The 69978-nt window shown below is 43.1% G+C and overlaps 8 protein-coding genes across 10 annotated transcripts; 5 read left to right on the top strand and 3 right to left on the bottom strand.

The window, feature by feature from the left end:
• On the bottom strand, positions 7717-9377 carry LOC8083249 (GLABRA2 expression modulator). Its single transcript, XM_021454442.1, has 4 exons — positions 8941-9377; positions 8730-8831; positions 8344-8621; positions 7717-8232 (listed from the first exon to the last, which is right to left on the bottom strand). Exons 1-4 carry the CDS (start codon positions 9221-9223, stop codon positions 8044-8046), a joined length of 852 nt encoding a protein of 283 aa, XP_021310117.1. The 5' UTR covers positions 9224-9377; the 3' UTR covers positions 7717-8043.
• LOC8063725 (cyclin-D4-1) lies at positions 13779-16473 on the bottom strand. Of its 2 annotated transcripts, none has more exons than XM_021452738.1 (6): positions 15998-16473; positions 15822-15908; positions 15561-15659; positions 15252-15462; positions 15043-15161; positions 13779-14758 (listed from the first exon to the last, which is right to left on the bottom strand). In XM_021452738.1, the coding sequence occupies exons 1-6, from the start codon at positions 16295-16297 to the stop codon at positions 14435-14437; spliced, it is 1140 nt and encodes a 379-aa protein (XP_021308413.1). In that variant the 5' UTR covers positions 16298-16473; the 3' UTR covers positions 13779-14434. The 2 variants fall into 2 exon arrangements, with proteins under 2 accessions (XP_021308413.1, XP_002460365.1); XM_002460320.2 differs by having other exon boundaries at positions 15252-15459.
• Positions 28227-33120, top strand: LOC8063724 (protein CURVATURE THYLAKOID 1D, chloroplastic). Its single transcript, XM_002462465.2, has 5 exons — positions 28227-28513; positions 28617-28855; positions 32201-32305; positions 32504-32575; positions 32663-33120. Exons 1-5 carry the CDS (start codon positions 28423-28425, stop codon positions 32729-32731), a joined length of 576 nt encoding a protein of 191 aa, XP_002462510.1. The 5' UTR covers positions 28227-28422; the 3' UTR covers positions 32732-33120.
• LOC8083248 (glucose-6-phosphate isomerase 1, chloroplastic) lies at positions 34285-39065 on the top strand. The gene is made up of 14 exons (XM_002462464.2): positions 34285-34975; positions 35581-35694; positions 35816-35914; positions 35995-36078; positions 36208-36351; positions 36430-36495; positions 36589-36657; positions 36745-36852; positions 36967-37019; positions 37092-37230; positions 37312-37468; positions 37554-37632; positions 38501-38567; positions 38699-39065. Exons 1-14 carry the CDS (start codon positions 34448-34450, stop codon positions 38837-38839), a joined length of 1848 nt encoding a protein of 615 aa, XP_002462509.1. The 5' UTR covers positions 34285-34447; the 3' UTR covers positions 38840-39065.
• On the bottom strand, positions 39612-42159 carry LOC8063723. Its single transcript, XM_002460319.2, has 6 exons — positions 41725-42159; positions 40896-40986; positions 40565-40719; positions 40417-40444; positions 40223-40331; positions 39612-40063 (listed from the first exon to the last, which is right to left on the bottom strand). Exons 1-6 carry the CDS (start codon positions 42013-42015, stop codon positions 39982-39984), a joined length of 756 nt encoding a protein of 251 aa, XP_002460364.1. The 5' UTR covers positions 42016-42159; the 3' UTR covers positions 39612-39981.
• On the top strand, positions 48212-49266 carry LOC110432751 (the record flags this gene model as incomplete). The annotated part of the gene is made up of 2 exons (XM_021453554.1): positions 48212-48270; positions 48360-49266. Coding segments are annotated over exons 1-2 (966 nt in total), but the record flags the coding sequence as incomplete, so codon positions are not given.
• On the top strand, positions 49258-62423 carry LOC8063721 (ubiquitin carboxyl-terminal hydrolase 16). 2 transcript variants are annotated; one of them, XM_021452480.1, is made up of 12 exons: positions 49258-49328; positions 51775-52342; positions 52426-52514; positions 54480-54565; positions 54644-54806; positions 56233-56353; positions 56473-56630; positions 56909-56993; positions 57158-57370; positions 57665-57726; positions 57829-57974; positions 61851-62423. In XM_021452480.1, exons 1-12 carry the CDS (start codon positions 49273-49275, stop codon positions 61877-61879), a joined length of 1776 nt encoding a protein of 591 aa, XP_021308155.1. In that variant the 5' UTR covers positions 49258-49272; the 3' UTR covers positions 61880-62423. The 2 variants fall into 2 exon arrangements, with proteins under 2 accessions (XP_021308155.1, XP_021308154.1); XM_021452479.1 differs by lacking the exon at positions 61851-62423 and having other exon boundaries at positions 57829-59106.
• Positions 67118-69029, top strand: LOC8083247 (AT-hook motif nuclear-localized protein 17). The gene has a single exon (XM_002462461.2). It carries the CDS (start codon positions 67614-67616, stop codon positions 68676-68678), a length of 1065 nt encoding a protein of 354 aa, XP_002462506.1. The 5' UTR covers positions 67118-67613; the 3' UTR covers positions 68679-69029.

Genomic DNA, 69978 nt, shown 5'->3' with positions numbered 1-69978 from the left:
GTTTCCGTCCCAATCTTTGACTCTAGAGGTTGTTTCCTACCCTCTCTGGTGTTGGCGCCTTGCCCTCCCGGCCGCGGGTGGCTCGAGCTCGAAGCCTCAAACCTCAAAGACGGTTGGCAAAAAAAAGGGAGGTAGTATACCACAAGTGTACCGGCTGACCGGCAAAACACAAAAGCAGTAGTACACAAAACATGTCGAATGCGATGGATCAAAGGGAGCCAGCGAGGCAACCTCGTCGGTCCAGCGGGCAATTAAGCCAGAACAGCCGGCGAATCGCAACGCTGTCAGTCTGGGTTCATCTTTGGAGCCCCAGTCAGTTGGCTCCTTCTGCCATGGCACGCACGATCGCTGGCTGGAAACGTAGGCACGGGAGGGAGCACGACGACAGACAGGGGCGCATGCTCTGCGCCCTGCGCGCCCCGTCGCCGTCCGCCAAAGGGTTGGTGTTGGTGACAACTGAGGAGCTGAGCTGACAAGCGCGACGGATGTGATGAGTCCTAAACATGCATGCAATTGACTAATCATGAGTCACCAAAGGATGCGGCCAAACAAACATAGAGCGTGGAATCGAGGGGCATGTCACTCGCATCCACATCCACTGGTAGCTCCCATGGCCTTGTTTAATTGACCCCGAAATCTAAAAAGTTTTCAAGATTTCCCGTCATATTGAATTTTGCGGCACATGCATGAAGTATTAAATATAGATAAAAAAACTAATTACACAGTTTGTCTGTAAATCACGAGACGAATCTTTTCATCCTAGTTAGTTCATGATTGGACAATATTTGTCAAATAAAAACAAAAATGCTACGGTAGCGAAATCCGGAATTTTTTCGAAACCACCTGCTTGCTGCTACCAGTTTGACAATAGTTCATTCGAGCAGGTTGATTATTTTTCCTTTTGAAACGAAGAACCGAGTAAGGAGATTCCAGCAGAGGTTAAGATATAAGCAGCCAGTACACGTTAAATATTTCATAGCAATGCAGGTGCTCAACTGCTCAAACGGATTGCAAATGCATGCCTATAATGCATGACCTTGTTTAGTTCACCCTGAAAACCAAAAAGTTTTTAAGATTCTCCGTAACATCGAATCTTGTGACACATGCATAAAACATTAAATATAGACGAAAACAAAAACTAATTACACAGTTTAGCCATAAATCGAGAGACAAATCTTTTGATCCTAATTAGTCCATAATTAAATAATATTTGTCACCAACAAACGAAAATGCTACAGTACTGAAATTTTTTTATTTTTCGGAACTAAACAAGGCCGCAGTTTGTGCGTCAACGGCGAGACCGGACCTGAGAACCATGGATAGCTAGGCGAACACAGGCAGGGAGAAATTATGGCAATGATGAGGATGAGCGAATGGAGACAAGGCAGGAGATGTCTTTATGCCATGCATCGAGAATAGAGCGAAGTGGGGGCACTGAAATGCTTCTGTTTGTGCACGACCGGTCGACGTAACACTGTAGTACTTCTGCTCCACTTTCGTACAATGACAAAAGAGACATTGACATGTTTGTTTAGTGGTTACTCCCTCATTAAAAAAATACAAGTCTAAAGTATAAGTGAAATGATTTAAAATGTACATGCAATTTTGGTTAACATTGTCACGTTTTAGTATATCACAAATTTGACCAATTATACAGAAAAATATAAATATTTATAATTTAAAAAGTACCATTAGATTGGTAACAAAATGTATTTTTATAATAAATTAATTAAAATAAAAAATAAATACTATTTACTTCAAACTTGGTCAAATATGAAGCACTTAAACTGACACATATATTATAGTTGTATTCTTTTGGGAACAAAGATAGTAACTAAATTTATATAGAAGGATCAAATATTTATCATACTAAATAGGTATCATAATAATTTTTACATCATACTTAGAGTTATGTATCGATAATTTTTTTATAAATTTAGTTAAAGTTAAGATAGTTTGACTTTGATCAGACCTGTTTAGATTGGAGATGAAAATTTTTTGGGTGTCACATCGGATATGTCGGAAGGATGTCGGGAGGGGTTTTTAGAAACTAACAAAAAAAAACAAATTACATAGCTCATTAGGAAACTGCAAGACAAATCTATTAAGCATAATTAATCTATCATTAGCACATATGGGTTACTGTAGCATTTAAGGCTAATCATGGAGTAACTAGGTTTAAAAGATTCGTCTCGTGATTTTCAACCAAATTGTGTAATTAGTTTATTTTTTATGTACATTTAATGTTTCATGCATGTGTCCAAAGATTCGATTGGATGGATGAAAAATTTTTGGTGGGGAACTAAACAGGGCCTAACACTGAAGAAATTTCATGGACAACGCACCCCCTCCCCCCCCCAACCCAAAAATGTAATTTTTTTTTCTACTCCTAGCTAAAACTACTTAAAGTTTAACTAAATTTATAAAGTATTACTCACTCCATTCAAAATTATAAGTCATTTTGCCTTTTTAAGATAAATAACTTTTACTATGCACTTAAATATAAACTATGTCTATATACATAGTAAAAGGAAATATCTAGAAAAAAAATCAAAATATTTATAATTTAGAATAGAGGAGTAGTATTATTATTTTGTTATTGTACAAAATATGTATACTGTGATAATACATTCCATGATGAAACCAATGACACTTTTTTGTATAAGCTTAGCTAAATTCTAGATGGTTCGGCTAAGTACTACCAGAATTGCAATCTTTTCACAATAGGGGAAATTTGCAACAAGGTTGAATAAAATAGAACCATTGGGATTAAGTTCCAGCCGCAACTAATGATGATGCTTTGATTAACAGAGGCCGAGGGGCTAAAAACAAGGGAAAGGCGCAATCTGACATGTTACTGTTGATGACACTCGATATGTTGTTCTTGTAGGTGGCAACAATAATTTGATTTGTGACCGGTCATTCAGGACTTGTTTGTTTACAATGGGAGCAACCTGCCGGTCGCATAATGATGCTTGAGGCTGCTACAGTGGCGCCACTTTGTTATAGACAAAACATACGGCCCTGCTTTTTTATCTTCCTCTGCGATCTTGAGGCACGCACGGAGACATTTGGTCAGCGCAACTATTCTGTATTTGTGAAGAAACGAGTCAGACTCAGACCACATGTGTCTCTTGTAGTTGTAGTTGTGGGAAGAAAATTTAAAAACTGGTGCTAGTCTCCTTCCTTTTATTGCTAGAGAAGATGAATGAAACCAGCAATGCTCTAACCTCGAAGTTTTATAAGACAAGAAAATAAAGTAATTTATATAAAAAATAATGTCTGTAGTAAGTTTGGCAAGCTCTGCAAGGCATGGCAAGTCTAATGTTGGACAACCTAAAGAGCATCTCCAACGGCTTCAGCAAATTGACTTGACATTTATTGTTGTTTATAAATTCTTATAACAAAATGCAAAGGATAAAATTAGGTCATCTCCAAGGGAATTGACATTTGGACTTGGCAAAGGATAAAAATAGGAGGCCTTCAGACGCGCACGCTTTCCTTGCGCGTGACTTTGCTTGCGCGATCGGGTTTGCAAAGCCGTCCACAACTTCGCATTTTTGCCAAGTTTGCTCCCTCATTTGCCAAGTTGCCCAAATTACAAACTCCAAATACAAAACCGTTGGATACCTCTTTTGAAGCTTTTTGGTAAATTACTCAAATGCAAATCTCAAATGCAAAACCCTTGGAGATGCTCTTAGTTTGTAGCGGACTGCAGCAGCCAGCCTTGCTTGGCAGCGGTTGGATCGAAGATGTGGGACGATGTCGGTGACGATAATGCAATGCAAACAAGGGTGATGGTATGTTGGTTTGATGGTTTCGTCTGCCTAGGTGATGTTGCAGTATGATAATCGGTGGGCGATGGTATGATGCTTGTGGAGGGGTTGTGGATGTATAATAATTTAGATCTCAATTGTAGAGTAGTGTTGAGGTTTAGAATTGCAATGAGACAGTACAAGTAGTGGTCCCGATCTAACCTATCGCTTATAGTTATTTGAGTTGCAAGTAGCCGTGTCATTAGATTTTGTCTCTTATTATCTAGACATAAGTATATCATAACTTAATTTCTATACTTGTCGCTATCGATAGTTATTAGAGTTCTAAGCTATCGTTGTCTATAGTTATTTGAATTGCAACTAAAACAGACATTGATAGCGACATGCTGATTTGAGTTGAAGAATATCACCAAATGTATCCTAATTAAAGATACGAAAGAGCTAATTTCATCCTAGTTTTTTTGATCCACCACCCCCTAGGTATCAGACACTAGAGGTGGATTGTTTCTTTGGTCTGAACTTATAAGATCTGTGCTGATATGAGTTAGAACAACTCGCGTCTAGCGATGATCGGTATGAAATCTGATTCAAGACATATTGGTCAATACCCTCCATATCTCGTACGTGACATGGACTCATGTGTGTGCTCATGCGAGTTAGAACAACTCACGTCTAGGGATGATAGAGAGTCTGATTATACGTAGTTGTTGGTGGTCGCTATAGTGAAAGTAAGGCCACAGATTTCAGTAGCAAGACCTCGTCTAAACTTGTCTGGTTGGACTAACCATTTGACATCATATAATGTGGCTCCCTAAAGATTCTAGGTGCTATTTGACTCTTCCAATTTGTTTCGTATTTTGATTACATTGCAATTTGATTGTGCCTTTTGTGTCTGGTTCTAGCGTAATGTAAAGCAATATCGTTGCTTATGATGATCTTCGCTAGTGATTTGCCTAGACACCTTAACAAACCCAGGATTATGAGCACGAGTGATGTAGTCCTCCCAGGCCTCACTTAGTGGAAGGTCAAACCTAGCAATAAACCAACACAACTCAGATCGAGCCACAATAGGTTTATAGTCCCAATTGTGAACAGAACCATTGGGATACAAAGAAAGCCTAAATTAGAGTGAGAGAGACAAATCTAGGGTTGGGGTTAGGTTTTAGGGAAATAGACATACGTACGCAACTAGAGCCTGATGTTTGAGATGACATGGGGCGCCCCGAGGAACCAGAACGATGCATGGTTCAAAAATGACAACGAGTGATAGAGGAATGAATGGGGACATGAACTAACATAGTTCAGTGAGAGGAGAAAAAAAAGAGATTGTGAGATAGGAGACCGTAACAGATGGGGGAACAGGGTTAGCAAGACCAAACATGTTGAGGTCACTAGAGTCAGGGATGATGAGAGAGGAGAGCTGAGCTTCTCCATTGAGCGATTGAGCGAGACGAGCGTGAGAGTTGGTGAGGAGAGACGCGAGAGCTACGATCGAGGGTGGTTGAAATGGATTAGGCTTTGAGTGGGGCTAGGGGAAGGGTTTATATGTGGTGGGGTTGTGGGGGCCAAGGCTGGTAGACTGGGCGTCCACCGAGCTAGCCATCATGGAGCGGACTTGGCTAGGCCGAGCCAACCCTACATGGCCTGATCCACCTGGCCAGGCTAGCCCTCAAACGTTAGCCTCTAGACCAGGCTTGGCTCGGGCCGAACAAAAAACTGGGCTTCGGATCTGGCTGCTGTGCCCCAAGCTAGATGTACATACCCCCTCGGCCTTTGTGTCATCTTCCCGTGCCTAGCTCGCACTCGCTTTACTGCGAGCTCTTGTGATGACATCGACTTGAGCTTGCGGCTTGCCTTGGCTCCATCAATGGCGACGTGTGGCCAGCCAGAATATTGCACTTATTAGCCTATGTCCATAACCTCAGCACTTCTTCTACATAAGCTTCCACCTCCCATCAAATTCAAAAGCAGATCACAGCTGTTCATGACACGTTGGGATTAAATTCTGCATGCCGACATGGATTTGACGCCGTATTTTTTTTTCTTATAGAAAGCGGAAGCCTAGACACATCAAGAGGTGTGAAATACAATTCTTCTCACAGAGTAAACATCTTATTGTACTACTTTGGGCAAGTTGGCAATATGATTTTTCCTCCTTGCGTTCAATGTAATGCACGGACATACTCACTCCATATCAAATTATAAGATATTTGACTTTTTTGACCTCAAATTTGATCACTCGTCTTATTAAAAAAATTTATACAAAATATAGTCATTTATATTATTCTTGAAGAATTTTTATTAATAAACTAAGCCACATCAAAAAAGAAGTGACATTTTAAGTAAATTTTTAAACAAGACAAATAGTTAAATTTGATATAAAAAAATTAAATGTCTTATAATTTAGGATAGATTGAGTAGCTACTTTCATATGACAGGTTCCAGGTTTACCCGCCATAGTCAACGCGAACAAACGAGCGCCAAACTTTTGGCGAATTTTGTTGTCACGCTATGTATAGCCTTAACCTTAACTTGCACCAATTACTAGCAAAACGGTATGGTCGACTAGTCTTGGGCCTAATCCTTTTCCTTGGACTCAAGCATTGCAGCCTAAGGTGCTCTTCAGCCCATCTTTTGTGTTGGGACTCATCATTTCCTCGGACTCAAGCGTTGCAGCCAGGTGCTCTTTGGCCCACTTTTGTTCATTCGGCTTGTAAGTCTATTTCACTCCATAATGATTTGTTTTTTCTTCTCAAAATCAAGAACCGATCATCTTTATTCCTCAACTCTAATGAGTAGAAACGATTTATAAGATGGTTTCATATTTCTAAATTTTAAAATATAGTAAATGCCTGATAACGATTTAAAACCATAAAAATGTCTTTGAGCTTCTATAATTTTTGAAAATTAAGACAAAAACAAAAGTAAAATATTTAGAGCCCATTTTCAAAAACTAGATTTAGCTCTATAAAAATAATTAAAATACGAAAAACCTATAAAATTCTAGAAATATTACAATCAATGTCTAATATAGAACTTTCTAAAACAAAATACGAGATCCAACCAGCATGAATGCATTCAACATTAAATGTATGTTGTGTTATTGCTGGTTGAAATCTCATACTCTTTTGTTGTGTAAAGTTCTAAAAATGGATTTAGACATCAACTATAGAATGTTTTGAAAAATTTTCAAGATATTCTTCCCATTTTCATAGAGCCAAATTTAACTTTTGGAAACATTTAGAGATACTTTCACAAGCTCTAAATATTTTATTAGGTTTGTCGAATCCCAATCTATCTCTAAGACTTTTCTTAGAATTTTGAGAACCACAACTCAAAAACATACACTCACATACATGCGCGCGCGCACACACACTCACCCTTATAAATGCATGCATACAAATTTGTGTGCATCTCTCAAAAACTCTAATGCAATCTAATCAGGAGGGATAATTTAGACGATTTTAACAATTGAGTGGGTACAAATTTTTGTAAATTTTGTTTTTCAAGTTCAAGGAGGAAATTAGACACAATACTATAAGGAATTAAAACCCAGTAAGCATTAGCTGAATTGTACGTTTTATTGCACGTTTTCTAGCTATACATTTTTTTTGTTCCTTTGTATAAAAGTTTGTTCCATTGGATTGCATGATTTATTCTGGTCGTATACGTCTTTTCCCCCACATCATAAACATTATTCACGTTTGTTTAAGTTGATCAAATTAAGGTGGAAGTGCGTTTAGGAATTGAAGCATGATTTGTTTTTTGTACAGGAGTAATTTGAAGAGCCAGTGACAAGAATATGCCGGGCATATATTAATAGAGAAGAAGTGTGTAGGAATAATGAAAACAGACTAGTATGTTCGTTGGACGAGTGAAGGAAACCAAACATGCGCTTCTCAGCAAACGAGCAATTCGCGCAGCAGCATGAATCCTCTTGTTGCAAGACATGATCACTTAATCACTTTAAAAAACAATCGTGACATCCACAGGTTAATCTGGCCCATGATCATTACAGCCAACGCCATGGATAATCATGGTCTTCTCTGAAATCTGAATGAAACGATTCGACTGTTCTCTCGCTGACAATGGCAACCACACCAGGATAATCATGGTCTTCTCTGAAATCTGAATGAAACGATTCGACTGTTCTCTCGCAGACAATGGCAACCACACCAGGATAATCATGGTCTCTTCTCTGAAATCTGAATGAAACGATTCGACAAGGGGAACAGAAGAAACGCTCTGTTGAATCAATTCACGTACGTCACGCCTGCAGGTTGCGGAAGCCGCTCAGCGCTTCCTGCAGGTGCGCTACCGCGCTGTCGTAGTTGACGAAGCCCAAGAACCAGAACTCGTGGCTGTCCACCGACACCAGCTGGATGAACTTCTCCGCGGGCTTCAGCTTGTTGGCTGACGGGCTCGCCGCCCTCAGCCGGTGAAGAGGAATCGCCACCTGCGCGCATTCGTCGTCCATCATCCATCTCGAGTTGCAGAACATGCATGGCAGCGTGCGGAGCCTGCGACTGCGAGAGCCGATTCTCCTACCTACGTACTGTATACGTACCTTGTAGTGGCTCCACTCCGTCCTGTCGCCGCCGGAGGCCTCGTAGGACAGGGGGCTGTCGCTGCAGAAGGCGACCCTGGCCGTGGACAGGTACATGACGCCCATCACCGGGCCGGCGGCCGTGGAGAGGTAGCACGCGTAGGACTTGCGCAGCTGCTCGTCCGGCGGGGCGCTGAAGGCCTGCCGGAATATCCTGTCGTGGCCGCCTTCCGCCAGCACCTTGGTCCCCTGCGCGATCCTCCCCACCGCGGCCTCCGCGATGCTAGGCGCCGTCCTCACTGGCCGTCCGGCCAAGAAACCAAAAAATCAGTTAGAAAGAATCAGTTCCATAGATGGATGATACTCCTAGATCACAAGCTGCCATCATGAACAGAACGATCACCCACAGTGCTGCCATGTGTTGCGCGACAGATCCTCGGCCTTCCTCGTCGCCTCGCCGACCTTCCGCCCCCACCGCGACAGTGCATTCTTCACCGTCTCCTTGGTGCCTGCATGCGCGCGGCGGAACACACAACCGATCGACCGAGCAAAACCGTCAGAAACAAGCAGCACCGGACAGCAGGAGATATGACATGTGGCACCGCGCGGGGCACGGACTCGTGGACGACGGCTGCACGGGCGAAGGCATCGCGTAAGGGCGGCCGCCGGCCTCCGTGGCCGCCGCCGGCGACCAGCTTCTCGCGTCCCGCTGCATCGGCAGTTGATTGGAATGTTCCCCGGTTCCCCCTCCCTCCCTGTGTGTCTCTTGTGTGCCCGCCCACACTTCTCTTCCGATCCCGATCCCGATCCCGATCCGGCTCCCTCGCGCGTATCGAAATGGGGCTGCTGGTTGCTTCGGCTCGACGGATATGGCAAGAGCACAGCTAGAGCTAGGTAGCATTGGCCATTGGTCAAGGTAGTAGGATACTCCACTCCACTGTTTGCTGAGCGCGACGGCGACGAGGCACCAAACCTACCAGTCTCTGCACCGTTTCGGTTGCACCGACTCCTCTGTATCGGTGGTGGGGGCGCGGCGGTGTCAGCAAAGAGGCTGCCTGCCTGCGGAAGGGAGCCAGCGGTATATGTTCGTTTCTTGTCGGAGTCGGCAATGCCAATGCGTAGCGTAGCGCGCGGCCGGATGAGCAGGGCGCGGGGGAGACGGGACGACGGAGCCGTTCCGACCGAAGCGGACGACGCCACGTGACGGGCGTGCAGCTGCAGCGGCCCCGGCCGGAACGGCACGGCTCCTTTGTATAAAAAAGGGATCGGCGCCGGTCGAGATGAATGCAACGTTGCGGAGAGCGGACAGCGCCACGGATCCCTTGTCCGCGTCACGCTACGCGACTTGGGCTTCGCGAAAAATTTGGGTTTTGATTACTATAATATTTTTATTTGTATGTGACAACTATTATTTAATTATAGAGTAACAAGATTTAAAAGATTTGTCTCGCTAATTATAGATAAACTATGCAATTAGTTTTTTTCGTCTATATTTAATGCTCCATGCATGTGTACAAAGATTTGATGTGACGAGGAATTTTGAAATTTTTTTGAACTAAAGAAGGCCTTGGCCAAGCCACGATTTTGTTCCCATGCGCGCTGGTGTTGTTTGCTAACTCTTGTATACAGAGTTACAAACACGCAAAATTATAGGATTTAGTAGAATTAGGGGACGGCTAAGAAATAACCAAAGCCTCAGAGTTTAGGGTGTTCAGGTAGTGGGCCACAATAACAATCTGATGAGTTTTTTTTTTTTTTTGAACATCTGATGAGTTAAGTTACAGCACCGTTCCACTGGGCCACCCAAGTACACAACACACCCACTCACGGCCCAACATGTATCTTCCGGCCCAAACTATATTATTCTCAACACCAAAAGTTGCATTTATTTTAGTTACAGCATGAGCACCATCATCACATTGAAGTATTGATTTGTTGAACCCTGCTGACAGTCGTAGTGGCACCTTGAGACCAGTTTAGATTCTGGAATCTGAACTGGTAGCACCACAGTAATTACAGAAGACAGATCAGTGCTCACCTGGACCAGGGGAGGGAATATTTCTTCAGTTGAGACACATGCACCACAAGGTGAGCTTGGTAACTCCAATTTGTAAGCAGGATGAAGGCCAAGGGGGGCTAAACAGTAAACTTATAGGGTTAAAGCTAGAAATTAATAAAAATTTAAGACTAACTAATCCTAATCTAATAGACAAATCATACTTATAGGGGGGGCTGGAGCCCACCCAGCCCCCCTTTTGGATCCACCACTGTTTGTAAGCGACGACTCCTACCTGTTGCAACGTTTGCCATCATATTTGAAAGATAGTTTTTATACTTATCAATTAATATAAAAATTATATTACTACATAATAGACAATCGCTGCCCAACTATCACCGCTAGTTACTTTTTCATATGAGATCATATCAAGATATACCAAGTAAACTAGATCTAAAATCTTTAGTTGACAACTTTTTAATTGAAATAGTTCACATGTCCAATATTCAATATAAGTTCTTAAATTGGATTTGAGATGGTTAACAATGTTGAATGAAGACAAAAGTCCACATCAAAATTGTAATACTTGACAAAATCTACAACTATGCAGTTAACAATATTTTATTTAAAATCATTTAAAGTGTGAAATATACAATATAAGATTTGTAAATTTCTCGTTAAAAGTAGCATCGCCTATGTAATCTTGCGTAGCTCAGCTGACATCGATGTTTGAGAGAACGTTGGGGTCTTGAATTTAAATCCTACAAACATTATTACAGCTCTTCATATCTTGGTTCCGAGGTAAACATGATTTCTTGTATAAAAAAGTATTTCCTTGTCTCTCCTTGCAATTCCACATTAGCATTTTACCTACTTAGCCCTATCTTGGTTCCTATATAAACATAGTTTCTTGTATAAGGTACCCTTAATGATATAAGCTAGTTACTAGCTCTAAGACAACTTCTCTAACACTCCTTCTGTTCCTGAAATACTAATAGCACCCTCAATACCTAAGAAATCAATTCCTTATATGTCCTCTTGATTATAATAACACACCAGCGTTTTATCTACCTAGGCTCAAAAAATTCGATCTCGCGATTTATAGGCAAACTGTGTAATTAGTTTTTGTTTTTGATTATTTTTAATGCTTCATGCATGTGCCACAAAATTCGATGTGACGAAGAATTTTGAAAAGTTTTTGGTTTTTGGGTGAACTAAACATGGCCTAAGAAAGATTCAACTAAAAGCAAACCTTAACTGTTACTGCGTCATCATGCATATAGGAAAATACTCCTACAGCCAGTCGACCATTGTCACGAAATCGCGCAAGCTTTCCCTTTTAAAAGGAAAAGATCTAGCAGACGTAGACACGGTCGTCGATGGATCCAAAAACAGGTCCCCGGCGTCCCAACGTCCCATGAATTATGATGGTGATGAAACAATTGTTTGTTTCCTCGCTCGGTACGTACTCTGTGCAGCGGGCGCCATCATCCATGATCTGTGTATTGTCAATTTCATTCTTGCTAATTGCTAGCCTGCTAGGGCTAAACGATGGACCTACCACACTATACTCTGCCGATCTGGTCTATCAACCTCACACAATACTGCTGGCCCCCCGGCACTTGACCACGCTGACAATTGCACAGCAGTCTGCATGCACACCGCAGCCTGCAGCTCGCCGCCAGCTCCGAAGACCCACCACCAGTTGTGCTCTTGTGCCGTCAGCCCCTGAGCCCCGGCGGGGACGACGCGTACGTCCGTCCAAAGCGACGGTATGGGGGCGCGTCGCCGTCTCGACGACGACGACGACGACGACGACCGGTCTCGGCGCGCGATCCCATCTGGCCAGAAACTGCACGCGGCCACTACGGTGCCGGCCGGCCGACCCGATTATTGTACTGCCGCTGTCCCGCTGCTCTGCAGGAGATGAAACATTTTAGTTACTGTTGGGGGGCGAGGTTGGCGCGGCGTGGGTTTATTCCTTCCCTGGCCGCTAAAGGTAAAACCCTACTCGGCCGGCCCATCGATCGGCACTCGGCAGCAGTCTGGAGGTGCAGCACCCAGCTCTGTGGATGTGCAATGCATATTGTCTTGTTCGCTTGTTGATTTGCCGCTGAATTTTACCCCGCCCAAGCCCAAAGTGGACGACCTGTCGCGGTTGGCGCGCATCTCGGGACAGGACACAGGCGCGTCATGCATGCCTGATGGAGAATAATACTCCTTGCTTTGAGGTCCATCCGTCCATGCGACCACGCCATGCGTCCGTCCGTCTCGTGGGGGCCGACGTGCCGCTTCTTCCGTCGTTTTCTACTACCACTACCAAGCAAAGGATCGAAACGAGCAGCAAAAGGAAGCTGGCGATGGCGACGCAGCCGCTGGCGCTGGGTATAAGAAAAACGTAGCGTCTCGTATCTCTATACGCTGTGGAGCTGTAGAAAAATGCGTGTGCACTTGTCCTGTGCGACTGTCTCCGGATACGGTGGATGTATCCTACGAACAGTGGATACGATTTTAGTGAACCTTTGCAGCTTTGGTGGGAAGCCGAAGATAGGAAAACTTATCGGCCTGATGACGGACCATTTGTGTATTCATCCAAGGTTTGACAGTCAGGGGTTAGGTGACGTGCAACCGCAGATATTGCAGGCTTATACAATACTGTACAATGCCCGCCAGCCATAAATACGTGCATGTGATGTGATGGCCTAATTGGAGAATACCGAAAGCACTTGCCTAGAAACATCTTTTGTGCGAGATCAAATTTCGTACACTTTTCAAATACAGCTCTGTTCGAAGGATATATATATATAGTATGCACAAACGGTTAGTACGCTCTGAATTCCGGATAACAATAAGAAATGCGAAAAGCAATTAACTTTGCCGCCTCAAGTCAAGTGGGAACTGAACAGTAACTTAGTGTGGTTATACAGTGATGCTTGTCTGCAAGTACTTAACTGCATGTCCTTTCATATGCATGCTTGCAAGTTGCAAATTGCAACACATGACAAGCAGGACAGGGTTTAACTTAAACATGGCAGCGCGCGCGTCACCTGAAAAGAAATCCAGTGCATCAACGCATAATTATAACGCAAATTAATTAAGAAAGGACCATAATTTTATAGACAGATTCTCAAGCGCTCATGCATGGCACTAGCACTACTTTTTGTGAGCTATGCTTGTGTTCCCGAGGTTTCCCCAGACGATGTCGCCTCTATTCTATATTTTTGTTTCACTCTTCTTCTTTTTTTCTAAAAAAGGAGCCGATCTCCATGGTCTTTGCAGACAAGCAGTCAAACAAATGTTTGGTGGCAGCGAGGTAGTGTCCTAGTGGTTGGTTCATAGCAAGAGAAACCGATGATTGCTGATGTTGATAGTTCGTAACCCCCTGAAAGAAACCCATTTCCACTTCTTCTGGGTCCTGTCTTTATGTTCTTGTTTAAATTTCCTGCTTCTTGGATCGCAGTTGCTTAATAATAAGCATTATTTTCAAATTTTAACGCAAGAATTGTTCTTTTCTCTTTTGCATTTTTTTCCTTTTTTTACATACAAATGGAAATTGGTCGGAAATTACAGAACAAAGCAAACTAGTACGCAGCTATCTATAGCTAGCTAGTTCACGCCTTGCATTGTGTCATCAACGCCTCATCATCCCCATCATCACTGCCTTTATTCTGGTCGTCTCGTCCCGTCTCAGCTTTGTCAACCCTGCAAAACCTTTGCTCTTCTCTTTTTCGCAACACCATTCCACTGTGAGCTTGTGGGTAGCTCTCAGTGGCTGCGTGCCTACTGTTTGCAAAAGCGCACGAAATTCAGTACATTTCTACGATGCATTTCAGACCGTCTTTATTCCCGGGCGTCGTCGTCTTTGCTGGATCGTCGATCATGTCCGAAAGCATAGCAGATGTCCTGCTTTTGGCAGCGCTTCCTTTGCCTTTCAGGGCACTTTGAACATTGAAAACCGGCGGCGTCAAAAGCTCCCCCCAACAAACCAGCCAAACTCTTCAGTCAGTGCAATCAATCAAAACCACTTGACTTTTTATCATCATCAAGGGGATCATGATCATTGATCAGCAGGGCGCGTCATGGGCTTTTCATCCGATCCGTCCATCATTGGTGTAATCATCTGCTAATCTTCCTCCTCTTGCTGCAAACAACAACCGGGGAGGAGCTGTCGTCGTCCTCGTCGCGCCAGGAGCTGGTCGCATGCGAGGAGGCGGCGGCAGCAGCAGCAGCTGCTGCCGTGTCATCGCTCCTGTAGCTGAGGCAGCCTGCAGCGTCCAGCACCCCGGTGGGGCTCCGCGGCACGGTGGTGGCGGTGCCAGAGGAGGCGGCTCTGCGGCCGCTGCTCGTGCCTTCCGTCTTCATCAGCGGCTGCGGCACGGTGGTGCCCGGCAGGGCCACGGTGGCGGCCTGGATGGCTTCAAGGCATCGCGACACCCTCTCCTGCAACCGCAGCAGCACAAAGCAACAAAGCATTAATCGCTCATGGCTGTACGGAGTAAATGCGGTTCACGCAACTTTGGCAGGCGTGCCTGCCTAGCTGCATTGCACGGAGCGTAGTACGGCTGCAAACCTACGACTTCGAACGCACGCATACATGCGGTAAACGCTAGCGTATTGCACTGCATTGATGGAAGACGCTAGCTAGCTGCCTGATTGAATCTGACGACAAAGCTCGCGAGAACGTATAACGACGTCGCTTGGGGGGCACTGACACGCGTATGTACCTTATGTACACGGTGGGTGCAAGCCTTGTCGACGATATCCACGGCGTGCTCTTCGCCGGCCACGGCGGCGGCGACGGCCGCGGCGATCTCCGAGGGCCTGAAATCCAAGCAGTGCGTCCCTGCGATGCGTTCGTGACAGTAACGTCAGCCGTCAGATCGATCGAAATGGACGCGCCGGATGCGTGGGAATTTCCTGCTTGCGTGCTCACCTCTTGCGATGCACAGGATGAGCTCCGCGGAGCGAAGGACGGCGCGTCTGCTCGGCGCGTCGCCGCCGCCGCCGTTGAGCCGGTGGAGGAAGTAGTCGATGTAGGAGAAGGGAGTGACCGCTTGCATCCTCCATTTGAGCGTGCTGAGCACCAGGAGCTCCATCCTCTGGATCGTCTTCGCCTCGAACACGTACCGCGCGTCGCCGACCTGCTGGCCGACAGGATCCAATGCAACAACAGTGATCAGGAACAAGGTTTCAGGCCTGGTAAATGGGCGTCTGCATGCATCTGCATTGCTCTCCATCTCACCTGCAGGTCCAGAGACGGAGGAACGTAGGTCTCCTCCATCTTGGCAGCCAGGGACAAGCACGCCACGGACAGCAGCTGCGTCGTCCAAGCCTTGCCTTCCTGAAATGGCGAGACAAACATGATTACCAACCGGCACTGAAACACTGTAACACATGGTGCAGACTCTGATTTCTGAATGCCATTTTTATTCCGAGACAACCAAGAAGTAACAGTGCTACTTCATCATCAGTTCGTTCAGGACGGATTTGATTTGATTCTCACCGGAAGCTGGTAGAGCGAGAGGAAGCGGTCCAGGTAGTTGACGGCCAAGCAGGCAGTGAGAGGGCCGAAACCGTAGTACCTGTGAACCTGTCGTCGAGAGGTTAATTAACTGTCAGATTCATAACAACCCGGATGGATCATGGATATGGGAACAAGATGACCGAGGGAGCGCCCACCTTCCAAATCCAGTCGATGGCGTCCATCCGGACGCGGAGATCCATTCCGCCGCCGCGCAGCCTCTCGGCGTAGTCCTCCCGCGGCATGTGCGCCGCCTCCGCCTCCACGAAACCGTCGACGCATTCCTCGGAGGGCACGGGGAACTCCACGCTGGGCTCCCCGCGCGTCCTGGTCCTGCTCCGTGGCGCCAGCATCACTTCCTCCTCCTCGGCCTCCGCTTCGAGGTCCAGGATGCTGCTGCTGTCCTCGGCGCACAGCAGGATGGAAGCCGCCATCTCGTAGCTGCTCATCGGCGCCATTATTCCCTTCTAGGCCTCTACAAGATTTCGGTAATCTGGTGGTACAGATACTGTTGGCTATCTGCCTCTGGTATACTGGTCTCCTCCTCCTCCTCCTCTTCTTCCCCCTTCCTGCTCGTGTTCTTCACCTGGTTTGGTGCGAGCGAGGAGTGGAAGAGGAGGGGCGAGTGAGCAAGGTGCTGTGTCTGCCGTGAGGCCTCTTTTGTATGAACCGGCGTGCAGAGTAGGCAGGGGCATTTTCGGAAAGAAGTGACGACGACGCGATTAGTACGCGAAAGCTAAGGAAGGATGAGGGTGTGATTAGAAAAAATGGATGCTCACTTTCGTTCTGTTTTTCTTTTTCTAGTCTGTACTTTGAGGCGCTCTACTTTTTAGGGCTTTTATGACATGGATTTTTAGGGTTCTTTGTGTTCTTTTTTTTTAATTTCCTTTTCGGCCTTTTGACCCAGCCACCCAGGTAATAAGTGGTTACCTTACCAGTAGTAAGAAAGAGCGACTAATCTCAGTCTAAGCGTTGAAGTTTGAAAAGGAACAGTGTACATATGTATTTTTTTTTCGCGATCGGGTTTGTGCCCGTTTTTCATTAAGAGGAAGAGCAACAAGGTACACAAGCCTTACACGAACAAGGCGCAGGCGAGCAGCCTAACACCCACCAGGAAGACCTACTTCTACTGGAACGCGGAAAAAACTAATTACATATGGCCCTGATTTTGCGACCAGAGAACTTGCAGGGCCAGCAGCGGCGCATAGCCTGCGGACGCCCACTCCTCACCCTCGGCAGCGATCGCGGCGACTACCTCATGCACAGAAGACGGTGCGCGCCCAAATACTCTTGCGTTGCGTTCCTTCCATAGCCTCCAAGAAATTAGAAGTAGCAGGCTGTCGAACAGCCCTCGTGAGTCCACGTCAAGCCGCTTTCGCAAATCGATCCACCAATCACCTAGCTCGTGATCACCGGATGGCATCAAGTCGACCATTTGAAGACGGTCAAGGACGCCGAACCAAACCTGGCGCGCGAAAATACAAGCCAAAAACAGATGGCTCACTGTCTCGGCGTGCTGATCACAGAGCGCACAATCGTCATTGATTTGCAGGCCATGGCGCTTGCGTCACTCCGCGGTCCAGAGCCTCCGGTGTAGGGCAAGCCAGAAGAACATCTTAATCTTTGGTGGCGCCTTGGTCTGCCAGAGCTCTTTTGCGCCGAGCAACCTGGTGGAACCGGCAAAGAATGCACGATATGTCGAGGAAGCTGAGTACGCGCCGTCCGCGGACCACTTCCAGATGAAGCGATCTGGCAGATGAGCCTGGAGCTGAACAGAGCGCAGGATTTCCCAGACCTGCAGGTATTCACGCAGGACCTGTACAGTCAAGGCACCATAGACATCGCGTGCATTCAGTACTACCTGTACATAGTTCACGTACACATATAAACGCTTTTCAGCCAAAAAAAGGAAATGAAAACCGTGTCAACCAAACCGCCATGGGAAACCTGCCAGGGATCGGCTGAACAAATTTGAGAATTTTATGTAAAAAAAATCCACATTTCATCTCAATGACTCTACTCCGGTTTTGGATAACCACTGGAGATGTTGGGTGAGCTATTTTACACATGGACGATACTCCATGACCATGGATGGGAGTATGAATTTTGCCACTTACAACCGTGGAAGTGTGTGTACACGTCATTAGCTACCTAACATCTACAAGGTTAAAGGTTTATTTGGCTGATAAATCATGGCAGAAAGTACTCTGGGTTGATTTGTTGTAAGAGAAAAACACTGCTGAATGACTGTCAGATTCGGCTGATCTCAAGCGAACAAGGAGACTTCAATTTTATTTACACATTTATCTATGGCAATCACAACATACCTAAGATTATGTGAGGCAATGGTTTGGCTTTGTGTAGCATTGAGAAGGATGTTTTTGGACAATATTAATCTTGATAGTGCTCTTTTTTGAATGGAGGGGGATTATATTAAAACTCAGGCATAGTACATCCCAAAATATTCATGGGAAATATGAAGTAATATATGGATTCAGATTCTTACATCTTCTTCCCCCTCAAAAGTCGGAGGCAAAGTGCAGTTCTTATGTCAAATCTAGTGACCAACCCAAAAAAAATGCCTGGAAGGTTGTTGTCTTAGAACATATAAAGGTTGTTGTTTTAGAACATATAATTGTCGTCATGAGCTAGAAGTACTATTATTCTTCATGTATTATTTTCTTTTAATTTTCCTTTTTTTGTTTTTATATTTACATTATCTATTTACTTTGTCATTTAGTTAATTTATTTTTACTCTTGGACTAAAATATTATCTTCTATTCCAAATATCATCCACCTAAACCTAGAATATTATGCTCTTGTTGTAATTTTGTTGAACCTAAAATACTATCTCCTTGAATTGTTATGTTTTTCTCCAATACTATAAATTTAATGTACTAAACCTGCAACATTATTCTTATAAACTTGGAATATTATTCTCCTAAACCTAGAGTATTATTCTTGTAAAGTTGGAATATTATTCTTATAAACTTGAATTGTTATGTTTTTCTCCTATAGTATAAAATATATGAAGGTGGAATATTATTCGAATGAAGCTAGAATAACTCTTATAAATTGGAACATTATTGTTATTATTAACACGAATATTATTCTTCTAAACCTTGAATATTCTTTTTGTGAGCTTGAACACTTCTCTCATGAATCAATCATATCTTTCTTATGATTATTCTTGAACACCATTCCACTTAATAAATCAAAATATTTCTACAAGACATCATATATTTCTTCTATTATCAAAATACTCAAGTGAGGGTCTTATTTCAAAAAAGTGTCAGTATATTCTCCATCTAGTGACTCATACTAAATAGCAAGCTAACAAATCTCCATAACTTTGTCATTGGATTTTCTAATTGAATTGGTTGCAAGACTCAAGGATCAATTTTACGAAAATCCAATATATGTCCTAGACACACTTGGGCATGGTGCTCCAAGATGTTTTTGATGGTATTGATCTAGACTTTGATACTCAAGTGAAGTTTGGAATGTTCCCAAAAAAATTAGGGATCCAGTTACAAAGAGATAGGGTAGTCTAAGCATAGGGATAGAGAAAGAGGAAAAATTCTTGCTACACAAGCATGTTGATGCCTTGGCGGTCCTATCTTGCAGGGAGGAAGGACACTAGCAACAACGGCACAAAAGGACATTGGACATGTCGGTCCATATCTAATAGAGGGGAGTTGTATTTTTAATTATTTATTTTTTATAGTGTGTAGGTACAAATATATAATTTGTAAATCCTTACAAACTACCCTTTCATCGCTTGCAAGTCGAGAGTTCGTGACTAGGCTTTCTAAAAATCAACTTCACTATAGGCCTCTAATTTTTACTTATCAAAACCTATGCAATAAAGTAATCTATCATGTTGTACAACTAACGTTTGCTAGGTGTGTTGTTATCTCTATCGCAAAAGAGTTATTGTCAGTGTTATGAAACTACTAACGAGTAATATTTCTAGATGTGTGTCGAGGTCACATGGTGGGACAAATAGACATAAGAGTTTATACTGGTTTGGTCCGAACAATCCCTACGTCCAGTGTGGAGTGGCACTCGTGTTCCTTATCTTTTTACTTGCCAGGGGTGTACAAGCTTGGTCGAGAGAGGGGGTAGAAGCCAAAGTTTCTGGTGTCAAGTGCCCATGAGTGTGTGTGTTGTTCGATGCCCTTCAAGAGAGCCATGTCCCTCCTTTTATAGCCCAAAGAAGGGACCTTTACACGATGAAGAGAATAAGGGATACAAAGCAGAAGAAGGCTTGGAGGAGATTCCTCTCTTGGCATCGACTCTTTCTTCTATAGGGCACTCTGCTTCTCCCCCGCTAGGAGCCCGAGAGCGTCGTACACTCCTTCTCTTCCATCTTGCACTCCGTACTAACCACAATAGGGGTCTGTTGTTTTGGCTCATGTTGTGGCCGGATTGACATGGTCATCCGCTCCTGGTCATGATTGGTATGGTCGTCTACACCATATGCTAGAAGGCCCCGTTTCACCTCCTTACTGTAGCTAGTAGGTGTTGACATGTCTTCCTACGCGATTACGTGAGGTTTTTTGCTTGGTCACAGATAGCTAGGTCTCGTTCGGTCAAAAGGATATCTTGTGACCGGTGCTTGGTCTTGATCCCTTCATGGGGTGGTAACTATGTCTACATACTTGGAGACCTCATCGTGCCCTATCACTGTAGCCGCTCCTACTATAGCTTCCTGTTCTTTGTTAGGGAATCCATCGTGGCGGGGTCCGGTTCCACTCCCGCGGAGCATGCCGCGTTGGAGTCTCTATTCCTTATCCTGTCCGGTGGCATGTATCCTGGTATAATGGCGTGCTTCCGCATTCAATTCATGGTACGGTGTCTTGGGTCACACACCATTGGTAGTGATCCGGTGTCTAACTGCCTTAGTATTATGCGCCGACCCTACGTCGGGCGAAGCAGAGTTACCTCGGATACTCATCTTACGTCAGGTGAGGCGGGTTTGCCTCGGTACCCGTCCTACATTGGGCGAGGCGAAAAACCCCTCGGACGCCTGTGCTGCGTCAGGTAGTGCAGGGGTTGCGTCAGGTGTAGCGGGCCCTGCGTCGGGCAAGGCGGAGATGCCTCAGACAGGCGGGCCCTTGGTCCTGTGGTCTTTTTATGTCTGGTGGCTAAATCGAGACGTCCTTTGGCTTGGGCTTCCCCTCGCGATATGGGATGCTATCTTGGGCTCTTCCTAGGTGCTCTCGCTCCTCGACGGTCTTCACTTCATGTGGCCTTTTGGGCTTTTTGACCCGTGCGTTTGGGTACCCCTGATTCTGGTGCCCGACATTATGCAACCTAGGTTTTGATCCAACTAGCTTAGCAAGTTAAACTAGAATAAAATAAGCACACAACTTAGGCACATCATATAAATGCGGAACCTTAATTAAGATAGAGATGCAAACTCCCATTCCAGGGTTGCAATCTTGATAGTGTTCTTGATTATTTTGCATCAAGAAATGTGTGTTTCTTTACAAAGCACTGCGACATTATATTTACTCTTATTCGAGGCAATCTAAGTTTTTTTAACTGTTTTCATAATTTCTTCTTGTTAAGCATTGTTGTCTTTCTACAAACTAAAATATAAATGCAGGTTAACTCTTATCAGCACTACTATTATATGCTTTATTTACTATATTATACAAATGGAAAAATGTAGCTAATATAAAGGGCCCATGGCGCCATGATAGTCCAAGGGTCCTCAAATCAAAACTATAGAACCAGACCTGATTTTACCATAAGTGTGAGCTCGATTTTATTTACCACATTTATGTATGGCAGTCACATACTCACAATTTATCTAATATTTCTTTTAGAGTTTTAAATCTCATGCTCAGTATTTCAACTAAAGTTTTTTTAAAAAGTTTGCCTAGGATTATGTACGCCAAACTTGAACACCAATCATACGGTCGATAGTTCAACAAAATGAACAAGAACCATACTTCCTCGAATGGGGTGAAAACCAGGACCCAAAACGTGAGTTGAAGCGTGGTATCATTATTATATATTATAATTAACAAGATACATAGATCAGATGTCAAATCCCAACTGTCCCATCGGAGTCCAATAATATGGAATCAATGCACTCGTGACATGCTACTGCGCGCGTGCCTTTGCTCACCACCAATGTGGGCATTGTGGCAGGTGCGTTCACGTTTGTGATAAACGAGCATGGTCTCTCTCTCTCACCGAGCACCGATGCGGTAGGTGCCTTCACGCTTGTGATAACTAACGAGCTTGCTTGGCCCTCCGTGGACCAGCTAGGCTTTCTTCCTCTCGGCATCTCCGTGTCGTCGTGTTCGGTCCCGCCCCGCACTGCAAACTGCGCAGCTTAATTATCTGCATCAGTCTCCACTCTATACTCCTAGTGTTGTGTCTCTGTCCAGTGCGCTCTCACTTCACTCGTGATCGCTGCTCGACCGGGGGGGCGTATACGTCGTCCCGGCCATGTGCTCTGCAATGCCATGTCTCCCAAGCATCTGGCCGTTGCTTCTCGCTGCTTTCTTCCCCGCTCGTACCTCGGCGTCCGTTCGCTCGCCGGCCGCGGTCGGTCACGCGTCCTGCCTCTGCCTCCTGCGTCCACCCACCCAACCATCGGGCACGGGCACAGGCACAGGCTCCGGCGCGGCGTGAGCGTGAGCGTGACTTCCCACGCCACAAACGGAGAACGGACTCCTGCAGCTGATGCTGAGCCCTGCCTGCCCGGTCGTCGGTCGGACCTGCACTCGTTCACTGCCCATCGACCGACAGGTGGAGCCACGCATGCACAGATCCCGTGAGGTGTCGGCCCGGCCCCGGCGCGCCCGGCCGTCGCGTACGGCGTACCCCAGTGGCCCCACCAGGCGCCCAGCCATGGTCCAGGTGTACGTATTGAAGAGGGTCACGGCATCTGCGGGAGGCACAGTCAGCGACCGACCGGTGCCCGTACCGACGTTGACGTGTGTTCCGTTGGGAGGTCCCGGCCGCTTCTCGTTCTCCTTCTCTGGGATGGTCAAGGAGGCGTACGTAACCGTAGGCCAGGAGTCCAGGACGCGCCTGGTCCGTCCGGTCCGGCGACGGACGGAGTTGGGTGACCACGCTAGCTGGCTACTCCAGCCGAGGTGGGGGACTCGGGGTCGCGAGGTCCGGTCCGGTTGCTCATGATCGAATTTTCTGCGAGAGTAGAGTAATGCATGGTCCATGGCGACGGGCGACGGCAGGGGCAGTGTGGTGGAGATCCGAGCTCTCGGAATGGCCGCTCTTGTCTCCTGACCGTTCGAACAACGCTTTTGCCCTTTTGCCGGGGGCGTCGGTTATCGATGGACAGGGACGGCGACACACTGTCACGGGTCATGGCAGCAGCTACTCCAATACACTTGCACAGGCTAAGGCGATGTAGTAGGAGCAGGAGGAGGAGTAGTAGTAGTATGTGTGTACGCACTGAGCCCAAGTCCGAAACAGTGGCGCATGCATGCGCGCTTTGCTCCTGCCCCTGCCGGTCCTGTTGATAGTGTGATGGTGACTTGGTGATCACTGATCCGTTGCAGTTCGGCGAAGGCTGCAGCTAGCTCCGTCGCTGCAAAAAGTCGGCGTCCGGGCGGAGCTCTTCGCATGGGGCCAAGTTTCCGTCTGCCCACTCACGTAGCAGTAGTACTCTAGTACGCAGTAGTATATATAGGAGTATGTGGGTACATTACCACATATACAAGGCGCAGATGCGCGCGTGGCACACTGGCATCCGGTGGGAGCTAAAAACCGCGATGTGGCGATGGTGCGTACATTGATCATCGACTAGTAGTAGTACACAAGTACGCAATGCAGATGCAGCATGTGACGGGATAGTCTTTCGATGTTGCCTCACGGCTATGGCTTGTTGCCACGCTAGATGCCGATTGCATACCGGATGGTTCCTTTTTCTATTTCAAATACTCTACGTTTGAAACTACGTTCTCGTCTACGGAGTACGTATGTGCTCCTGTAGTACGTACTATTCAGGAACCGCAAGTAGCAGGAGGTACAACTATGCATGTTCTAGCGCATCGGTTGTCGTGACGATGTCGCGTTTCTGGCCATGCATTACATACGGCGGGTATGGTCACAGGCTCACAGCTCACAGCTCACTGCAAGATCAAAAGTCAGAGGAGAAGATTACAAGGCGGTAAAAACAAAACCAGTGACAGGCTCTCGAGCACCATGTTGGCTTTTCCTATTTGACCGATCTGTGCCTGCTGCTGCTTCCAGCTCCAACTCCGAGGCACGCACACACATGACCCGTCGGTCCGAACGGAATCGTCGGCACCTTGTTAGATTTTCAAACGGAACAGGGGCGCCACGCCAGGTCGATCGAGGAACGGGGCCGGGGGGTTGGTGTGACGTGCTACACCGTCCAAGCGTGGAAATGGAGAGCCTGAGCTTTTTGCGTTTGGGGCGTTGCTTTTGGAGCTTTCAGCTCCCGTTCTTATGTTAGGTCACCGCATCAGGTCAACATTTGCGTTGGGCACTACAGTAGACATTAGCCACTGGTGCGACGATGAGATCGGTTTGATCGATGGGACAATGTTTTGCATGGTGCGAGGGCAGAGACGACATCCTAGTTAAGCCAACTTCAAAATTTAAATTTTAAACTTCCAAGTTAAGCCCATTGTTTTTTTATAAAAAAAATTGCACAAGTTGAGCATGTAGTGTGTGCAATTGGTACTCGATTTATTTGTATCAGAAGTGCATATTGACAAAGATGCTAGAGTAGGTGCTTATGTGTTTACCTGTATGTTCTGGAACATCACTTAATAAGTTAGCAGGACGAAACCCAGGCAGCAAAGTACTTTTGTATGTAGAGGATCACACACATGTCATCATAGCAAATAGTAGCATTCCACTCTTAGATCTGTCAGCTGATCGATCTGGTCATCCGGGTAAACCGGGTCATCGCCCCTTCATACTGCAAATAGTAGTATTTATCATCGATCCACCGCGCGCAGCAGTAGACACGGAGAATATACACACAGGCATACGGATCGAGCACGCAGAGTGTCTCGTGCAGTGCCTGCGCATGCACGATGCATGGACGACGTGCACAGACTTGCATTTGTAATATATGTCTCCCGGTTTTGTGTTGTGTCGATCCACTGTCCAGTAGCAACACAAGCTACAAGACTCGAGCACGTGTAGTGTAGTGGTCGAGAGCTTGGACGAGGAGCGCGGGAGGCCGTGCATATGGACGCACACACCGGTGATGAGCTGAGTACACGGGCGCATGTGCGAATTGAAGGTGGTGCTGGCCGGTCGACCGCCCGTCGGCAAGCCATCCGGAACATGACATCCGGGCCCCAGGACCGCCGGCCAGGAGGGGCAGCCTCGCTGGCTCGCTCTGCTTGCGTCGTCTGCGTGCGCTCGCAGTCGCAGCTCGCCACAATCCGCGCCGAGCCACACCACGTCCCCAAGCACGGTCGGCGGCGGTCCTCCCGGTCGCCCACGCACAGCCACACTACGCGTCACGCACTCACGCGCACAACCGGGGGGGGTGCTTGATTTCCGTATTCCTTTATCAACAGTACTATGACACTCTGTAGTGCCGAGTGTTGTTCTTGGGGTCCTTGGTTTGCGGTGTACTGTATCTGTGCGTAGCAATGCATTGCAATGGGAAACCCGAGAAGCTGTTGTTAATTGCAGCTGTACACATGCGCCTCGATCAGGGGATTATGCATAAAGAATGGTTGTCCAAGACATGAACAGCAAACAGCAGTGCTTGCAGGTCTCAAGGCGAAGGAACAAAAAGGGACATAAACGATGGCTCCATTTGGATGGACTAAAGCCATGACATAAACGATGGCTCCATTTGGATGGACTAAGACTAGTTGTTAGCCATGACTGAAAAATAGTCCGCTAAAAATTAACTAAATAGTCGTTAGTCCTAAACTAATTGCTAGTCGTTTAGGGTTTAGGGTTTTGATCTATTATTTGCTGTAAAATTTATAATAAAAATTTTGTACTAAAGTATGTCATATTATATATTCACTGCATAGATCTACTCATGTAGAGTTCAACAAATTTAGATTTTATTTTATGATTTACTATGATTTTTTCAAAGATTCAGCTAAAATAAATAAAAAAGAAAAGACAAAACCACTGTCACTGTAATAAAATCATGATTACTGTAGTAAAACCACATTTAAAAACCGCCCGAGGGGGTTATTTGAACAGTTTTAAAAAGTTCAAGGGTAAAACATCCGGTTTCAAAGTTGAGGGGTTAAGTAGTCTACCCCTCATAATTTAGAGTTGAAGTAGACTTTTCCTATTTTAATTTAAAATATAGTATTACAAAAAATATTTTAATTTTATCCAATTAAGAAAACTTTAAATCAGTGTAATATTTGTCCAAATCTAAAACAAAAAACTAAATTCTGCACATTAATCATTTTTTCTCCGGGGGGTAAAATACCAATTTTACCTCTCACTTGACAGCATTAAGTGTATAAACTAACGAAAACGCCATATAGATATCTGAATTTAGTTTTCAGACCTTACTAATAAAAAAGGCCATGAACGGAAGCTGGATTTTTCTTTTGCCTCATAGTTCATTTTCTCCATAATCATACATTTCAGGCAAAGGTGGGCCCAAACTCGTCGTTACCACCTCTCGGAGGCCCAAACTCGCCGTTACCAGTTACCACCTGTCTGAGACTCCAGACTTGGACGGCCCAAACTCGACCTGACTAAATCGCGAACGTTCATTCGATTCGAATCAAGCGAACGATCCGACAGCGGCTGCAATTTCTATTTTAGGAATAAACAAATCCCACCACTTTCCCTATTCGGTAAGCAGACATTTTTTTTTATTTGTTGCGCGTGCAGACGTGTTGATCTCGTTTTCTTTTCACGCGCGTGTACACGAACCCATCGTTATATTTTCTCTCGCACATAACTTACACAAACTAAGTTACACAACATAACTTCAAAAGAATAAGTTAAGCGTGCTAAGTTATAGAACATTCTATTTAGGTTTCATCAGCATTTTCTTTTCATTTGAGAAACTAATCATTCATAACTCTATACATTATGTTAATAAACTAAGTTAATCATGCATAACTCTATACAATAAGTTAATCAAATAAGTTAGGATACATACACATAAAAGTACATATAACTCAAACAATAAGTTAACCAAATAAGTTACATAGCATACATGAAAAAATAGGTTACATACATAACTATATACAATAAGTTAATCAAATAAGTAGACAGTATACAAATGAAAACACAAGTTAGATACATAATTCTGTATAATAGGTTAATCAAATAACTTAGACAGCATACATATGAAAAAGATAGATTATATACATAACTCTGTATAATATAAGTTAATCAACTAAGTTATATAGCATACACACACAACAAAAGTTAGATACATATAACTCTGTATAATAAGTTAATCAAATAGTTTGATGGCATACACATAAAAACACAAGTTAGATATATAACTTTGTATAATAAGTTAATTAACTAAATTAGGTAGCATACATATAAAAAAACAGGTTATATACATAACTTTATACAATTTATGGTCATAAGATTAAGTAAAATAGGAAGAAGAAAAAGTGAAAGAAGGGATCAAAATAGTGCAAATAAAATTAAATTAGTTAACATATAAAAGAAGAAAATATAAAGAAAAAAGAAGAAAATATATAAAAAAGATAAATATGATTGCACTTGTGGTAGCGTATGTTCGGTGAAGGAATAAGTATGACGTACCTATAACAGCACACGTCCGTCTCGGTATCGTTCGCTCAAACGGAAAGGAGTGAACGTTCGCGGGAATGGATTTGTGACAGTTCACTCATTTCAACAGTCGCCTCCCCCACTCGACTTCTCACCCCTGTTCTAAATAGCGCGCTATAGCGGACGCTATAGCGCTATTTAGCGTTTCTGGAAGAGAACTGCTAAGCTATGAAGATTTTAGCGCTAAATGATTCCCGCTATTAGCAGCTAATAGCACGCTAATTTCGCTAAATTTGGTTAGTTTAGCGCCGTTATTTGGCCTTGGGTTTCATTTCCATCGGACCAAATAACTTAGAGGCCCAAATAGCAGGGATATATCCCCATGTGATGTATGTTTATTATTGATGTATCATGTATGAACTACGAACTTTGATGTAATATGTTACTAAGACTTTGAAATATCTATCCCTATTGGTATTCATAATATTTTCATCTTTATTATGTGTAAAATTTCATGATGTTTGACATATTTTTTGTTCAGCCGCTAAATGGCTTAGCCCACTATTAGCGCGCTATAGCTTTTCTTAGCATTTTAGAGAGACTGCCGCTAAGAGGCTTAGCGCGCTATTTAAAACATTGCTTCTCACTTCTCCGAAGCGCCTGCCTCGCTGCGCACCGAACCAAACGTCCCGGTACACGCGGCGCTGCAGCGAGGTAGACACAGCGAGTGCGGTAGGGCAGGAAGCGCGACGAAGCGGCGCCGCCAGCTCCCCAAAAACCTCGCCAGCCGCCACCCTCTCTGCGTCCGCCCCGCCCGAGCAAAGCAGAACGAGGGGAGGAAAAAAAAAGGTGGCATACGCTTGCAGCGATGGCTCTCGCCGCCCGCGCTGCGCTCGTGCGCGTCCTCCCTCCGCCGCGACCATCGCCGATCTCGCAACCGAAGCAGCAGCTCAAGCAAGGTACGTTTCGCCGCCGCGACCGCTCCCACTGTTCTTCGGATCCCGCGAAATGCTGCGACACCAACAGAGCTAAAACCCTAGCTTCGCTCTTGCACCCCCCAAGGTTTAGGCGGCCGCGGCGGGGCCTCGCTCGCGGTGCGGGCGAAGGACTCCGACGACTTCGGGGCCCTGCTGTCGGAGAAGCCCGCCGCACCTGCACAGGCTCCTGCGAAGCGGGATGGGTGGGAGGGTTTTGGGAGGGAGGCGAGTAGCGTGGAGGTGGAGGAGAAGGAGGAGGTGGAGGTGGAGGTGCAGGGCGAGCCGGCTTCGTCGTGGGGTGTGCTCAACCAGATCGGCGTCGAGGTGAGCGCGCGCATCCGATTGCTTTTAAGCTTGTCGTGTTGTCGTTTTGAAATGGGTGGTTGGATTGAGGTGAAAATGTTTTGTGTGCTCAACATTTTGCTACTGAAACAAGAGGAAACTTCTTCTCTCTTCATTAAGCGCCTTGATTCATAGTACAGGGTTTGTTGATATCGCGTCAGTATTCAGATGGTTGCAAACCTGCAGCTGATTTGTTCCGCAAACAGAGAGCACACAAGCCACCTATCACCGTGACCATTGTTACATCAGGCTCATAAACTTCTTGGGAGTGTTTATTTTGGCAAGGAAGGTTGGCACTGAGATGTAACAATGTAGGATTTTTTAATTTAATGACAGTTTTTAGAGAATGGACGATGATTTTTTGAGAAAGCTAAATATTATGTTCACTTTTTTGCTCTATAGAATTACTCCCATTGTCCCAAAATATTAGGATTTATAGTGTTAAAATTCTGTCTCAAAATATAATGATTTTCGAGAATCCACCAAGCTCAAGTGCTCAACCGCACAAGACCAATCAGCAGCTGGTCTGGCTGAAAATTAAGCCAGTCAGGAGCTAGCCTGGCTGTTTAATGAGGGACATGATGGACTTTTGCCTTTCTGTTTAATTTGTCCTTAGATTCCTAGACGTCCTTATATTTTGGGATTTAGGAGTATAGTACAACTGATGCTATAGTTTAGTGTACTCACTCTCTTTATTCATATTAGAAACCCTATGTGCAACCTCCCAAGAAAAGGCATCGAAGTTTTTTTTTGGTTTGTGTGTGTGTTTGTGCGCGTGCGTGTGTGTGAGTGTGCGTGTGTGTGTGTGTGTGTGTCAGTGTGTGCGTGTGCATCGTAGGCTTATAATTTCTGATGCTTTGATTACAATTATTCAGTTATGGTTTTTAATAGTTGGCATCAAAAGGGAAAGTCTGTAGTTGGCCTTCTCAGATTATAGACTGCAGCTCCTGCAGATTAATAAAGTATCACTCATTTGTAACTTGGTAAGGGGTGGGTATTGAGAGAACCAACTTGACACTAGAGGGGTTGCACAATGTAGTCGCAATTTCATTTTAGATAATGGAAAAAAAATATTTGGTTCCAAACCCCTTCCATGAAGGGGCATCAAACCACAATTGTTACAAGGACAAACTAGGTCTCAGTAACAAGAAGTTTGGCATTACTATCTATACGGGCCATCATGAGCCATGAAGAACTCCATGGTTCTTGACTCCAGTAGCTGAAACACCTTGATCATCTCCTCCTTGTGGTCTTCAAAGCGCTGCAATAGAGCCCAGAACCAGAGCCAATCATCCAATTAACAGAGGGAAATCAATTAACAGAGGGAAATGATAGTTGCATGTGTTTCCTGGGACTGACTTTTCCAACCATCCAGTTATCAAACTGGCTAGTGGTTTCTTGGTAGTTTTTTAGTTTTGGTACTTATACTTACCAGGCCTTGGTTACTGCTTTACGTTGTCTTTTGTTTTTTTTACTTCTTGCAGTTTATTTTCATATTTATTGGTAGACATTTGTAATTCCATTATGAAAATTAATGGAATTATAGCAATCATCCTGCTATGGAAAAATGGAGGGGAATGTGAAAGTGGATGGAATGGTAAGAAAACCTGAGTGCAGCAACTTTAAATAGCATTACAGTGTGCCCAAATCTTGGGATGTTAGAAAGTTAAATAATTAGGTGGATATCTTCCTATGGTATGTCATCACTTTTTCCTTCTTAAAAGGAAAAAGTCTAAATAACCCCCTGAACTATAAAGGGTCGTCTAATTTTGGACCTGACCTATGAAACCGGGTAAATGGGACATTAAACTTTGGGTTTTGGTTTGATTTACCCCCTGGGTGGTTTAAATAAAAGTTCAGGGGGTAAATCCAAAGTTTAATGTCTCAAAACCCAAAGTTTAATGTCCCATTTACCCGGTTTCGTAGGTCAAGCCCAAAATTAGACGACCCTAGATAGTTCAGGGGGTTATTTAGACTTTTTCCCTTCTTAAAATGCCGTCCTATATTAAATTTCTTAGAGCATATCCCATCCAAGGTTCCAGAATTCAGAAATATGAAAAACTTGGACCTAGGCCATTACCAAAAACTGACCAGTTACTAGTAGTAGAGTTTTGTTATTGTGGTTGGAAAGTACGATCATGGTACTTCTAATTTTAAGTAAACAGATTAGTAAAATTAGACGTATGGACTCAAAGGTATTGCAATTTCCCTAACATACGTTCCTAATAAGCTCTCGCATGTGTGGCGGTCTGTCATTCTGTTCTGTCGGAGCCCGTACGAAAGGAGGCTGGAGGCGCCGCTGCCCAGCTCTATCGATCCGATCTCACTGGGCATTAGCATGAGCATGCTGTCCAGTGACAGACTGACGGGTTGAAGAAGGCCTGGGATGGTGATGAGTCACAGATGTTGGACGAGTTTAGTGTGGGGATCTTGATGTACCGGTTGATCGCTGTGGTCACTGGCGTGTTCTAGAGGTACTACATCTGCGCATAGCAGGCACGAGCAGCGTAGAGAGCACCTTGGACCTGATGGTGTCCTATTTATAATTTTTCTAAATGCTGGTCTGTGATGGAAGAGGGAGTTGACAAAATTGGTTGGTCATGGCGCGACGGATCTAATATTCAAAGATGCGTGAAATTACCTAGCTATCCTTTAGTTTTTAAGAAAATCAGAAAAAAACGCCTGAAAATAAAATGGTACTGGTTCCACGCATTTTGGTATTGTCCCTACTTATTTGGTATTTCAGGGCACCTTTCCCTCAGCACTTACTATTTTCCCACCTCTATCTATCAACTGTACAAATTTTTTCCAACCATCGCAAAATTTGTAGCCAGTTTTATATTATCCAAAATTAAATTCAAGATTGGTTACTGTCTAGTAGGCTGCTAACATTTTCATGTATTCTGATGGTTATCATTGAGCAAGAAACCATGATTAGTTTTCTTACCATATCAGATTGTAGGTAGAATAAATATTGGAAATGCCTAAATATTAGTCTACACGTGTTGCTTTGGTAATAGATTTTCAACACAGCAAATCGTTATCTGTAGGGCTGTTAAGTATGACAAAGGTTGTTGGTTGTGCACACTACTATTAGTTTTACACTAACACACTTCAATTGATTTGAATAAAAGAAAGAAAGATTTTTCTCATGAATTTCAAATTTATCAAATCAGTATTAATTTACTGGTCTGGGCCAACCTGGTTGGTTACCGATGGGAACCAAATAGTTACCACAGATTTTGCAATTCCTGATCCCATATGATGTACAGTTTTCCAGTTACATGTAATTCTAATTTCTAAATTCTAAGTACTATTTTTGTGCAGTTGGACTCTGACAAATCATATTCTGCTCTCGTATATGGCACATCTGCTGTTGTTGCAATTTGGATATCATCAATCGTGGTTTCTGCACTTGATTCAGTCCCTTTGGTATGTAACTCTCACTTCTCTGCATATGTGATAATTATTTTTCTTTCAATACTTGAAATAGCAGTAGATAAGTATCAATCATACAAAATTCAGATCATTGATAGTTTGAGCCAACTAAAGTGTTAGTGTGATTTGACCAACGACTGGAAATTGATGGATAACACCCCCAACAAAATGATCATTGTTTTGGATGCACAGGTTCCTCAGGTGATGGAAGTTGTTGGTCTTGGCTTCACAATTTGGTTCACATCGAGATATCTGATATTTAAGGTGATTACTTATGCTCCATTAGAAATATGGATGTCTTTTTAATGCCTCCAGTATTGATATTTTGATGATTTTTTTTTGTTTGTGCAGGAGAACCGTGATGAACTTATCACTAGAGTCAGCTCCATCAAGAAGCAAATTTTAGGGTCTGACAACTGAGCGTCTCTCTTCTTCCTGTTCTGTTAACCACTACTGAGTTTTAATGGATGTTTTTTGAATAATCAGTACATTTTTCGGACTTCCCCAGCAAATTTTACTAATCGAAAGGTAGTTGTTGTGTTGTGGCATGTAGGCACGGTGCTCTTTGCGTTGATTCCAACTAATTTAGGTGAGCAGGTCTGGGATGACGTGCTATTATGTGCGATTTTCTTTGTATGGTTTGTGGGCCTGTTGAGGCGGCTATCAATTGTTTGTATTCCTCTGACCCGGACACCCGGCTTCTGGTTGGTGCCGAAAATGTTGGTTTTCGCCGCCACTCACCAACTAATTATGCTGTCAGCGGCGGCGCAGCCCTTTCTCTAAATACACTAAAGAAAATGTTCCCTTTAGTTAGGTCGATACAGAGTGATGGTTCTGTTCTGTTGCTCTTGTTGTTCTGTTCTGTTTGGTCAATTTCCTGTTTCAGCCGTGACATACGGTTTGGTGTTTGACTCTTGAGATTACAGAAAGTTAAGGTTAAAGGATTTTTTTTCCTCGAGAGCCATGAAGCATTTGGAAAACGGAAGGGATCCGTTAGCCCGCCAGGTGAGGGAGGAGGCAATCAGATAGAGGTAGCTCAGACTAAACGGCCACTAGCGTTTGCATAAGGCAAAGTGTAAGGATCTCAGACCACTAGGGACGCGGCTGGACAGCCAAGAGGCATCATAAACTACTGGCAGGCCAGAGGGCAAAGGCGTTTTTGTTTGCAACACAAACAGTACGGGTGTCTGTGGCTGTGGGCCCACTAGAAGAAGGACAGAGCTGGAATAGGAGAGTGTTGATTGCCAAGCTGTAATAAAGAGCCATGAAAAGTTAAAAACTGAAACCACAAGAATTTGACGGCGACCAGCATTTGGTGTTTCGACAACAGAAGAACCGTGAGGAACCAGCATTTCCAGTTTCGTGTTTCGACAACAGGAGAACCGTGAGCAACCAGCATTTCGAGTTTAGGGTGACACACAGCCCGTCAGCCACAGGTTGTTTGCTGTATTCGCTGCCCCCCAATCCCCAGTCCCAGGGTCGCCGTCGACGAGCCCGAGAGCAGCCAATCTCCAGAAAAATAGGAAGCTGCAACTGACGCAAGAAAAAAACCACAAACGCGAGGCGCAAATATCTTTCCGCGAGTTCCTCTCGCTTTTCTGCTTCGTGCGGCCTTTTTTTTTGTCCCGTAATTCACCCGTCCCTTGACCCTTCACGAAAAGATCCCCGGGCCCGCTAGCGATCCGTGCAGGCGCAGCCAGCCACCGTCTCGGCATCTCCCGTCTCCACCGCTGAGATTTTTCCCGGCCGGCGACAGCGTACCTCACCAGCTCACCTCCCCAACTTCCCCCGACGCCGTCGGTCGCTCGCACGTGCTGACCGCATGACGCCCCGGTGGTGATACCGAGCCCACTTCTGACAAGTAGGGTACCCCGTACTCGAGGTGGCTGACGGGTGGGGCACCACCCAGGTGACCCAGCTGACATGGACATCTCTTCCTCCGTGGCTTCGTCTTCCTCCCCCCAAATAAAGCCAAGCCCAGCCCAGCGACGCCACCAGCTCCACCTCGTGGACTCCTCCCCCCACAAAACTAAACCCTCGCTTCGGAGGCGCGGAGGCGCGTGAGCGCGAGACCGAGAGGCGGACAAAGCGAGGAGGGCCCTGAATCCCCTGCTGCAACGACCGACGCTGCCGGCGATGGCGTCCATCTCCGGCGCGGCGGCGCCGCCATCTTCCGCGGCGTGCCGGCTGCGGCTGCTGCCCCGGCACCTCCTGCTCCGGCCCTCCCACCTCCGCCTCCTCCGCGCGCCCCACTCCATCGCCGACCTCTCCCGCTCCAGCTCCTCCAATTCCGCCCCGACCCCGGCCCAGCCGCTGCCGGAGAACGGCAGCGGCGTCCGCGCGGTGGAGAAGGACCCGATCAAGCTCTGGGAGCGCTACGTCGAGTGGCTGTACCAGCACAAGGAGCTCGGCCTCTTCGTCGACGTCAGCCGGATGGGGTTCACGGACGACTTCCTGCAGCAGATGGAGCCCCGGATGCAGCAGGCCTTCGCCGCCATGCGGGAGCTCGAGAAGGGCGCCATCGCCAACCCGGACGAGGGCCGCATGGTCGGCCACTACTGGCTCCGCGACCCGGCCCTCGCGCCCAACTCCTTCCTCCGCAACAAGATCGAGACCGCGCTCGACAGTATCCTCGCCTTCTCCCAAGATGTCGTCTCTGGCAAGGTCGCTGCAACATTTTCTGTTTCTAATTGCTTACTTTGATACCTGCAATTGCTTCTGCTGCTGAGTTCGAATTGCATAGCATGCTTGGTATGCTGTGCCACTCTACCATTTTTAGCTCCATCCATTATAAAACTCATTTTCGGGTTTGATTTGTCGACTGGAGGGAGTGTCTAGTCTGTCAGGGAAAGGGTGCCACATTTATATCATATATGCTTATGACTGTGAATCAAAGCACCTGGAACAATTTTCGCGACAAGATTTTGAAAGAAGTTGATTGCAAGTGTCTCTTTGTTTATCATATATGTTGTCCTCAAGCCCTCTGTTACAAAATGTTGGGATATGCCATCACGAGAGAGCTTAGAGCAGACCTGTTTATAATCTTACAACATTATACTGAAGATTTGGAATTGTAGGAAACTAGAATCGGTTTGATGTTGTTGATGTATTGTGTTGCCTTATGGCCTGGTTATATAGGAGTACATCATTTAGGGGCAAGTACTCTAACAGGCATGATAATTGCATTATGCAAAGGATAGTTGCTATGTATCTTATTGAGTCTTTTTTTGTGCTGATGTCTTATAACACGGTATTTCGTGTAAATGCAGATTCAATCCCCAGCTGGTCGTTTCACTTCAATTCTCTCTATAGGAATCGGAGGGTCAGCTTTGGGCCCCCAATTTGTTGCTGAGGCACTTGCACCTGATAACCCTCCACTGAAGGTATGCCCCTAAGTCAGAATCTGAGCGATGCACGAAAATTGCATTTGTCTATCTTTTGCATCTAAGATGTCTTGTCAGTTGCAAGATATAACCCTAAACTCTTATTATGCTTGATTCCTAGATAAGATTTATTGACAACACCGATCCTGCTGGTATTGATCATCAAATTGCTCAACTAGGACCTGAACTGGCAACTACTCTTGTAATTGTCATTTCTAAGGTACTTAAGGATCCCAAACTTGCTTATTTTGTCGATATTCTCCCAGCTGCACCATGAACTTATTGTTCAATTTTGCATAGAGCGGAGGCACACCTGAAACCCGCAATGGTCTACTGGAAGTACAGAAAGCCTTCAGAGATGCGGGGCTGCAATTCTCGAAACAGGTTTTGACCTCAGGTTCTTGTTTGTTTTGTATAATTCTGTCACAACTGGTTCATGGGTAATCAGGTTCTGTTACTTGGTTCATGCACTGTTTCCACATCCTTGATATATGACTGAGCAATGCTTTGCAGGGTGTTGCAATTACTCAAGAAAATTCTCTGTTGGATAACACTGCCAGAATAGAGGGATGGTTAGCTCGGTTTCCTATGTTTGACTGGGTTGGTGGTAGGACTTCAGAAATGTCAGCTGTGGGTTTACTTCCAGCTGCATTGCAGGTCAGTGCTTTCCCATTGTTCCTGTATGTTGATTTCATTCACATGCTTTCAAATTAACTCCTAAGGGGTTGTTTTCAGGGTATTGATATCAAGGAAATGCTAGCTGGTGCAGCTTTAATGGATGAGGAAACCCGGACCACTGTGGTATGGCATTGTTAAGAACACGGACAACTTACAATCATGGTATGATTATCTATTGAAAATGTGTCATGTCAAACATGTTTATCTTTTTAACAGGTTAAAGAAAATCCAGCAGCATTGCTTGCATTATGTTGGTATTGGGCAACAGAAGGGATAGGCAAAAAGGTTTCCAGCATCGTTGATTGCAGCATCTTCTATTGACGAATGTTGTTCTTACTTTCCTTATTGTTTTGTTATTTTCCTCTCTTTCAGGATATGGTTGTACTTCCTTACAAGGATAGTTTGTTACTTTTGAGTAGATATTTGCAACAACTTGTCATGGAATCTCTTGGGAAAGAATTTGACCTGGACGGCAACCGGGTAAAAAGCCTAATATTCTAGTCAATTTACTGTACCTGATGTTTTTGAACTACTAGGTTTCAGGTTTTACATTCATCACTGTTCTTTGTTTAACATAGAAATTTCCAATGTCAGGTTAATCAAGGTCTAACCGTATATGGTAACAAAGGAAGCACTGACCAGCACGCGTAAGTGTGTGCTAATTTTTCTGAATTATTGTAGTTAAATTGCAGAGTCTAATGAATTATTTCTGATCACAGTTACATTCAGCAGCTGAGAGAAGGTGTACACAACTTCTTTGTTACTTTTATTGAGGTCTTGCGTGACAGGCCTCCTGGTCATGATTGGGAGCTTGAACCTGGAGTCACATGTGGTGACTATTTGTTTGGGATGTTGCAGGTCAACCTTGAACTTTAAAGAGATAAAAATTATGTTGATTTGTCTGCGATAGAGATAATAGAAGTTTATAATATTTTGCAGGGAACCCGTTCTGCTCTTTATGCAAATGACCGGGAGTCTATCTCTGTTACCGTGCAAGAGGTAACTCCTAGAGCTGTTGGAGCACTGGTTGCACTTTATGAACGTGCTGTGGGGATTTATGCTTCTTTGGTTAATATCAATGCCTATCATCAGCCTGGTATGCTTCTCATGACAAAGTATAATGTAGTTCTATAATTAAGCTATTTGCTGGATCATTTATGTGTGGGCTATGTAATTTACAGGTGTTGAGGCTGGGAAAAAGGCAGCAGGAGAAGTATTGGCTCTTCAGAAAAGGGTGCTGACTGTATTAAACGAGGCCACGTATGAAACTTTTGACTTATGTTCTTTCTGTTTCTCTGTGAAGTGATTGGTTATGCATAGTATTTTTGGGGGCATATTTCTAGTTATGTTGCTTTGAAAATGTATTTTGTTGTATGACTAGGTAGGTGTTTGCTTTGAGGAATGGTGTGGTCCATCATATTCTCACTCTCACATTTTTGTTTGGTTTATGGAGTGGAATAGGTTCATCCACCACCACCTTATCCCTTGCATATGCAAACTAATAATTAGTACAAACATTAGGAGGGATGTACTCATGGGGTGGTTCCTCAAAATAAACACTCGAAGTGCAACCCCACCCCCACAGCTGTGGCAATGCCCATTTCTCCTTTGGTTCTCTCTAAGAAAGCATTTTAGATGTTGGAATTGATATATGTTTGAAAAGTTTACCTATCTGAAAATTACAGACAGTTATCATGTGGGAATGGGGCTGCAAAATTACAGATAGCGTCCTGCTGGTTTTACAGTTACATGTCCTTAGATTAGAGTTGAAAGTCAATATTCTTACCAAAAAAAAAAAAGAAACATGTGGATTCTACACTCAACCTTTCCTTACTCATGAAACAAGTTTTACTGTCTCCAAATTCCAATTTCTTTACATGATGTAAACTCAATAATCAGCACAAGTGAGGACACAAAATGTGTATGCAAAGAAGTCTTTTCTTTTTCTTGAACGTGCAGGAGCTGTCTCTTTTTATATTAAGAAGAATAAGGAGCAAGAACCCTTACAACGCACTCCCACACACACTTAGTTTACACATAACTGCATTTCACTCCCCAATTGATTCTCATTAACGTTATATTGGAGTTACTGGATTGCTTGTTGATTCATGTACTTGTTGTCTCCCAGCTGCGAGAACCCTGGTGAGCCATTGAGTATAGATGAAATTGCAGATCGCTGCCATTGCCCTGAAGATGTAAGTTTCACCTTTGTGCTCCCTTTGTTCTAACCACATGCGCCTCCCATCTATTGGCATCCCTATTTTCGTCTACAGAAACACAATGTTTTTTTCCCTCTATAACATATGCCCAACGTTTGCTTCTTCAGATTGAGATGATCTACAAAATAATCCAGCACATGGCTGCTAACGACAGAGCACTTATAGCAGAAGGCAGCTGCGGCTCACCTCGCAGCGTTAAGGTGTACCTCGGTGAGTGCAATGTAGACGAAGATATGCAGGCCGCATAGATTCCTGGTCTGGAACTGTGTAAAATTGTTGGAATAAATCAGGAGCAACACGATAACGATGCTATGCATGGGTGTTGCTGATGTGCCATTAGTTTCTTGTTTGGTGTTGTTTGCACACGATTGCCGCAACGATGTATTTTAGAATTTGTTTTTTTTTGGGTCCCTTAAATACAGAAGGTGCTTGAACACGATTGCAGCAACAATGTATTTTAGAATTTGATTTGTTTTTTGTGGGCCCTTAATAATAATAATAAAACACAAATACAAAGAGAGAGGTGGTGTACGCAACTCATGTATCATTGCGATCGCTTCAGCCTCCCAACGCATCTCCCATCGGAATATCCTTGTCATCAATCTAAGATCTGCAATTCCTAACCCCCCCCCCCCCCCCAAGGCCCCAACACACACACACAAAGAGAAAAAAAAAAGGTGGCAGCAGCTGATATGGACCTCGAGCAGGTCAATGTCATAGATTTTTCCTTTTGGTTGATACAGGAAATAGTACCAGGCCGTGGCTACCTATTGGAACACCATCCTCATCTTTATTTCCCTTAAGGTGACAGTTATTGCATATATTTTATATTAAAACTGTAGATTTCATTCATTGTACTTTTTGTAGGTGTAATATGTGTTTTTTTGGTACCAAGAATAAAAAACCCGTTAGACAAACTATAAATCCGATAAAATCTAATTTGTGTTGGCATAAAGACAGTTAACGATTATTTTTTAGACAGACAAGGACAAAAATTTAATATATTATGACATAAAGATAAATAACAAATCATAAAATAAAAATTTATTTGTACTAGTTGGTGGTACAGAGTGTTGCCTGAAATCTTATTCAGGCACACAAAACAAGTTTGTTCAAACCAAGGCAATATTTACAGTTGGGCAATACAAATGCTGCTTTGGACTAAGAGGCGCTGCTGTTGATGAAGTTGTGGAATAGCACCAATGCTAAATTAGCAGTCGAACTCAATCGGGAAATCATGATCTCACTAGCAGACGCAGATTCACAGCATCAGAATAGACTAAACAAATGGTTTCAGGCTTTATGCTACCTTTTTAGCTGAACAATTGAAAAAAAAAACCCACGCAAGCAATTCTAACATAGCCTAGTTGTTGACACAATATATATTTATTCAAAGGAACTTGGATATCACGCGGCAGGAAGTCCGAAATGCTGTAGTTGCGACCGTAAGTAATGCTCGATTATTGTAGACCCTGCATGATATGTATATATGGTACTAAAACAGTTAGCGTAGCTATATAGAGATTAGGTTGCCAAGCTAGCAGACCCCTATTCAACTTGGTGATTATTTGTGGGAAGAATAATGCTTTAAGAAGATATTACTGTCCAAGGTTAGTGCAATAATAACTTACCCAACAGCAGTGGCGCCCCATGAAGCAACATTATAAATGACTTTAGTTCCATCCCATGCCTTCCGGATTTTACTTTTCTTCTTTTCAGCTGAAAACGTCTTCCTAAGCGCTGGAACATGGACAGTCAAATTTTATCAGATTATCCAATAAAAAAAATAATTCACCATGCCTTATTAAAAGAAGAAAAAGTAAACCTTTCTGAAGTTGATCAGGAGACAGGTCCTGCACAAACATGAAATTCACACATTAAATTAAATATATAAAACACCTCTCGTTCAAGATGCAGAGACGTGAAACTCCTCGCTCAGCATGATGATCCCATCAGGTGAAAAAAATAGCTACCTTGGTCCCTTTAAGTGATAACAAGTATGCAGCCATAAAGGAAGTAATCCCATCAACCACATCCTCCTGCTTAACAAGAACATATCCATCATCTAAGTCACCATCTTCCCACAAATCCACTGACTTTATTATATCCCATGATGTATCAGGTTCAACTGTGCCAAAGAACAGAGAAGTTTTCAAAGTACAGTGGTTACTATTTCATGAAAAATATAGTGAAAGGAACATATCTGATTTCATATCCACTGCAAAGGTAATTTGAGCCAGTCATTTTTATCATCTCTTATGTACTTTTTATAGTAGTAAATATATTCATCCAGCAGAGGCTTACCTGCACTATTTTGATGTACAGACTTCTGAATACCATTGAGCTTTTGAAGGAACTCGAGCGATCCAACCTTAGATTTAAGAAGGTCACACATCTGTTCGGTAAAAGCAAGTTGTTTTAGTAAAGGCAGCTTCAGAACATAATAAAGCATGTGGAAAATTCTGTCTCTACTTTGTCACTCCAAAGAGATTTTGTAAGGGCCATGACCATGAGACTGTTCAGTTCAGCCCACATTCCAGTCTTCCAGATAGGAAGCTGGAAATACATATTAGGGATACTTGGCATACTGCAGACACAACTTCGCGTAAACTAAAAACATACTGTTGTTGCAACATCTTGGAAAGATTTATTATAACAATCAGGAACGTTCAAATATCTGATTCTGTACCACTATTCCCGGACCTGGTACTAAACTAGTAACTAATAACATCATTGGCGGAGCAGATACCAAAGGTAGTCACCAAAGTCAACCGAACGATAAATCAGCATCAAATACTTTCTAGTGACAACAGATACCAAAGGTGGACAACAGCTCCCAACAAGCTACTAACGACAGATTTAGTCTCATCACAGCACAGAAACAGTGATTACATATTTACAGTACTGAAGTGATTTCGAACTAGGCATCCACCGCAGGTCCTCAGATATTTATGAAGTGTTTGTTTTCAATTTGTAGTGCCCAAACTTAAATAGTAGCTAATTCAGTTGAATTACGCAATTTACCAATATTCAGTTACACCAGTTGCAACGACTTCGGAAATCCAAATCCTAGTTCCCGGCACCCTAGACGTCCCCAGAAGAACTCGTGAGGGATAAGACGCCTCCTGCTCACCTGTGCCGTCTCGTAATCGGAGTCACTCGCAACCGACGACGACGTCGCCACGTCATCTCCATCGACACCGACATCGCCCTTGCGGTCCTCCTCGCCTTCCGGCGGGACTGCTGCGGTGTCCTCCGACAGAGAGACGCCGAGATCAGCGTCGGCGTCGCGCAGCATCTCAACCGCCCGCTGGACCTGCTCCAGCACCTCCTCCAGCGCCCGCTTCCGCACCCTCCTTACCTCCGGCAATAACCGCCGCGCCACGGCCGGCGAGGAGGAGGAGGAAGTTGGCGAGGGCTCCATCGCGGGGACCGGACCCCTGTAGCCGGCGAGGCGACGGTGGCGGGCGACGCCGGATTGGGACTCGGAATCCCGCGGCCTACATGAAGTAGAAGAGGATGATTGATTTGTTCGGCTAATCGTCGCGTAATAGCGTTGGCTTGGCGTGTGGCTTGCAATAAGCAACAAAGTGGGCCCCGTGCCGCGGGTCCTACCTGTCGGTTCAGGCCTCCTAATATTTGACAGGGTTGTCTTTTTTGTTTTTTAGCCTTTTTTAAAAAGATTTTTATAATTATGTTTTTGGTAGTTTGATTTTAGAATCTAGATCCAAAGATTGGCACCAAACTAACACTATTTTACGCCAATAATAATACTGCTTGGAGCCAAGCGAACTGCCAAATTTGGCGCCACCACCGATGACGCCAAGAGTGTACAACTATGCAGGTGTTTTGTAGTCTTAGGTTAGTGACAATGACATCAAACACTAATTTAGATTCTAAAATCAAATTATCAGAGACATAATTTTAAGAATCTTTCGAAAGTGAGAAAAAAAAAGACGGTTTGACATGGCACACGGCTTGTTACCATGTTGGTGGTGACGAAGTTTATGGGCCTTCGCCCAACTAAACAGGCCTGAGGCCTGAGAGCTATACTTGATGGACGGGACGTTCTTGAGCAAGGATTGATCAAAAGAATTGGGAATGGTAAAAGTACAGATATTTGGAAACATAATTGGCTCCAAGAGATGGTGGGTTGCGGCCAATTGCATCAAAGCTATCAAACCCACCCAGATGTGTTAGTGAATTAATAGATGGAATAACTATGCAATGGAGGCAAGATGTGATTCAAAAGTACTTTTATGATATGGATGCTCAGGTAATAAAAAATATTCCTTTGAGTTCTTGTTGGCAAGATGATTTTTGAGCATGGCACTACGAAAGATGTGGTATATTCTCAGTTAAATCTGCTTACAGAATGCTTGTCCACCGTAGGAATTAAATACAAGATTGGCTTGATGGTAAAGTAGAGAGCTCGGACACTGAAGGAGCTAAAAAAAGATGGAAATTATTCTGGAAGGTCAAGATACCATCAAAAATTCATATCTTTGCTTGGAGATTGGCCCATAATTCTTTAAGTATAGGTGAAGTTCTTAAAGAAAGGTCAATGAGTGAACATAGTGGATGCAAGTTATGTGGTGCTATTATTGACTCGTGGCACCATGCTCTTTTCTATTGTACAATGTCAAGATGTGTTTGGACTCTAGTAGATGAGGATCTCATTGACCATATTGCTGCAACTGAGATTAATAATCCAAAGATGTGGCTATTTTTTATGCAGGAAACTTTATCGGCAAAAGAATTTCAAAAACTTCTAATCATATGTTGGGCAATCTGGAGGGCACGAAGAATGGCATTACATGAGGATATATTCCAAAGCCCATTATCAATATTCAGCTTTATTACAAAATATCTTGATGATCTCAAACTGGCTGGTTTGATTGAGGACATTGATATGACTAAGTCAACAAGAAACAAGAAATCAGCTCCCAAATGGATACCTCCACCTGAGTTCAATGTCGATGCTGCGGTGGCACGAGCTGAAGATAAGGGGACTGTTAGTGTGGTGTGTCGGGATAATGTAGGGAATTATGTGGCTGTAAGTGCTATGGTCATTGATGGTTTAACTGATCCGTCATCTTTGGAAGCTTTGGCTTGTAATGAAGCAATTTCTTTGGCCATGGACATTGGGGTGCGTAAGTGTGTAATAGCTTCAGATTGCTTGGAAGTGATTTTGAATCTTCAGAAGCAAAGTTTGTGTGCTTATTCCTCAGTGTTGAAGGAAATTAAAGCTAGAAGCACTTTGTTTCAGGAAGTAGTTTTTAAGCATGAAGGTAGAGAATCAAATTGTGAGGCCCATGCTCTTGCTAAAAGTGTTTGTAAATTGGCACCAGGGAGATATTTATGGCTTCTTGGGCGTCCAGAAATTTTGCATGTACCTCAAAACATTCTGAATTAATAAAAATCTACCTTCCTCTCAAAAAAAAAAAACACAGGCTCGAGGCCGACGCACGTCGTAGGGCAACAGCGGTATTCCTACAAGAAAAAAGACTACTTTTCTTTCTTCTAGATTGTTTTTCCTCTTTCAACTCTAAGAGAGTGTTTGGGACTGCTCCGCACCATGTTTTTTTAGCTCCGCTCCATATTTTTTAGCCAAACGGTTTTAGCTTCATGCACTCAGTTCGAGGAAAAAGAGTGGAGTCGTGAGAGCACCTAAAGAGGTACTCCACAAACTCTAGTTTTTGTGGAGCTGCTCCACAATAGAGTTTGTGGAGCAGAGTTTTTGGAGCAGTCCCAAACACCCCCTAAAACTATGATAAATCATCTCTCTCAACATTTTACACCATGCATTTTACCTTTCTAAAGTGGTTTCAAAGACATTTTTGCTACCGTGAATGATGGTTTTGCTATAGTAACCATGATTTTATCTTTTTTTCTTTTTTAATTATTTTCACTGAATCTTCGAAAAATTATAGTAAACCACAGAAAAATCATAAAATAAAAAATCCATTTTTTTAGACTTCACATAAGTAGATCTACACAGTAAATATATAATATGGTATACTTTAGTATAAAATTTTTGTTATAAAGGTTTTGTCTTTTCTTTTTTTATTTATTTGGTTATTCGAAAAATCATAGTAAATCATAGAAAATTTTATAAAATAGAAAATCTAATTGTGTTGGACTCTACATGAGTATATATACATAATGAACATATAATATGTCTATGCTTTAGTTTGACAAAATAATTATAGAAGCTGCAGCTATGAATTATTTCAATTAATTATAGAAAAGCATAGATCTAAAACTACAACAAAAAATTTGTACTAAAACATACCATATTATATATTTATTGTGTGGATATGCTCATGTGGAGTCTAACAAAATTGGATTTGCTATTTTTAAGATTTTTCTGTAATTTATTATGATTTTCAAAGATTTAGCCAAAATAAATAAAAAAGAAAAGACAAAACTTTTGTAAAAAAAAACTTTGTACTAAAGCATACCATATTATATTTTCATTGTGTAGATCTACTTATGTTGAGTTCAATACAGTTAGATTTTCTATTTTATAATTTTTCTGTAATTTACTATGATTTTTTAAAAATTCAGCCGAAATAATTAAAAAAAGAAAAAAGACAAAACCATCATCAGTATAGCAAAACCACCATTCACTATAGCAAAACCGCCTTTGAAACTGCTCTAGGGAGGTTAAATGCACGGTTTGAAAAGAAGTTAAGGGAGGTAGTTTGCCCGGTTTTGGAGTTGAGAGAAAAAAATAGATTGCATTAAAGTTGGATCTTTCTTTATAGGTATGGAGAGAGTAGTTATTATCTATATGGATCTAAACCGGGCCTAAACATGTGGCTTCTCTACGGGTTAAATCCGTTAGGAACCATTTGCAACACACTAAACATGTGGCTTCTCTATGAGTTAAGTCCACTAGGAACCATTTGCAACCCATGGTTTTCACTCTTGCAGTCTACTGTGACTAAATTTGTGCACACCGATATGCTCAATCAGCTGTTGTTGGTGTGTCCGTATGATAGAAAAAGGCAGCGATGGAGTTGCATCGAATGAACAAATAATATGGAAATGAAAAATAAACCACAGTATCTCAAAAAGAAAATAAACATGTAAACCCTTAAAAACCAGCCTGCTCAATCAGTCTTCACCCAAACAAAATTGGATGACGGCACTGGCCCGGGCACCGTCGTCGCCTTGCTCCTCGTATGCGTTGATGAAGTGAAATGTCACAAAAGGTCACATTTAGGTCTTTTTGTGTTGCTCCAAAAGACCGGTTCCGGGTAGAACCTAACGGATTAGAGGGAAAGTTGGCTGGCTGACTGATAAACTCAAGCGAACAGGCCAATAAAGTAATTTTCTCTAGAATTTTATAACCATAAACAATATAATAAATGAATGGTTACAATGGAATTTAGACCCCTGCCCTGCCCCCTTTGATTCTTTTTATAGGACCTATTATTAGGTTGAAAAAGGTCAAATTTATATGACTAATATTTTTTCAAATTTATGTGCATGGTTTAACGTATGAATATAATGTATCCTGGTTCAAATCATTGACTTGGTACGATTGCTTATACTTTTTGAATATATTTTTTTAGTTTTACTTCACTATTTGACGTGTTAGTCCCTCTCAGGTGCTCAAAGGGGTGGATGACTTGAGCGTTTTCGTAGAAGTGACTATGCAAGCGTGCATAAGTGCGTGTATACGAACATTTTCATCGGCGCACATGCGCTATATAAATATAGATATAGATACATATAAAAATATATATGTAGATTACAGATATAGATATAGATATAAATAAAGATGTATGTATAGATATAGATATAATTATAGATAGATATATAAATATAGAGATAGAGATAGGGGCATGTGTTATGGTAGAGATGTTCTCTATCAAATAAACAATGTTAGAAAAACCTTTACATGACCCAAAGCTCAACAAAGAAGAAGACTGTGACAAGTATTGTTTTTAGTAGTCTTAAGTCAACAAATCAATTTCAACTATTTTTTATTACTACATAAGTCTATACAAATGAAATTGTAGACTTTTGTGATACTTTTGAGACAAATACTCACATCACTTTCAAATACCAAACCGAGCGACATGAAAATGGTAATGTATACTCTTAAAACATCACTAATTTCTAAAACATCAAAAACAAACCCACTCATTAGCTAAAGTTTCAAGTGGTTAGCTTTGGATAATCCTAAAACATCACTAATTTCTAAATGGAGTAAGTATGCATATTTACTATGCAAGTGGTTTGATTGATTGGTGTTTAGAGTTGTACGCGCTTGTGTTTTCAATGGCTAGCTGCAACTTGCAATGGTCAAATGACAACGCACAAGAAATACTATTACGTTTATACTCTTAGCCGTGGAGGAGTTTGTTAAGATGGAGCCCGAAGTAGGGCAAGCATATATGGGCACACACCAAACTTCTAAGGATCAAAATTCTAGATAGTAGGATCCGTTTTTGCCTAACAACATCAGATCGTGATATCATAATCCTACTAGATTATACAAATATATACTTATATATATATATAAGATTTGTAATATGTTGTAAACGTCGTGAAGCCTGTAATACCAATTTTGATTAATTTCATGAATTGTGTAAGGTGGACTTATTCACATTATTCTCAATCCACCTTAACTTTAAATCATTTAAATAGTATTTCATATTAGTTGCTACTTAGGTAGGATCATGATCTTATGTTAGACGTACGGAGCTTTCGTGTAGGGTCGAAATATAATGGAATATATTAGGATATGATTTGTTTCTACGCACTTAAAAAGGTGGAGTTCTTTTTTTTTCATCAAAGGAATGTGAAGTTCATCTACTAACAATGAAGAAAGGGCTTTCGACGTTGATGCGAAACTGATGTTTTTTCCCGGTAGGATACCCGTTGAGAACTTTGTGATTGCGAGTAAACAAACAAGTCAATCTCTGGTTCAAATAATCTCGTCATTCCTCTAAAAAATAATCTCGTGATTTAGGCCTTGTTTAGTTCCTCCTCAAAATCCATAATTTTTCAAGATTATCTGTCACATCAAATCTTTAGACACATGCATGTAGCATTAAATATAGACGAAAAAAATTTCACAATTTGCCTATAATTTGCGAGACGAATCTTTTAAGCCTAGTTAGCCCATAATTAAATAATATTTGTCATATACAAACGAAAGTGCTATAATATCCATTTTCCAAAAAAATTTGGAACTAAACAAGACCTTAACCAAACATTGAGCTAGCATGACCCAGGGATTGCTAGACTTATTTCTACCACTCCTTTATTGCTTGATATGCAAATCTTTGGACGTATTTAATAACTGAGACTCGTTCTGCCAAATCACAGAGTGAATAATGATGATTGCTCAAATCTTAAGAGTAATAATACAACTGTACTCCACGTCACTAGTAGTCAATTAAACATTGCTTCTAGCCCTTGCATTTTTGGAAGCATTTTTAAAGCACTACTAACTATTATCTGGACTAAAAAAAAAGGCCTGCTAAATTCTAATGCTGCAACTCCCTCGTCAAATCAAAAATAAAAATTATATTTCTAATTTGTCAGTCATTCAACAGTGTTTTTCTCTCTCAACAAATCAGCGAGCAGTACATTCAGCCATGACTTATCAGCCAAGCGAATACAGTTGCATGTATCAGCAATGTTTAATTGACTACTAGTAACGTGGAGTATAGTTGTATTATTACTCTACGATTTGAGCAGTCATCTTAATCACTCTGTGATTTGGCCACGGGAGGGTGTGTATAGTTTCCCGCGGCCCCTTCTGCCGTCCGTAGGCCATCGGACGGCCCACAGCAGCCGCGGGGGAACCCGATGCTTTGCGGCGCCCTCGCTGCCCCTCGCCCGCCCTTGCTGCGGCTGCAGCTCGCTCCGCGACGCGCCGAAAAACAGCCGTTACTACCGCACTCCTCGCTGGGTGTCTCTGGCTGGCTGGCTGGCTGGCCTGCGCGCCTTGCCGCCCGCCGCGCGGCTCGCTACTCCCCCTCCCCCCTCGCGTTTCCACGCCACCCTTCTCTGGGCTGGAGGGAGAGCCCCGGAAACGGACGCCGACGCGCGGCAAGCGCCCCCCCCCTCGCCGCCTTCTGGAGTCTTCCGCGCCTTCCGTTACTACTCCGGGGCCATCATAAGGGGGCGAGGGCGAGAGGGGGCGCCCCGTCGATCCCTAAATCCCTTCCCCCCTTCCTCATTCCTCACCGTGGGCGCGGCGGCGGCGCGCTTGCCGAAAGATCCACTGAAGCGGGATTGGACTCTGAGAGTCCCACCCACCGAGCTTAGCTTCCGGTCGGGGATGGAGGTGCCCAAGTCGGTGGCGCTTGTGGCCGCCCTGGCGTTCGTGGTGCTGGGAGCGCTGGCCACCAGGTGGCTGCAGCGCATGGAGGAGCGGAACGAGGAGGTGCGCCGCCTCGCGTTGCTCGCGGCGGCAGAAGTGGAGGCCATCGAGAAGGAGGCGGCGGCCTACCACTACGGCCAGTACGGCGGGTTCGTGCGCGCCTCCGACTTGCCGGAGGTACCATCGCTGTGGACGACGGCGCAGGAGGTGGCCGCTGCGCCGCTGTGGACAACGCAGGCGCAGGAGGTGGCCCCTGTGCTTGCGCCGAAGGAGGTGGAGGCTGAGGCGGCGGTGGCGGTCTCCGCTACGGCAGGGAAGCGCGTCTGTGCGATGTGCTCCAAGCCGACGACGCTCCGGTGCAAGCGATGCAAGAGTGCCAAGTACTGGTCAGTGAGCTCTCGTCCTGCTCTTGTTTCCTCTTTTTTTTTTATGGAATTCTTCTTTCCTCTTTGATTCATACGTTGCTGCATTGCGCGACGGGCGCTTGATTTTTGCACTAGGGAATTTTGGTGCTCTGTAGGGGTTGCTACTTAGTACAGTGTCAGTGGACTTATAGTGTGAATTGTTTGTTTTCCCCTAATCTCTCTCTCTGTTTTTTTTAGTCCCAAGCATGTCAGGCTAGTGGCTTACCCCCGACTGCTTATTGTTCCACAAGTTATTTGCTCAGCAAGGATAGGCCGAGAGCAGCATTGCCTCTCTGATAATTGTGTTAGAATTTCTTATTTCATCAGTTATTTCGTTTCCGAGTGCCTACTTAGGCCCAATGGCCCAATGGAGTTTGAACGTGGATGCTGCTTTCAAATAAAAGTTACATTAGAATTGGCATGCATTAGCAGAATTTTGGCTTGATTTATTGAGTAGCGGTTCCCACATTTTGGAAGTTTATGCTGGACAGGTGGTTCAATTATTGTCTATTATATTTATATACAAGTTCAATAAGTCAGCCATTCTGTAAAATGACGAGTTAACATTCAAAACCAGTTTGTAGGAAGTTGAGGCTGACTTTTTTGTCTGTCTATATGCGTTTGTCTATACTTCGACATTATGGTGTTGCAAAGTATTAAGCATGGGTAATTTGAGTTATGCCTAGATAGTTGCATTTCTCTTCGATTAGCTGTTAGTTTTTGTTTGGCAGGACGTCTGTGTGATTTTGAGGGTCGGATTACTTATATTTTAGCTACTGTCAACTGTCAATTTGTCCCATTATGAAGTTGGATTTTAATGGAAGACCTTTTCCACCTTTATAGGAGTACCTTGCATGCTACTAGTTCTCCAACTGCCCGAAACAGATATGTGATGCATGGGTCTCCAATGTCTTAAGAATTGCATTTTTTATTTGTTTTTCATTTTAAAAAGGCTTAGGTAGGAGTGTATCAAATGAAACATTGATTTTTTTCAGGTTATTTTTGAGTTACTATATTTCTTGAGGAGTAAAATTTCTTTATTTTCCCTGTTATGTTTGTCTTACAATATTTCTTGTGTTACTATAAGTGAAGCCTAGGTAATTTATGCTCGCAAGTTCACTATAGCGATTAGTGCATGCACAAATTGTTCTCATCATTGAACTGTGCTGCTTATACTAACAATATTTCCTTTCAAACGTACAGCCACGTACTTTCACTAGAAATGAAACCTGAAGGGTCTCTTTCAAAATTGTAATCCCAAAGATGCACTGCATGCATTGGCAGGTTAAGGGGTTGATTTATTAATCTAGCAGTTTCCACTTCTTGGAGTTTTATGTTGGACAGATGATTTGATCATTGGACATTTTTGTAGTCAAGTTTGATATTTCAGGCAATCTATACAATGAGGAACGTGTAGTTTCAAAGTCTGTTAGTAGGAATTACCTTTTATTCTGTCACTGTTGGCATGTTGCATTGATCAGCACTTCGACATTATGGGAGTAAATAGGATTTAGTATGAGTGATTTGATTATGCAGGCAGTTTCATGTCTCCTTCAGATTAGTCAAATAAAATCTCAGAGAGACAACTTTTGTTTGTCGATACATCTATGATATGTTATATTTTAGCCAATATCAACTGCCGATATGTCAAGTAATGAAGTTATATTCATGACCTCTGTTTGAATCCCTTTTTCAATAGGAGACCTCGCTTTTCCACTTTTACCTTGGGTGCTACTTTAATTCTCCAATGCTCTAAACTACAGATGCAAAATAAATGCATGGCCATTCAATGTCTTAAGAGCTGTGTTTTTTTTTTCAATTGTGTTTGTTTTTTTATTCAAGAAAAAGCGTAGTTAGGAGCATATGAAATGAAGTATTGGCTTTATCAGGTTAAGTCTGTTACTATAGTTCTTTAGGAGCAAAATTTCACCAATTAATGTGTTGCTTCAAGATGGCCGCAATTTATGTTCGCAAATTTCCAATAGTGATTAGTGCATGTACAAATTGTTCTCAACATTGAGCTGTGTTGCTTATATTAATAATATTTCTTTTGAAAGCTATACACAGGTGCTTGACTAAACATGAAACCTACCTCTTTAAAGTGTAATACCGGAGATGTGAATGATTGTAAAATTTACAGATGAAAATAGCTCCAGAGTGCAGACTCAGAAGCTCTTGTTTTGAAACCAGCTCTCCTAGGCATTAGGATTTCTGTTTCACAAATTTGATGCATGCCTCTCTATAATCTAACATGCATTATACGGCATCAAGTCTAAGATCATTAATTCAAAAGTGTACATCGGTAACTTCTTTTTTATGTGTGGAATCAGAGAGCTCTATTTTGTGAATTGTTTTACTTCAGTAACTTCCTTTTTGCAGGCTTGTACTTTTCCACTCTTTTAAGTAACTTCCTTCTTGTTGGTTGCAGCACCGTCAAATGCCAGATAGATCACTGGAGAAATGGTCACAAAGATGAATGCCATCCTCTAGGTCAAGGTGCCACACAAGATGCACCTGAAAATGTGATGGCTGGACCCTCTAAGGAATCCACTAACTGCCAGAAATGTGATGACAATAAAGATGTGCTTTATTCTCAGTTTACTGGGAAGGCAGAATCTGTTGATTGTTCAAAGCTTTCAACCTCAAGTAATATTTGCAAAGTTCATGACAGCACTATTTGTGAAAATTGTTGTCTTACTGCTCATGACCAGCATGCTGGGTTGGAACCAGAGCAATCCAACAAGCAAGCTCTTGGTGCAGAAAACGATGAAGGCTTAAGAAATTTGCCATGCATACCAGCTGTTGACCAAGTTCCTTCCACTCACAGCAGTGCATATTGTTTGCCAAGTAACCTACTTAAAGGAGAAGATAATCCTCCTGGTCCCTGTGCTAGGCCAGAGAACTCAGGTGTGATGCCAAATAATTCATCAAAAGAGAAGAACTATGCCAGACAACAAACAACTTCAAAAGCTGTGAGGAATTATCCAACAGAATCGGTAAACAGAAGTGGCCAGCTCAAATAATCACTAAATATACCTCTATACAATCATATTGCCTAATGGTTATCCAAATTTCTCAGATGCTTTTTTCCTACAAGAATTTTGTTGAGCTCTACAGCTTCAACAAGTTGGAATTGCACCCATTTGGTCTTTACAACCTTGGGAATAGGTAAGTGATTAATGGATCAGTTATTATTGCATATATGAATTATATTGTTTGAGATGTATAGCCTAATTTAGGCGTGCCCTAATTCCTTTCTACCTTTCTACACATATGCTATATGGAAATGAACATAATAGTGCTTCTATTAGGTGGTCCTGCATAGCCTCATTTGGTGATTGTTAATATCTGCATTACTTCTGTAATGTTTCCTTAAAATACACTCTGAAACTATTTAATTTGCTTCTTCCATTAAAGTTTGAATGCTGGAATTTTTTAACTATATTTTCTCGAACACAATTCATAAACTTTATTGATGTGTTAATACATGAGCTGGACCATTTTATCACTTTGTACTGTCATACTTTTCTTGTACTTCACTTATTGATGTGCTTCATGTATTAATTGAATATGCATTCTATTCTACTCCCTCTATTCTATATTCACGGGCGCACTAGCTCTAGAAAAGTTTTCAGCATTTACCGGGATAATAGGTACTGCTTGCTCGTTTCTAGCACCACGCGTCCAGCAAAGCATGCAAAACATTTATTTACTCGGCTAGTACCGTGTCTCATGGGGCGTGGTCATCGCGTGAGTCGTCGCAGACGTGCGGTATTTCAACAGCGAGCATGGGCTGGCATGGAAATCAAAGCGTGGGTTTGCGGCTAGCGCAGTAAGTGAGTTAAGCAGAGTTAACACTTCCTTGGTCTCGGTGAAATTTTCTTGCACGCCTGTAAACCTAGAATGGACGGAGTATATGAACTGTGGGATTCAAATGAATACAGTTGAGAAGAAATAAATGAGATGGTATTGGTGGCTTTTAAAGTGCATTTAATGACAATATTTGGACATTCCTAGGTTTTGATTGATTCTCATTGCATTAGGAATGGAGCCCGTTAGCATTTGTATAACACAACTGCACAAGATAATAATATAACACAACTTAGAGGAACATAATCAACCTGGTAGTGCTTCTAGTGCAGTAAACACATAGGATTGCAGACTGCAGCTCTGCACATTAGTCAGTAATGCTTGAGTTTCCTTGTAAGTTGTATTAATATGAATATGGTTTTATGAATTGGATGTTATCATAATGTAATTTATCTGTAGCAGTGCTTCCTCTGTAGCATGGATAAATAGATTTCAGAAGATACATGACTCAGTATCAATTTTCTTTCAGAAAGATTCCATATAATATAATTTTACAATGATGATAGTTCTATCACGGCACTCTGTTCTAATATTTGTGTTTGTATATGATTGTACACCATTGGCTGCAATATGATTGTTCCCCCTACTGAATGCACAAGATAATAATATAACACAACTTAGAGGAACATAATCAACCTGGTAGTGCTTCTAGTGCAGTAAACACATAGGATTGCAGACTGCAGCTCTGCACATTAGTCAGTAATGCTTGAGTTTCCTTGTAAGTTGTATTAATATGAATATGGTTTTATGAATTGGATGTTATCATAATGTAATTTATCTGTAGCAGTGCTTCCTCTGTAGCATGGATAAATAGATTTCAGAAGATACATGACTCAGTATCAATTTTCTTTCAGAAAGATTCCATATAATATAATTTTACAATGATGATAGTTCTATCACGGCACTCTGTTCTAATATTTGTGTTTGTATATGATTGTACACCATTGGCTGCAATATGATTGTTCCCCCTACTGAATCCCAAATACCCATGGGAGCTAGCAAATTACACTATACAAACGTTAACACTTATTTTTCTCAAACACACCCAAAAAAATCAAATGGTGTCTCTTCTCAGGAGATTGTTTATTGTTTGCATTATGTCTAATGAATTATACCGCATCATAGTACTAAACATGTTATAGTAACAAAGCTACAATTGAACATGTTAAGCCCTTTATTAAATAGAAATAGTTTGTTGAATCCTAGCGTGGCACTTAATGTTGTTTTCTTTGCCTAACATTTGTAATGTTTTTTCTTTTGCAGCTGCTATGCAAATGTTGTTCTTCAGTGCTTGGCATTTACCCGGCCACTTACAGCATATCTTTTGGAAGGACATCATTCACAAAATTGTAATTTATACTTAACCTGCATTTCATTTATTACATTCTGTTCTTGGGTTATAATGTAGCACTTTTGTATTTTTCTAGGTTCTAAAAATGAATGGTGCTTCATGTGTGAGTTGGAAAAGGTCTTGATAGAGGGCAAACATGGAAAATCTCTAGTGTCACCTACTGGAATACTATGTCATTTGAATGAGATTGGGGTTAGCTTTGGCCATGGGGCGGAAGAGGACGCCCACGAATTTCTAAGGTGAGATTTTCTTTTTCACTTAACTGCCTAGGTCATAAAGTCATCATCTAAAATTTGCATGAGAATAGTGATGGCTGATCATGTTATGCTTAGTATATTGAATTGTTGATGATATTTTGCATAATTTCGTTGATTGCATACCTAATTCATGAAAAACTCTGTTAATTTGTTCATGCACAGCACATGGAAAGATTATTTTACCTACTAATATACTATAATAACTGGGCAACACTTAAGGTATTTTTCCAAACTTTTACTGTTGTTTTTCTGGTAAATATACTCTTGTGACCATTGAACCACAAATATTACACACCTGTTTATTGATTGTTGATTTTTTGGTCATGCGTTCATGTGAAACATATAATATCATTGTGACCGAGAGTATTCACTAGGTCTATTTATTGAAACTAGAACTAATTTATTCCTTAGCAGCATAATTTGTTGCCTTTGGAAAGTGAACTCTTCATCTTTAATTTTCTTCGTTATAATTTAGTATCTGACTATCTGCAAACCTATGTAAAATTATGAAGTGCTGGCAAATATTCTGTGACAGAGTGTGCACTTGCTGTTTTGCCAACATGCACATTTGCTATGTTGGTTAGCACACTAACTATTACTGTTCTTTTTAGATATTAGATAGACAATCCAAAACTTACACAACTTATGGAGCACATTAATGTTTTACTGTAAATTCAAACATGAAATGACAACAGAGCACAAATTACCAGTTTTTTAGGCTAGTGCTAACGGTGTCATCAATGATACGCTAGTCTGTGTCCGTTCTTCATACATGTGGATATTCAGTGTTTGCAAGATTTTGCTGTTTGACAAACCAATCATGAATGTATATGGCAAAATTGCATTATGAAGGAGGCAGGGACAGATGGTGTTAGATCTTAGTTGGTGTTGTAGGTAAATAAAATATCCTGTTGATTGTAAATTGCAAACTGATCTAGCCATACAATATTGTTGCTCTTCTGTAGTAAATACAGTCATGAATCTTTCATAACAAATATATTATGCTCATAAGTTATGGAGTTCTCTGTCAGGATGGAATGTTGTGATGTGGTTGGTTTATTCTTACTGGCATATATGCTCGTCATTTACATGCCCCCTGCAACACCCACCCCCATGCCCATTTCTGTTCAATGGTGCTATAGTGTGTTGATTGTATTATATAGGCCATGCCATGGAAGTGTCTTTTGTACATTCGTAGGTAACTAGGTACCCTTATTATTTCTCTAAATTTCAAATGAAATCTTATATTTGGGTTTATAACAATTGCAACCCTGAAACAATTTTGGTCTCTAGTTAACAAAACTGTTTGCTAAACATCCCATTAATTGGTTTTGTTGAATGATTTGGTCAGTTCTTCCCACTAGGAATAATGTTTCATGAAACTGCTCTGAGTGATAAGTTTTAACAGGTATGCAATTGATAAGATGCAATCTGCTAGCATCAAGGAAGCCAAGAAAAATGGTATCCAGCAGCTAGCTGAAGAAACAACTCTGGTGCACTTTATATTTGGGGGTTATCTACGATCTAAGGTTTTCTCCATGCAGACCACTCAGCCTTTCCATGCCCTACATATTTCTACTGGAGCATTGAATATCTAATGAAAATGCATATTTATATTATTTTTTAACCATTTATTTTTTTTTCCTAGATAAAATGCACAAAGTGTCAAGTCAGTTCAAAACAGAGTGAACGTATTTTGGATTTAACTGTTGAAATAGATGGGGATATCAATACCCTTGACGGTGCACTTCGTCGGTTTACATCTTCAGAAGTTTTAGACGGTGATAATAGGTACCATTGTAGTAGGTTGGTTCCCTCCGTAATTTGTTTGCTTCTCTAAATGCTTACAGTGTGCTCTTGTATTTTCATAATGTCGCTTGCGTATATATCCCATTGCACGGTCAAGGGCCTTAATCAGCAACTGATCTTGAACCAAAGTATTGTCAATTTACTTCTCTTGTTGTGGGGTTGTGTTTGGTTATCACTTGGTGTCATTACTTGAGATTTATTTGAGAAATGAATGCATTAGTTAGCACTGCCTACTCTAATCTGATTGGCCTAATGGTACCTTTTACTTTCACCAGATGCAATTCGTACGAGCGTGCCCAAAAGAAGTTGACTATATTAGAGGCCCCGAATATATTGACAATTGCTCTGAAAAGATATCAGGTACCATTAACACTCTTAGGTTATTTCCTTCACTCTTAAGGTATCATGCACTATTGCTAATTTTTTGTGTCTGGGATGATATTTTCCTGTGTTAAGTTCAGATCAAAATTTATACATCATCATAGTGTTTACTTTCACTGCAAATCCTTTTTTTCCTTGAACAGTCTGGTGTTTTGGGCGAGACCAGCAAGGTTGTCAAGTTCCCAGAGCACTTAAATTTGTCACAGTATATGAGTAGAACAGATGATTCTAGTCCTGTATACACTTTGTATGCCGTGGTTGTCCACCACAATGTTTCGAATGCAACTGTGTCTGGCCATTATGTATGTTATGTCAAGGATTCCCAAGGAAAGTGGCACGAGATGGATGATAACAAGGTAAACAATACTTTCTAAACTTGCTTAGTACAGCGTATTGCATACTGGAAGAATTTAAAATGATACCATTTTATAGATAGATGTAGTTTTCCCTCAATAATTCCCTCGCCCACAATTGTTTTTTTGATAATCATTGAAGGAACCTTGCATTGGAATCCTGATAAAATTTTGATTCATTTTTGTACGAAAAAAGGCTACTAGTCTGGATACAACTATTTGGTGATGTAAGAACGATAAGTCATGCGCCACCTGAACTATTTTTTCCAGCTCAATAGCCTTCAATGATGTCTGTAGGTGAAACCTGTCTCCATCCAAAAGGTCCTGTCAAAATGCGCATACATGCTGCTTTATGCAAGGTAAATACTGTGTTGCTCTCAGTTACAACAACCTTACTGTCCTGCATGTCGTTGTATTGATTCTATTGACTGTCCTAAACTATGTCGTGTTAATTCAAGCAGAATTTCACCGCGTGCCCCAACCGGTGCAAGGGGAGCAATGCTCAGACAAGGCGCATCATCACATACGAAGAAACCCAAGCAGATGACACGTTCAGGATCGTTTCCTTCAGGAGGAGGCAGGTACCAGAGCAGCAGGCACCAACAAGGTGGGTTGTCTAAGGATGATGCGGTGCACGACCTTACATACGCATTGGGTACATCTGATAGGTCATCGTCGTACCCGGTACCACCGGCCTGCTTCAGTCGCAGCAACAGCTCCTCGCTGTTCAGCAGCTCTGATGTAGGGTCAAGCTGCACTTTTAGCAGCGACAACACTGATAGTACCAGGAAATCCTGCATGGAGTATGGCCATATATTTGGAGCCTCGGGTTACATGTGCCAGGTAAGCCCAGCGGTCATACCCGAGGAAGACAAACTGAGTTACCTACGGCAAAGGTCTAGCTGGAACCCTAGCTCTTCATGTCATGACATGGATGAGGAGGTAGGTAAGTTTGCACGGCAGTACCAGCGAAGGTATCAGTATCAGGCTGGCAGAGGGCCTCGTGTAAACTCTTGTGGGGAGACCACATCCTTCTCTTACGCTGATCAAGGTAAATATCAGGGCAGTAGTAGTCATAACCGTACTAATTTTGGTAGTAGTAGCTGTAAATTAACAGAGGAGCGGAGGAGTACAGGGCCGGCATTTTTTCTAGAAGGTCGACTAGGGAGAGGACTCTCCAAGTATTTTTATTTTACTGTACAAGGGGGCTTGGGCTTGGGCTTATAGAGAGAGATTAACTATTCATTCATCATGTATGATGATTACACACACCATTGCAATTTGCAATTGCAATTCAAAAGAGGGGGCGTGGTTCATACAGGGAGTTGTGTTGGCGTATGTAGCCAAGTACTCTAACCTGTCAAGGTCGGGCAAAATTCTTTTTTTTTTTTGCCAAATGGATTTTAAGAAAAGGAGCAGCAGTAGTGTTCGACTTTCTCAACGTCTTCTCCGAATGTGATGGTCTGACCCCATGCAGCAGATCGGGAGAAAGAAAAGATAAATAAAATTCAGAGAACCGTGACAAGAAATGCCGAAGTATGTTATTTTTTTTGTCACTGTCGGCTTTTCTTTCTGTCGTGTTGTAAACGGGTTGGATTAAACATATTTGGAAGGCGCTGAGCATGTTGAGTACTAGTATCTGGCTACTCTATTTCTTGAAATTTTGGCAGAAAAAGAGTCGGAATTTTGCACGACGTTGCAGGTTCAGTGATACTCCAAAGAAACTCGTGTTTCTCTGCTCCATGATCTCCTTTAGTTTGAGTTGGGTCTGTATGTATCAATATAAAAAAAAAACCTGTAGGAAGCTACGAATGAGGGCCGTCACTGGGTCAGCCTATGAGTGAAATCTTTCACTAGCTGGGCTGACTGTATACAACCTGTTCAGCCCGACAGAAGTAGGTCGGAGTCTGTGAAGGAGGCCTTTCGTTTCATTTACATTGCATGCATGTCACTTCAGCCCGACTGAATTAGGCCGGAGGAGTCTGGGAAGAAGGCCTTTCGTTTCATTTGCATGCATCTCACTTCAAAGCTCTAACATATCACACTTTGATCTGCAAAACTAAAATATTTTAGAAAGAAATACATTTTCCTCAAATATTTAGGAAAATCCCATTTTAGTTTTGCATGCATGTCACTTCAAAGCTCTAACATATAGACACTTTGACCCATAAAATAAAATATTTTTGCATTTAGATCCAAAGCAAAGAAAATAATTTGACATTGTTTCACCCTAAAATAAAATTAGATTGAAAATTTTCATTTATCTTGTTTTGTGTCATGGGCGGTTATGACAAGGCCCTCTTTGTTTAAAATGCAAAACTATTCTTTTTTACTGTGCCATTCACACATGATTCAACAAATTGGATTTTCTTGATTTGACATGCAATTGCTATGCTAACTACTGCAGCTTTAAAAGCCTTTTTGCATTGCAACATGCTAGAAATAATCTTTTTAAATGTACTTATATACAAAAAAATCAAATGCCACATTTTTTTAATAACTAGTTTTCAAATGTAGTGATAAAGATTTATGTTTTTAAAATTATCACACACCATATTTAGCATTTAGTAAAGTGGGCATTCAACAACCAATAATGTTCAGTTTCATCTTGGCAATGCTTGGTGAGGACAAGCTCTTATATATATCAAAAGCATGTGTCAACTTAGTATTCATGGAATCAACCTATTTGAACTTTGAGCGACTTTTTTTATATTGAATTCAAGATCGGCCATGTCAAAAATGATTTTAGTTTGTAGAAAAATAATCTTGGAATTTGTAATAAAAATTTTGAAAATGATTTTTTCCTTGCTATGATAATTAGGGGTTTTTTTGCATCTGCTTTCCAAACTGATAGTGTAAGGCTCTGTTTGCCACAACTCAACTTCACTGTAAAGCTGTTTTTGTAGAAAATAGCTTCATGAGCAACTTCCTAGATGAAGCTAAGCTACTTTGGAAAAAGTGTCTGGTAAAATAGCTTCACCAACTACTTCTTGCGTAGATGGGAGAAAGAAATGAGGGAGAGAGCTGCAATAAGCTACTTTTTTCAGCTTCATCCCACTCATGTTTTTGTAAGAGGAGAAGAAAAACAGCTTCACCCATGAAGCTGTTTTGGAAACAAGTGTTTAGAAAAAAAACAACTCATGAAGCTCTTGTGAATTGTACCAAACAAGGCCTAAATACTTAAGTGGAAAGCATATTTTATGCATGTGTGATGTGTGCGTGTGTAAGTGTGTTTGGGTGCAGAAAGGGGGGGTGGCCAAACATTATCTTAAAGCCATATATATGTGTAATGTAATTGAATATTACATCCCATTTTGAGGAAAGGTTATATTTCTTTTACCTTACCATCATGCTACATAGATTTTTCATTATTTTGAAAGGGAAACTAAATGTATACAACCACTGGTCCCCTCAAAATTTCTGCCAGGTCCCTTTATTTTCAACCTCTAATGCATGCAGGTAAAATTTTGGTTATTACATTGCTTGACCCATGGTTGTTTGCAAGGAAACTTTGTTCTTCTTCTTTTAATTTTAATAGCTTTGAATTCTGCATTTTTAAGTAAATATTGATATGTAATAATGCATAGCTAACTAGGCGTGGATGACTTTGTCGGTTATCATATATATGGATCATGAAGATGGAATAATTCGGTTCAATAAGTTAGATATTTACCAATAAGTTTGGTTGGAGTTGGATCCAATGATTGTAGGACCAGCATTATTCCTTTTCCTTAAAACTGATCAAACCTTTTTTATAGCCGTGATCTCTTGGTTGCATGGAATTCTTCATAGTACAACCCCAGTTATTTCATGTGAACTCCCTTGCTGAATAATGCTAGCTTTTTTTTATCTAGCATATTCCTCTTACTGTATATAGGTTTTGTTAGTTTTGATAGGTGAGCATATTATTGAAAAACTGAACATTATTTGTCTCTTTATTCCTCAAGCACATCACCATTTATAATACCAAAAAATCTGGCTTTTGTGTTTCATTATGATCACCAATATGCATACTATGTTTAGGTTTGTCACACACTTATACTACTGGACATGTGCTCCAAAATAAATGATGGTAAATACTATGAACATGTAGTGGATATCTGTGGACGTAAAAGTGTTCCACTGTTCCTATTGTATTCCCTTGTGTTTTTTTATTCTGTAATAACTAGAATATTGATATAAGAAAAATTGTAAATGGTGAAAGCCTGTTTGCCTAGAAAGCTAGACGTCAAAGGCTTGACCTACTTTGTTAAACTCATACTGGAGAGAGTGCCAGCTAGGGTTGTGTGTGTTAAGGGGTTAAAATAATAGAGCCAACATACATATATCTCTGTCATTTCCTTGTTTTTACTTCAATCAAATTCCATGGATATACCTCTATCCTGTATGTCTGTAAATTACAATAGAGTAATTAACGTGCTTGCTTCTTCTTCTTTTTTCAAAAGTTTCTGATGAAGCTAAGCATAATAATGTGTTTTTGCAGGTGGGCTTTATCCAATCTGGGAGGAGTAGACGGGGAGAGTTATGAAGCCATGCATGCAGAGAGCTGGAGGCCTACCGTCGTCAGGGTCGAACCGTTGAAGGGGTGCATGCATGTTCTTCCTCCACCGCGCAACTTGAATACAAACTGAATCCTCGAGAAACATACTTTGATCAAACTGATGAGCAGAAGTTTTGGTGACATTGGGCGGTGCCCATCGTGCTTTTTTTTTGTCTCTGTCGATCGCGAGAAACATACTTTGATCAAACTGATGAGCAGAAGTTTTGGTGACATTGGGCGGTGCCCATCGTGCTTTTTTTTTTTCTCTCTGTCGAGAACATACTTTGATCAAACTGATGATGAGCAGAAGTTTTGGTGACATTGGGCGGTGCCCATCGTGCTTTTCTCTCTCTCTCTCTGATGGATTTTTGGAACATCTTTTTTCTCTGATGGTGCATGGTTGCTGGTTGTAAACTTTGTGGAGGTCTTGTTCAGTTCCGTAAACATGTTGGGTTTGGCTATCTAGCGTTTTCGTTTGTACTTTGGTAATCATTGTCCGATTATGGACTAACTAGACTTAAAAATTCGTCTCTTAATTTACAGTTAAATTATACAGTTAATTATTTTTTATCTACATTTAATGTTTCATATATGCGTCCCAAGATTTGATTTGAAAAGTTTTTGGATTTTCGCGGTAGAGACCTAAGCGGAAGTTAAACTTTTGACCGTGACAGTTGTGGTCTCACTGTGATTCTATGTAATGAACTGTAGTCTCACCCCTTTTACCTGATACTCCTATGGTCCTACGTACTACCTGATACACCCAGGAGGCAGGAGGCCAGGGACCATGTGGCAAAGCAACCACGCGCCGTGCACTGTGCTGCCAGTCTGCCGGTGTCCGCTGACCCTCCCTGGCTGTGTGCCAGGCTGCCAGCTCCCAGCGCTCCCAACAGGCAGCTGCTACAGCGGCTGCTGGCTGCAGCCTCCAGCGCAGCGCACACGACTGCGCCACGGCCACGGCGCGTGGTTGCATTGCTCACATGAGCCCAGATGGTGAGGCTAGGGCGCGAGTAGGCCTGCGGCATGGGCGCAGACGGTGGGGGCAGTACGATAACTACTCACGGCGCAGGCCGATCCGATCCATCGCATCCGTCGCCGGTGCCGGGCAGGGCCGGCCGGCATTCATGATTCAGGGCCGGACGGTTGCGTTCTGCATGTCATGTGTGGGGTCTGTCTGTCCCTGTCCATGCCCATGCACGACGACCTGGCGGTGATTGCATGCGCGTTTCCAGCCGCCCGCGGCCGCGCGCCCGGCCGTCATGATGCCTCGTGCTGTATCGTTGGTTGCTGGCTCGGCGCTCGGGCGCTCGGCGTCGTCGCGTGCGTGCCTCAGCCTGCCGCAGCGTACGGCGGCGCTGCATTCAGATTTATATGGTCTCGAGCACCATGTCATGTCCGTCCGGCTGCCGCCGTGGGGTATCGATATGATCGATCGCCCAGCGGCCCCAGCCGTTTGTTCGATAGGTGCGTTGGAAGAATCGGATTCGTGCTTGCCGTTCGTTCCTTTGGTGGTGATGCGAAATCGGATGGACTACCTACGAAAGCTCGCGTGTAGTAACGATACCGGTCGGAGCAAGTGTAGTAAAAATGGTTATAAGTAGACTTTACGCTGCCGTGTAGAGTAGAGAGAAAAGGATAAAAGAGAAATAGGCTCTAAGAGAAAATCTAGCAAAGCCATCTAACTAAAATTTGATAACTCAGGTCAATTAATAACACACGTCTTGTAGGCTCTCTACTCAGACTCTCAAATACCGCTCATTTCTGGAGGACCACGGAGGAGACCCATACTTCAATTTCGATGGTTTATATATATTCCCACCCACGATTGGAGCCATGCACCGCTGCAACAGAGGAATATAATTCTTATCTTTTGGTGAGTAAAAAAGTTTGAAATATGACCAAAGTGTATTAAGAGTTATAAAAAATATTAAATTATGAAATATATTTTTCTAATATAAGCCTAGACGAGGAGATAAATTTTAATAGTATTCCCTATAAACTTAGGAAGTCTCCAACAGTATGAGTTAGCACTAATTCTAAGCTAATAAATATAGAGGAGAGACAGACCACGCAAACACATTTAAACATTATGCTACGTGAGAGCAATGCATCATGAAAATGTGTGTATCTTTTGAATTCACGCTAGTCTCTTGATAGCTAGCTTTAAGGCAGATGATTGGAGGCCTTTAGTTTAAAGTTAAGTTAGTTTAACTTGAACATATTTTACTCTCTCAATCTGTGAATAAACCAATTCCTTTAGTTATTTTAAATGTTTCACAAGGTTCATAAAAGAAAATACAAATATATGTGACACCAAATGAACATGTTATGATAATATAGTTTACGCTGTATTAAATAATATTAATTTAGTGTCGCAATTTTTTATGTAAATTTAATTTATAATATAAAAAAGATCGACTTCATATAACTGATTTATTTAGAGACGAATAGGGAATATATCTTCCCGTGGATGACGTGTACCATGTCCTCCTATGTCCTACGGGAAGAAGTGTCAGCCGCCGGTTCCTATAGTCAAACGCTCATGGTCCCATCATGGACCGCGCATCTCACACGCACATGTCAAAATGTTGGACCGCCACAGCGTCAATAGGAACGGTACGCTTGTTGGATTACGGCTGCGTACCGTACCGTGCCAGACATGCATAAATGCCGAAGGCCGTCTACAAGGATCGTTTCTTGTTTCCACGCATGAGGTTATCTTCTCACTTTTTTATTTGGTTCGTAAAATGGAATAAATTGATTCATTATCTTGTTCTTCACAGGTTAATATATTATTATCATTTCCTTTAAAAAAAATATATTATTATCATGAGATAAACTTATTATACATCACTTCATAAAGTAAAGCATAAGGTGACTCTCTAAACCAAACACACGATTCTAAAACATGTGAAACAGAAAATTTGGCAAGTTATAATAATTTTATTAATTGTTATTTAGTTTGACATTAGAACCCGTCAACCTCTTCTCTCACATTTAATTCGTCGAATCTTGGATATACTCCCTCCATACCCGGATTAAGTGACGTTCTAGACTTCCTCTCTAATTTCGCAAAGAATAACGTTGTAGGCTCAAAAGAGTTCGGATGGACTGCACTGCCCTTGCTCTTCTGTCTTCCGCCTCGATCCACGGACGCGCGTCTCGGTCGCAGCCTCGTTCCACAGTGCTGCGCGCGCCAGCAGCGAAACCTGCCCAAACACGCCTAGTGCCGCGCGCGCCAGTAGCAAAACCCAGCCAAACATGCCTACAACGCCATACAAAATCACGGCCAAGTAAAAAAATGACGTAGGCCACAGGAATCGAACCCCCACCCTCGCCCAAGAGCGCCTTCACACCAGCCCGATAATCATTAGAACAAAAAATGTTTTATGTCTGGGGTATATCTGCGTTTCTATTTAATAAAGGCAAAACCGAAAGATTACCTCCTAATTAATGACTCCTTGGTAAGTACAATCATGTCTTAAACGTCATATATTTCTAGTACGAGTAGCAAATTTTGATCGTCAATCAAACAAACCCGGCAACACAAAGAGCTAGCTACTGTAGCATCTAGTATTAATTCCTCTAGCCATATCAACCACGTGGTCGAGCAAAGTACCGCCTCCTTCAAACCAGCGGACTTCGGGTATCATGCGGTTCGGTCCAATTGGGGAGCCCTGCGTGCACTGGATTTACCGCTACTGCTACCGTGACACAAAGCAGTGTAGTACTACTCCGAACAGGCCCGCTGCACGTATACGCGCGCGTGCGTTCCAGCCGCCCCCTCGGAGGACCAGGACCAGGAGCAAGCAACGCATCGCAATGGGCAATGGGCAGCCCAAACGTAACTGGATTCTCCCGGGGCTGCGACCAGCGGTCCAGCCCACGCTTTGACGAATCTCCGCGCCGGGTACAGTACGTATCGTCTCGGGCATCGCAGCGTTCCATGGGTGCAAGAACCGAAGCGCACCGCAGTCGGCAGGGTGAATCCACGAGGTGCGTCGAGCGAGAAATCCCCAGGAAGGGCGCCTCGTTCGACGCTCTCGTTGCCTTGCCCGCGTGAAACTGACGACAAGCGGGACCAGTGTCCTGTTCGCGCACACCATCTCCGCCGGATATGCTCCAAACTCTAGCCTTGTTGGTAAAAATTTTGGATTTTGAATATTGTAGCACTTTTGTGGTAAATATTATCTAATTATAGACTAATTAAGGTCAAAAGATTTATCTCGCGATTTACAGACAAATTATGTAATTAGTTTTTGTTTTCGTCTAAATTTAATACTCCAGGCATATGTTGCAAGATTCGATATGACGGAGAATCTTGAAATTTTTTTGGGACAAGACCTCTTTTGTGTACCAAAATGAGACAGTAGTAGGGCTAATTAAGGGGGTCTTTAGGACTGTTCTACTCCACGTTTTTCAGCTCCGTTCCACGTTTTTTAGCCAAATGATTTCAGCTCCACGCACTTAGTTCAAGAAAAAAGGATGAAGTTGTGAGAGCACCTAAAGAGGTACTCCACGAACTCCAATTTTTCTGTAGAGATGCTCTACGACGGAGTTTATAGAGCAAAGTTGGTGGAGCATTCTCAAACACCCTTTAACATACGTATTTCATTTTTAATTAGTAGTAACTACTCTCTTATACTATTTCAAAATTATATAAGATGTTTTTTCTTAAGTACGCAAAAGATTTATTATGTCATTGTTGTATTAAGATAGAAAGGAAACACAATTTGGTGTAAACACAATTAAGTACGCACAATTTGGTTGTCACACTTTAACATATTTATTTAAAAGAACATTGATGTATATATTTTTACTCTACGATACATAAAACACAAAAAAAATTTCTGAGTTTAGTTGATAACTAAACACTTATTAATTTTGTTCAACTTGTCTAAGGTAAGTGTAGCGAGCAACCACGGCCGTTATTGTAACGTCCCGCCTCCACGAGGCCGGACTCGCTTACATCTGACAGCTTTTCTAGGATATAGTCAGCCCCACAGATCAACACTAGTCTTTTCTGCACACTTTGTTCTCACTCGTGCGCACCCGGGAACTACTTTCCGGTCGGTCACCCATCCCTAAATTGCTCTAGGCCAAGTACGTTTAACTTTAGAGTTATTTCGAGATAGACTCCCAGAAAAAAAGTTACAACTTTTTGGTATGAGTCTCCTACATCCTATTAAGGCCTGGGCCGGGTGTTACAGTTATTCGAATCGTTAGCCTGCATACTCTTCCCAACACTACCAACACGTCCTCGCCGGCCGTTGCCCGCTGGGTAGTGGGTTGTCCGCCGGTTCTGGCAAAAAGAGGGCAACCATGTAAAGACAAGAGGATAAAAGGATCACCTCGCTGGCTGCCGCTCTAGCTAGCAGCAGCAGGCACCGCCTAGTCCCTAGTCGCCTACCCTACCCTCCCCTCCTCTAGCTTCAGGCTTCAGGAATCAGGGTCGATCCCGTTCCTGTTCCTGCTAGGCTGCTACTGTGCCCGTCTTTCTCTCCCATCGCTTTCTTTATCCCGCCCCTTCCGAAGCCCAGAGACCCCTCTCGTCGTCGCCGAAACATCTCTCGCAGCTGCCATCGCCTCTTGCCGCCGCCCGTGTTCTTGATACACCATCTCTCTCTCGCTTTCGCAGCCACATCTTTCAAGCTTGTACCACTCGATTGCTAGGCGCTGTCTCTCTTTCTCGCGACCAAGCTCCTCATGTCGCTTGGCAAAAGAGACATGAGTCAGGAGCGCCTGTACCAAGATCGCAAGGACGTGCCGCCCGTCCACTTCACCACGCCGCCGCCGCCATCCCACCACCACCAGCAGCAGCTGGAGTGCTTCTCCGATGAGGTGGATAGCCGCGGGAGCGCCGAGCAGAAGGAGCCCGCCAGTGGTGGGGCAGGGGCCCTGGTGGTGTCGGGCGGCGGCGGCGACGAGGCGAGCATGGAGCTGTCCAAGAAGCGGAGGGGCCGGCCCCCGGGGTCCAAGAACAAGCCGAAGCCGCCCGTTGTGATCACGCGTGAGGCGGAGCCGGCCGCCGCGATGCGCCCGCACGTGATCGAGATCCCCTGCGGCTGCGACGTGGCCGACGCGCTCGCGCGCTTCGCGGCGCGGCGGAACCTCGGGATCTGCGTGCTCGCGGGCACGGGCGCCGTCGCCAACGTGTCGCTCCGCCACCCGATGTCCGGCGGCGTCGCGGTCGGTGGCGGTGGCGGTGGCGCCCCGACGACCGCCATCGTGTTCCACGGGCAGTACGAGATCCTCTCCATCTCCGCCACGTTCCTTCCCCCCGCCATGTCCGCCGTGGCGCCGCAGGCCGCCGCCGCCGCCGCGTGCCTCTCCATCTCGCTGGCGGGGCCGCACGGGCAGGTCGTCGGCGGCGCCGTCGTGGGCCCGCTGTACGCCGCGTCCGCCGTCGTCCTCGTCGCGGCCGCCTTCACCAACCCCACCTTCCACCGCCTCCCGCTCCCACCGGACGACGACGCGGCCGTGTCCGTCTCCGTCTCGCTCTCCGCCGGCAGCGGCGGCGACCATGCAGCGGACGAGCACCACCGAGGCGTCGCCCACCAGCACCAGCACCCCGGGGAGCAGCCGCCGCCGCAAGAGCATCATCGTCCTCTCGCCGTACGACGCCAGGCCCCGCCGCACCTTGCCTCGGCATCAGCAGCGCAGCCTGTGGAGCCGTGCGGCGGCCCACCGGCCGTGCCCATCTACACCGCTTGCCACCCGCAGCCGCAAGACGTGATTTGGCCGCCGCCACCGCCACCGCCGCCGTACTGACCGCGCCCGCGCCCAGTGATCAATCATCGGCGGGACGCGTCTACCACTGCATTGGATCGCTACATGTAAGCAGGTTAGTGAGGTGACGGCGCTCGCACCCCGCCGCGCTCCATCTACATTGACCTTAGCTGCTACTAGGGTTTAACTCTCTCTTTGCTCGTTGATCTGCATTGCAAGAAGCTCGAACACTGCTGCTATTGTCTCTTTCTAACTACTTGTAGTAACAAGCAGTGCGTGCGTTTTTGTGATCTTTTTCGGTGATTGATTGAAATCTAACCGGATCTGGGACGGTGAAAACCTTCGAGTTTAAATTGAACGTGCGACTATTTGATGGTTCTTTCGTTTCATTCATTTCTGCAAAGAATTAAAACCAGGGCAATTATTAACACGGTGTTGATCATGTGCACGGCAGTCTTCTCCATAGTTGCTGGCCTAACTTTTATAGCTGTTCAGACCTTGGTATAGCTATCAGGTCAGGTAGGTGCATGAACCCACTCTCTGGAGCCACTGATTGGTGCATCTCTTCTGTATGGGCCTCGGCGGCCATAGGGCGATGCCAGCAGAACACTGATATTGTCGAGACATTGTTTGGTTGGAACCCCGTAGAAATCACAAAGAATCTAGGCCATTGCGTCGGTTGCTGTTTTGGGTCGAACTTTTATACTACAAAATTGTTATCGGATTTGTATATATGTTTTTTACTTGTAGTGTGTAGTACATTTCATGTATAAATATCAATTTATCATTTTAAGAAACTAGGTTAATTTTTTCTAGTATTTTTTTGGACCTTATTTTTTCTCAGTACTCCCCCCGTTTTTTTGATTTTTAAATATTTTATTTAATCATCTATTTTACTATAATTTTGTATATAAATATCGTCTATTTATTTATTTTAAAATTTATATAAAAAGTTAAATAAGACGAAATGATTGATCAAAATAAAAAATATTGGTCTTTTTAAGACGAAGAGAGCTAGGTCAACACTATAACTTTGACCATTGCATGCGCTGCATCCCATGACGCCGTAACGGCCCACAGTAGTTCTAATCTCTCTGTAAGGTCATCCTCGTTGGCTTCATGACCAAGGTCTTGTTTAGCTATGAAAAGATTTTGGATTTTGATACTATAGTACTTTCGTTTATATTTAATAATTATTGTCTAATTATAGACTAACCAAGCTCAAAAGATTCGTCTCATAAATTACAGACAAATTGTGTAATTCAATTTTGTTTTTGTCTATATTTAGTGCTCCATTCATGTCATAAGATTTGATGTGATGGGAAATCTTGAAAAGTCTTTA

Source organism: Sorghum bicolor, chromosome 2 (genome assembly GCF_000003195.3).
Source record: "Sorghum bicolor cultivar BTx623 chromosome 2, Sorghum_bicolor_NCBIv3, whole genome shotgun sequence".
Taxonomy (NCBI): domain Eukaryota; kingdom Viridiplantae; phylum Streptophyta; class Magnoliopsida; order Poales; family Poaceae; genus Sorghum; species Sorghum bicolor.
The sequence above is the reverse complement of the archived record's forward strand: the minus strand, read 5'-3'. Positions and strand labels throughout refer to the sequence as shown.

Coding starts and splice junctions, on each gene's coding strand:
- LOC8083249 (XM_021454442.1), bottom strand. CDS start 9,223: ATGCTACCTAGCTCTAGCTGTGCTCTTGCCATATCCGTCGAGCCGAAG. Junction 8,622..8,729: donor GCGCAACACATGGCAGCACT/GTGGGTGATCGT, acceptor CCGGACGGCCAG/TGAGGACGGCGCCTAGCATC. Junction 8,233..8,343: donor CGGAGTGGAGCCACTACAAG/GTACGTATACAG, acceptor GAATGCGCGCAG/GTGGCGATTCCTCTTCACCG.
- LOC8063725 (XM_021452738.1), bottom strand. CDS start 16,297: ATGGCGCCGATGAGCAGCTACGAGATGGCGGCTTCCATCCTGCTGTGC. Junction 15,660..15,821: donor TCTCGCTCTACCAGCTTCCG/GTGAGAATCAAA, acceptor TCGCCATTTCAG/GAAGGCAAGGCTTGGACGAC. Junction 15,162..15,251: donor CATCCTGTGCATCGCAAGAG/GTGAGCACGCAA, acceptor AACGCATCGCAG/GGACGCACTGCTTGGATTTC.
- LOC8063724 (XM_002462465.2), top strand. CDS start 28,423: ATGGCTCTCGCCGCCCGCGCTGCGCTCGTGCGCGTCCTCCCTCCGCCG. Junction 32,306..32,503: donor CACTTGATTCAGTCCCTTTG/GTATGTAACTCT, acceptor TTGGATGCACAG/GTTCCTCAGGTGATGGAAGT. Junction 32,576..32,662: donor CGAGATATCTGATATTTAAG/GTGATTACTTAT, acceptor TTGTTTGTGCAG/GAGAACCGTGATGAACTTAT.
- LOC8083248 (XM_002462464.2), top strand. CDS start 34,448: ATGGCGTCCATCTCCGGCGCGGCGGCGCCGCCATCTTCCGCGGCGTGC. Junction 36,496..36,588: donor AGGAAACCCGGACCACTGTG/GTATGGCATTGT, acceptor TCTTTTTAACAG/GTTAAAGAAAATCCAGCAGC. Junction 37,231..37,311: donor ATTTGTTTGGGATGTTGCAG/GTCAACCTTGAA, acceptor AATATTTTGCAG/GGAACCCGTTCTGCTCTTTA.
- LOC8063723 (XM_002460319.2), bottom strand. CDS start 42,015: ATGGAGCCCTCGCCAACTTCCTCCTCCTCCTCGCCGGCCGTGGCGCGG. Junction 40,332..40,416: donor TCCTGATCAACTTCAGAAAG/GTTTACTTTTTC, acceptor TCCATGTTCCAG/CGCTTAGGAAGACGTTTTCA. Junction 40,064..40,222: donor TGGGGCGCCACTGCTGTTGG/GTAAGTTATTAT, acceptor CATATCATGCAG/GGTCTACAATAATCGAGCAT.
- LOC8063721 (XM_021452479.1), top strand. CDS start 49,273: ATGTGCTCCAAGCCGACGACGCTCCGGTGCAAGCGATGCAAGAGTGCC. Junction 49,329..51,774: donor TGCAAGAGTGCCAAGTACTG/GTCAGTGAGCTC, acceptor TGTTGGTTGCAG/CACCGTCAAATGCCAGATAG. Junction 56,994..57,157: donor TTGCTCTGAAAAGATATCAG/GTACCATTAACA, acceptor TTCCTTGAACAG/TCTGGTGTTTTGGGCGAGAC.
- LOC8083247 (XM_002462461.2), top strand. CDS start 67,614: ATGTCGCTTGGCAAAAGAGACATGAGTCAGGAGCGCCTGTACCAAGAT.